Source organism: Triticum urartu, chromosome 1A (assembly GCF_056163025.1).
Source record: "Triticum urartu cultivar PI428250 chromosome 1A, HENAU_Tu73, whole genome shotgun sequence".
NCBI classification, from domain to species: Eukaryota; Viridiplantae; Streptophyta; class Magnoliopsida; order Poales; family Poaceae; genus Triticum; species Triticum urartu.
In genome coordinates, this window is record NC_141873.1 from 468034677 (window position 1) to 468104512 (window position 69836).

Here is a 69836-nt window from a genome sequence, read left to right on the forward strand (position 1 = left end):
CAAAACATGAGAACTGACATCAAAAGGATGGTCTCGGAAAAAATAACTGAAGGAATGAATTTTCAGTTTTGTAATGAATCAAGGCATAATTTACCTGGAATTGTACTACATATTCTAGTACTATATGCGAACGTAGCCCAAGAGCTTGGCATCCTTTGGAGCTGAAAGCAGGCCTTGACAACTGGATGATTGACATCCACTATTGCCTGTCGCTGTCATAGCAGGTTCCCCTATGCCTCAGTTTTCAGTCTTGACACATGTCTGTACTCCTACATCCCATATGACTACAAATTAGTCCTTCAAAAACTGTACCCACCAATACCCTGAAAAGACTGTATCAGTCAGTTACCAAGTAGAAATTGGTATAGAATTCTTCAAAGAAAGGTTCAGTATGGATTTCTGGAACATTAGCCTTCAGAGGTGTGTTAAGTTGAAGCTTTTACGAGTCTAGCGTATTTCATATGAACTTGGCAGCAGAGATGATTGTTCCCAAACCTTTATTCCAATTTTCAGAAAGGTGGAAGCAGAACTCATTTTCAGTTCAGGTCTACTCTTTACGTTCATGTAGTGGGTGGCTTCAGAATTCTAGGTGCCTTGAGAAGGTTCCATCTAACCTTCAGTGCTGATATTTGTTAGGGCAAATATGAAGTGATTACAATTTAGTGTTGCAGTTGGCATGTGCAGTTATTTGAAGTGTTTGCAGCACTGAACCAAGCGATTACCTCAGCATCTATGGAGTCTTGGATGGGTTTAAACTTGAAAGACCTTGCAGTTTCTTAGTCTGATAGATTGCAGCTTTACATGTACGATGCGAGCGCTGATCGAAATGAACAGAAGTCCTTATAGTATCTCAAGCTGTTGAAGTTGGATTCCTTTTTGATGAATGAAAATGGAAAAGAAAACGAACTGATGCAATATGTTACCGTATTGCCTCGTTACACTTGATTAATTAACCAGCAGATGTTAGATTTTTGCACCGGCATGTTGCATCTGAAAAATTTATGCAAATACTCCCTCTGTAAACTAATATAAGAGCGTTTAGATTACTAAAGTAGTGTTCTAAACGCTCTTATATTAGTTTACGGAGGAAGTACTTTGAAATAGTTGTTTTCGATTTTTAGTGTAGCACTGAAATCTCAACTCTGACCTGTAGATTTACTGCATGTCATAGATTCTGCAAGCTGGGCACACACTCGAACCCTGTACCACCAGTCTGTCACATGATTGACAAGAGCATGTGTCCTGCCTACTGAAATTTGCATTTCTCTTTTACTTTGCCGGTGTCGCTGGTCTCAAAAGAGGGAAAAGGAGAAAGAAACCCACAAGTTAAAAGGGTTTGTTCCAGGTATTCTTCAGGTGCCCCGCACCTTTGGTTAAGATCATACTTTCTGCCTTGTAAAGTTGTTTGATGGTACCAACAAATACTTCAAATTTGGCATACCAATCTGCTATTTCCTTTGGTCCCTTGGGCGATCCACCCCCATAATCCTGCGCCGGTGTCGATTCCGGACCACGGAAGCAAAGCAGTTTGTCATTTGATGCTGTCCAGCCCATCCTCCAGCTAATAACTCCTGCCGTTCTTGTAATCTAAGCTGCAGGAGGACAGTGCTGTGAGTGCAGAGAAAGAAGCAGAGCATATGGGTAACTGGGTAGGGAACAAAAGAGAACACCTAGGACGAACTGGCGTGCCCAGCTGAACACCGCACTGAGTTTTAGCGGTCTGCTCCCATTTGAAACTCTGAATGCGTCCGAACCAAATGCACAAGTTTCCTTTGATCACTATGCACTGCAACAAAAACATGTGGGTCTTGTGGACTGTAGCAACTGATCATTTTATTAGCAAAGCAGCTGCCCAGGTTCCATCTCAGTGCCCAGTGGTGTTTCCACCGAAAGTTTGCTGGTCCTTCCACTGCTTCCGGCACCTGAAAAGAAGCCTTTTCTTTTCCCCATATAGGATTCCAAAGCCTCCAGGTTTTCTCTACTGTCATTTTACTACCCCTCTGTATGAAGACCCGTAATCTCTACAAACAGTACAAGATGTTTTTTTATTTTTCGAAAAGGACACGATGTTTTTTATACAAATGGAGTATCAGAAAACGCACTGTATTTTGATGTAGAGGGAGTACTTTTTGTAGAGATTACGGATTTCCTCTGCGTTTTCTGCACGTTCCAAATCGGTGCATGATGCCACAATGCTAATCTTTGGTTTTGTTTTCATGCTCGTAGTCGTAGTTGCTTATTCTAGATCAGGTGTTAAAATATGTTTATGTGAGGGACAGACAGGTCAGGTCAGGTCGGTCAAAAAGAATATATGGCCACCCGCAAAAAAAAAAAGAATATATGGGCATCATTCGCTCCCCAAACAAGATATTATATCCTGCGTGTGCGTGAATGATCGATCGACGAACACGCACACGTGCAGCTTAATAATAATCCGGCTCGTGAGCAAAATCATGCTGCCAGCCTGATGGAGGAAAGCGTCGCGCCCTAGGCGGGTAGGCTCTTCTGGTGTCTGTACTCGTGGCCCCATCCTGCGGCCCCACCTCGATGCTCCCGGTCCCAGCGCCAGCGGACAGCGGGAGGCGCCTGCTCAGCTGGCTGGGCCCGGTCCACGGCGCAACCGGAGTCCAGAAACGTAGCTGGACGGTTGACCCTCCGTGGACCCCCGGACCGACCTGGCACCGTCCGTTTCTGCTGGTCTAGACTCTGGACCCGGTGCAGGAGCCGCTCGCTGCCCGTGCTGCCCTGCCTGCCGTTTTGGTGCTGGCATGGTGGGGCCGCTAGGGATGGTTTCTTTGCACATGAGCCCCTCACACCAACTTGGAGTTCAGAGTGCATTGTGATGTTGTTTTTTATATGGGTGGAAAATATTTGTGCATTGATAGATGGCCTGAGTTTTGTCACACTCCTCTTTCTAGATGGCGGCAAGCAATGGACAAAAGTGCGGTGAAAAATAAATGGCTTCCGCAACTTGGTAAAGTTTGACAAAAGGGTCCCACACGCCAGTTGGCTTCACACGGCCCCATGCGAGGGTGCGGTCATGTGGCTGCATGAGGCGAACTGGCGGCTGTGAGCTCGGCGTGCCCTAGTACAAACCGGTGAATGTGTGTGCCCATATATTTCCCGTTGATAAAAAGCTCAAGTGTATAATCAACGATGCGTGGAACAACCTGTGAATAGAGTGCATCTTGACACAATTATGGTGGTGAATCATACAATAGACATCCATATATGTGACGGTTTTTGGTAAATATGGTGTCCTATTTCACTAAGCATGTTTACTATTTTCAAATGTAGATCATACTATGTCGACAGTAACAAAAGAAGAAAACTAATTAACCCATGAGAATGCCTTAGAGAAACCGCTTACCCCTCTTTTCTAGAAGTCTTGTAATATGGCCCACGCGTGCAACAAAACATGCATTGTAAACAATTATATTATGTTGGAAAGTACTCCCCCTGCCCCAACATAAGTGTCTCAAGCTTAGTACAACTTTGTACTGCAGTTAATACAAAGTTGAGACACTTATTTTGAGACGGAGGGAGTAATAAATTATGTGAGACACAATACTGATATATACATGCATGATTTTTTTGGTAAGAATTAGTGTCACATTAAATAAAAGGATCCCTCCAAATCCACTCAAAGCTTTTGAGTGAGCGAAATTAAAAGGTTCTGATTTGCACGATTAAAAGAGGGAAGGATCTTAAAATAGCAGCATTTCAATGATATGCTAGTCCTTTAGAAAACTATGGAATTGAAAACTACTCCCTCCGTTTATAAATATGGAGTAAGTCTTCCTAGAGATTCCAAATGGCTACATACGGAACAAAATGAGTGAATCCAATCATACGGAACAAATTAAACAATTGTCACAAAAAAGGAACAAATTAAACAACATATGAGATGCACACACTAAATCCAATCATATTATTTTCTTGTAAAATTCCCAAGAAATTCTCAAGTTTTTCTTGTTGTTGTCCCACGCACTCATGAGGCTGTCGTTTCGGTGAAGCCCGGGGGGCCATCTGCAAAAGGAGCGCCCTCCCCTCCCTCGTCTTCAGTTCCGTTCCGTCTGCCAGCTCGTGTCGCCCAATTTTCTACTCTGCTCCCCCAAATTCTATTCTGAGAAAGGAAAAAGGCGGCCGTTTTACACCTCACCAGCCACTCCCACGCACAAAGGCGACGCAAGCAAGCAGCTTTCCTCGCCTCATCTCCCTCTCCCAGTTCCTCGCTCGCGCACCAACTCTTTCAAAATCCCCCCTTTCTCGCGTGCCTGCGTCGATTCCGTCCGTCGTGCTCGCCGCCGGCTCGGGGCGCGCCTGGATGAGGCGGCCCCGCTGACCGGAGCCGAATCCGCCGCGCGCCGCCGCCCATGGCGCAGCCGCAGCCGCAGCCGCAGCAGCGGGTCTACCAAGCTTGGAAAGGGAATAATGTAAATATCCTGCCCGTCCCCCTCGCTCCGGCCTCTGCTTCCGGCCCGTGAACTGGGAGTCTTGGTCTGATGATTTCTGCCCGTTTCTTTCTCGGGGAATTCCACTCCTCGCTTTTTATTTCGGCGGTTTTATTTAGTGCCTGTATGTGTTTTACTGTCCCTGACACTTCCGGGCAGCGTGAACAGTAGAGAGCTTAGTGTGATTTGATTCGCCGCCGTGCGCTGAAGATGTGAAATTTTCTTGCAATGCGCGGGCGTGACGTGGTTGGTTGGCTGTCTGCAGAGGTTCTTCCTCGGAGGGAGATTGATATTCGGACCCGATGCCAAGTCACTGCTCGTCTCGGTTGCGCTCATCGTGGTGCCGGTTCTCGTCTTCTGCGCCTTCATCGCGCCGCACCTTCTCCACCGGTTCTCCGGCTACAACGCAGGATACGCGATTCCTGCGGTGGCAGTCGGGTTCACGATCTATGTGAGTTCATTGCAGCGATTCCTGCAGGCAGTCATCAGTTAAATCAGCGAGCATTTGGGGCACCCATCTAAGCATGGCATGTTGGCCTTTGTTTTGTACACTGTAGGTGCTTCTGTTGCTGCTGATCACCTCGGCTCAGGATCCTGGTATTGTGCCTCGCGCATCGCATCCACCGGAGGAAGACTTTGCGTATGGCAATCCGTTGGCCGGGGAAACACCGGGCAGGCTGCAGTTTCCCCGTATAAAGGAGGTGATGGTTAATGGGATGCTTGTGAAGATAAAGTATTGCGACACCTGCATGATTTACCGGCCTCCTCGGTGCTCTCACTGTTCGATATGCAACAACTGTGTGGAGCGATTCGATCATCATTGCCCCTGGGTTGGACAATGCATTGGTCAGGTACACCATCTTCCTCACACTGAACTCTGTACTTAAAGAAACTCAAAAAGATCTTGAACCATTTACTTCCAGATGGATATGCCTTGAGCCAGAGGGAGGGAGATATTATTTCATATGGGCTTAATCAGATAGGGTACTGGGATTGGGCTATCGACAAACCCATTTGATAAAGTGAACACAACATGACATGATTAGCATGATTCATGGTGCCTAGTTACTCTAGAGCACTATATTCTGATTAATTGAGGCAAAGATGTATTGTTCTCCTCTGTTGAAGTGTGTGCCCTCCTTAGAATTGCCGTGCCTTATCAGTTGTGTGGAATTGCTTTGCTAATGTGATTTTGCTCAACTTGCCCGGTATCTTTTCTTACCTGTTCTTAATTAGTTAAGCATGAAACCGTTCTTCATCACCGTAATTGATACCACTTGAGGGACACGTTTCTGTTTGAACTTTTGTAAGGCACAATGTAAATCCATAATTTGTACTTTAGTTCGGTCGCCTGATTAGGTTCATATTTGTGGGATGACCATTTTTCCATAACAGATAAGCAAATGTACCAGGTTACAGTCTAAGTACAATTTATCTTAGGATATTCCCTAATTTTCCTTTAAAAAGGTTACAAACTACTCCCTCTGTAAACTAATATAAGTACAATTTATATTAGTTTACAGAGGGAGTACCATAGAAACCAGTTAAAGAATCAGCTGGCCTGCAAGTAGATAAAGCAACTGAAAAGCCACAAAAGTAGTAAATCTCGCTACAATCATGGAGGATTACACTGATGGTAGTGTCCTCTATCTTCCACTGTCCGCACTACATTTTAGAAGCCACGCATTTGGGTGTTGTATAGGTCATGCACATGCAAGGAAGTATTGCTTTGCTAGGTGAAAAATGCATATGAAACTAAGAGATACTCAGAACCTTGTTTTTGTTGTAAATGTTACGAAATTTTGATTCAGTTTGTATATTACCACTTTTGTCTCCTGATATTTTATTCTTTCACTTTTACATTGTGCAGCGCAATTACCGATACTTTTTCCTATTTGTTTCGTCCTCGACTCTTCTTTGCATTTATGTCTTTGCCATGTCGGCACTACACATCAAGTTTCTCATGGACGGAGACTATCCTACAGTATGGAAGGCTTTCAAACACTCTCCAGCTTGCTTGGTGCTTATGATATATTGTTTCATTGCTCTATGGTTTGTTGGCGGGCTCACTGGATTTCATTCGTATCTCATTAGCACTAACCAGGTTAGTTTGCTAACACGAAATTACTCTTTGTTAGTAATTTGCTTTCAGCCATGAATGCAACATTTTCTTGCTTGTTTACCAGTACTCCTTAAATAATTTCTTTTCATTTATATATATTTGTTTTCAACCATGAGTACATTGAATCTGTTATATATTAAAAATACATGATGGTCTAACCAGAAAAGATAGACAGGCTGGAAAATCTCACGAAAAAGCAAATCTCTAGCAGTTAATTTAGTGGATCTTCTTTTAATCAACGAAGTATAACCATTAGATCTTTGTAACTGCACCTAAATCCAATGACTGGGTGACCCATATTATGACAGATGTACCAACTCAAACACAACATGTTTTGATATATTACATAACCTTCATATTTTGTATCTTCCGTATTTATCTCTCCAGTCATCCGATATGCACGCTTGCACGTATCATAATATGTTTTCTTTAGTCTTAGCAAAATTAATTCCTTCCCCTTTAGCTGTTCCTATGCATATGCACCTACACATAATCCGACACGTTTTGTTTTTAATAATCACACAATCACACGCTATTTATCGCTTTATTAGGGTGCACGACTCAAAGACAACCTCATCAATTCCTACCTAAGTATGACCAAAGTGAACATGAACATCCAGGAAATAAAGGCACAAGCCTGATTCATGTGTGCCTTGACTAATCCAACCAACTTGCACATCATATATCCGTATGTAAAACTTCTAAGAAATCCATATGCCTCATCCACGTACGTACGATGAGACCTTTATTCTGTGTACAGTATGAAGTATAAGAAGAGATCATGGCCAAAGTCCAAACTCCAACTACATGCAGAGGATCTGCACATGATGTAGCCTGTGCAAGTGCAGTTGCAGTCACCATTGATGTGGCGCCTAAATCTATCTGCCACAGTTGAATTTCTCCTCCATTGCAAATTTGCTATGATGATAATCATGCATGGCCCTAATTGTGTGAGTTCTAACTCTTCAGCCAATTCCAGTATGGCAATTGTAAATATCAAGTTTGTTAGCAAGAGGAAAAATGAAATTAGGTTGGTTGGTCTAGAAACTTGATGCATAATTACGATTTTCATAATATTAGTTATAACACGCAATTTACATCAAATCAAGCAAGTGAAACGGGAAGAATATAAGTGTCTCCCATCACATTTAGTTTGACCTACGATGAATTTTAAAGTTTGGTTGGCGCAAGCGGCAGAGGAAAAGATTTGCTTGCGTACCCGGAAACGTGAAACAGGAGAGCATTCGGGAAAGTGTCTGTCCGCAAAGAGACTAAGGGATTTTTTTATTTATAGCGCTTAATACGAGGTTAGAAAACTGCATGCCAAGCAGTCCTATAGTAGCAAAAATAATCACAAATCGCATATAGAGGAGGCAATTTAATTGGACGAGCAGGTGTTCTCCATCATGCGTAATTGGTCATGTGATGAACTTTAAAGATTGGTTGGCACAAGTGGTGGTGGAAAGTTTGGTCGGCACATGCAAAGACGTGAAATGGTGGAGCATTCTAGGAAAAACGGTCTCTGTCAGCCAAGAGAAGGGGAGGATATTCTATTTAAAAAATATGTAGCTCTATACTAGATGAAAAGAATATTGCACGCTAAGCACCATATAAGAAAAAGCAAGTTTCAGAAACGCCAAGTACAAAATGTACTGGCAGAGAAAGACAAACCACAACATGTACACAAATTAAAACCGTGGGCAGCCATGGTTTGTGCCATCGATTTGATGACTGAAGATCGATGCAACAAAAATCGAAGGGTATGCGACTATCACTAAAGGAAAAATATACTTTTTGTCACAAAAGCTTGGCATCAATCCTAGGATGTCATTCCTGATGAGCAGAGGATACACCCACCTCCACTTATCACTCAAAAGACATTTGGTTGTCCAGTGATAGCAAATTAGCTATGCATACACAATAGAAAAGTGTACTATGATATCTTTATCTAGTTGACATTTTTCTCGGAGTTGAAGCAACACACTTTTACATGGCTACATAAAACAATATGGATAGCTCGATTCATTTACAGCCTAACACGGATTGTATATTTAGATCTCAGTCAGTAATACGGAAAATTGTGCAATTCAACTATGTTAGCTGTTAGAGTTTTTTTTTTCCGGGGAAGATAAGAGTTTATCTACCAAGTCCTATGAATTATGCAAAATAGCTGCCAATTCATCTGCCTATCTGTTTGTGTACAGTTGATCGAGAACTGATAAAGTCAAAACTTGCAATGCTAGTGCAATATCAGGAAAGAATTTAAAAATGCTGTAGCATGGTTGTTCCTAGCAAGTGTATCTACTATCTAGTGAGAAAAATCAATTATTATCATCAGGCCACACTTTAGTCTTACCAGCAGGTCTGGATGAAGCTGTATGGTGGAAAGGAACAAAATTACAGTTGTGTGTCCTCAACTACTAGTAGATTGACCTAATGTCGTATGCTCAAGGCCTCTTCTGCACGTAGAACTTGTTGAAGTTACAGTGCATGACTCTGATATGATGTTTTGCTTTTCCAGACGACATACGAGAATTTTCGGTACAGAGCAGACAGCAGGCCCAACGTCTATGACCGAGGATGTCTGAATAACTTCCTAGAAGTCCTGTGCAGCAAGGGGAAGCCTTCTAAGCACAGGTTCCGAGCCTATGTTCAAGAGGAGGTACGCGCTCCAGTAGTTAACTTCGGTAGGCAGATGGAGGAGGAACCGGCTGGCGGCCCTCGCGCAAAGGTAGAAGACGATCTTGAGATTGGCAGCGATCTCCTGAAGATCTCTCGGCGGCGCAACTATGAGGACGTTGACGTCGAAATGGGGAACCAGGACGACGGTGAGACGGAAGGCACCGGCGGCCCCAAACTGGCGGCGGGTTCGGGGTCGCAGATTCCTGCGGTCGGGAGCGAGGTGCGGGTGCGGCACTCGAGCTGGGACCGGAGAAGTGGGAACTGGGACATGTCGTCGGACATGATTGGAAGGAGCGCATCGGATGTGCTTGGAAGAAGCGCTTCCCTCACCGAGGCTGGGCCGCGGTCTCAAAGATAACTCACTAGTAGCTGAAAATGTGTGAATTCTTCTGAACTTTGTGTTGGCGGGCTGGGTTCTGCGATTGTTTACTGACGGTGACACACCGGGAGAAGGGAGAGGAACGATGACCGTGACCCGTTTTGACTTTTGACTGCCATGTTTTGGTATCTTGGATCGTGTTTTATGTATGGACAGTTGTTGTGGTCGAAGGGTTTAGTGGTAATGTCGGTCTTTTTTGCGCCGGTGTTGTCGTCTGACAGTGTTCGATGCCATTCTTTGTGTAAATTACTGATGCGGGATACTCATCCACCTGTAATTCCTCACCGGCTCTTCCTTGGAAATGCCTCTAGTTTAGCTTGCGTCTCAACTTAATAAGCTTTTGCCACGCCTTTCCCGTTCCATTCTTCTGATGAACACGGAGATATACATCAAATTTAGTTTGCGTGTTGACATCATCTATTTGTTTGCAAGCAGACGTAAAACTCTTTGTGTTCTTCCGGAATTGACCGTTCGAACTTCGAAGGTTGACAGTTGCTTTGTTTTGAGTGGAACTGCATTGAGCTTCTTTTTTGTTGGTTTCTTGGGTTCTCTGACTGCTGCAAAGGGCGGACTTGAACCGGAGGACCGGAGCACGGTGAAGCCGGCCTGATAGTGACAAACCAGAAGACATCAGGATCCCAGGTCCATTTTTCGGACCAGAGACCGGGAAGAGGAAGATGCTTTTGGCTTTTGCAGCTTCAAACTTAAGAGCTTTGCGTGCAACTCATAAGACATGGGAAAGTCAGTCCTACTAATCATTTGTACTACTACATAGACATCGAAAATGACTGCCACGATCCCAGATATTTTTTTATCCAAGTCTACTCGACCAGGGGTCGTCGGATGGTAAGTCTACTGCTTTGTTTGATCGTGGACCAAAACTGGCGATCCGTTTGCGGCAGTTCTGACTGAACCTGGCCGGTGTCTGTGCGCTGGTACGCTCCAAGAGCCTACTGAAATTGAATGGCTGCGCGACCACCTTTATACTGTTTGGTCAATGAAAATGAAATGCTTGCGCCTATCCGTTTGTGTTTGTTCTTTTGCATCGCTTCCCTTCAATTCCTTCTTCTTTGCCTTGCCGTGTCAGCTCAATGAAGTGGTCCATATGCTGATTCAGCAAGCCAAGCGTTGAGTTGTTTTTTTTCCGAAAAGGTGGTTATCTCCCGACCTTTGCATCAGAGTGATGCATACGGCCATCTTATTAATAAACAAAAGGTTCAACAAAATCTCCAAGTCTAAAAAAAATGAAAAAATCCTCACAAAGAGCAATAACACATAAAAATAGGATAGCCACAACCGGCAGGCAAAAATAGACAGGAAACTAAACACCTATCCTATTGCATGACCGCCATTCAAACCGGTTGAAAATAGTCCGTGCTACCCTCTCTCACCGGATAGACCTAGTAACCATACGCTCCCTGGCATCCGTCGGAGTGAGTAGCGACTACATATGGAGCAGTGCAGTGGCCCGAAAAATAACCTGCAAGAAATGAGTATGTGTTGTTCTTTAAAAACCAAATCATTCCTGCAGTTCCATATTGCCCATAATAAAGCACATACTCCTACTCGAATATGTCTCGCCGTTTCTGACTCTATTGCATCTAGCCACGTCACAAATAACGTGTGGATGATATTCGGAGGAGTAATGTTAAATGCTATGTGGACAGACCGCCATATTTTTTTTTGCCATTGGACAGTCAAAAAAAAGGTGTTTGATAGATTCATCATGATCATAGAAGCTATATCTTCTAGATCCTGTTGAGTTGGTATTCAAAGTTTTTTGAATAACCTTGTTGTCTGGAACTCTCCAATCTCCAGTCGACATGGTGTAGGTAAAGAACAAAAAAAGTTGATAATTAGTGGCACTGAAGTTCGTCGTGTATTAGAACATTCACATTCCAACGTCCATAATTAGACACTAAAATGAACATATGAGTTTTCTTTTTCCATTCATCTTTCTTAGTGTTTTTTACCCGCATCTTAACATCGCCGTAGATGCTAAGGTGTCTTTTTCTTTTTGAAAAAAAAGATCCAAAACTATCACAAAATTCACCAGAAGTACACCCTAAACATAAAAGAAATCATCGAGATCTTTGAACCACTGAACAATCACTACCGTCGTCAAAACGAGTTGTCGACGCGCCACTCCCCTACTCAAGCCAGCTTGACCTTGTCGATGATAACCGGAAAGTCTTTATGCACGTGTCCCTAAGGACCACCGCCCTGGAGCCATAGTCATCGTTGTTGTATTCTTGATTCAATCCGAAGCGCTTGACGACATGCCGTCGTCACGAACACATGACGAGAACTTTGCCGTCCCAAGGATCGAAATCCGAAAGACCAGCTTGAAAATGAGACGCCGCCATCCGCCTGAACGCCACCCCTTCGAGGAAAAAAATCCTAACTTAAACTGCCAGCGGAAGGCAAGGCACCGAGATTCTCCTCCTTACCACCGTTCATTGAAGCGGCAGGCAAAGGGGAGGAGAATCCACAGCTTGCTAGTGAAGCCGGGAGAGGAGAGTTCTGCTGCCACTTGCCATTTTCGTGAGAGCAGAGATGCTGAAACATTATCCCTTTGAGCATCTGCATCCCTATGTGCGAAGCGGACTCTAGAAGTGATAGTAATCACCTAGCACCGGTGCTAAGGGGCGTGATAATAGATTTAAACAGTTTAGCTCGCTGTTAAGCTAAATAAAACATACTTTTTTGATTGTCACAGCCCTTAGCAACTATTGATGGTGCAATGTATATGGCTAAAAAAGTTAAAGAGAGATAAATGAAGAGAGAAAACTGATTTATGCACTTTAAAATCTACTCCTTCCGTTTGAAAAAACTTGTTCCAAATTTATTTCTCAAATAGATGTATCTAGTACTAACTTGATGTTAGATACAACCATTTAAAGGACACATTTTTTCGGACAGAGGAAGTGGTTTATAGACGCTATCCAATTAGCGTCTCATTACCATTTAGAGACTTTTATATGCTACTCCCTCCGACTGTTGTAAGATGTTCTAACTTTATTTTTTCGGAATAGAGGTATGAGTTATGATGCATTTTATGTGTTTACTCATTTCAGTCCATATACATATTAAAATATTCAAAATATTTGCGATACTGGATGAAGGGAGTACTTTTAGGACGAGATTTGTCTGCTTTCTGTGTGTGCGTCCATCCATGCTTCTGCATATGTGGCTTGATTTGGTTGGGACAAAATAAAGTCTGACCCTACCCCCTTAAAATCAGAGGGGAAGATGATTACTTCACCATTATGGTTAACTGACGTTACGGGCCCCCACCTACCCTCGGAATCTTTTATGCGGTTCTGCTACTCCTCATACCAGCCGTAATAATCGCTCCCCCAACCACATTCTGAAGTGGGTTTTCAGCCGTCTTCACGCGCTTTCGTCAACCTACTGACCCCCTGTGGCGGTGATCATTCCATGAAAGCCACTGTACTGTACCTGCTTCAGTGAAGGCGACCTCACTTGCTCCGTCCACTGCTGACCACTCCCAGTTCGTGCAGCCAAGGTTAATTAACACTGTAGAAGAGATGGGCACTTGCTGTTCGTTGCCGTTGCATAGATAGATCACATGGTTGGGGAAATATCATTCGATCCGACATTTGGCCATGTGCCATTGTGCCCACATGTTGTTTGCACTGGCCATGGCAAATTTGCAACCTGTAGTTCTGTACTATACTTCCTTTCCTTTGTGATGGTACTGGACTAGCATGAGAGAGAAGAGAGAAAACAAAAATGCTTCTTGAAAACGGGGTTGACAGTGGTGCCATCTCCATCTGAACGGAAGACTCTTTTGTCCTGTTGAAGCTACAGATTTGTTTTCTTTGTTTGGCAATATCGCATATGCATGCATCGGATAGAGGGGATGTGCCTATCCGTACGCATACGCATGGCCCCTGAGCTCCATGTCGGATGCGGTTTGATCAACACGTTGACGTTGAATGCGTACTGGCTATGTGCAAATGGCGGCGGGCCAGTCAAACTTGGCCTTTCTATTTTTACGGGGTGAAGGAGATTCTCATTACTCACGGTGGCATCTCAACCAAAGCCAGATTCAATGAAATCTAACCCCGAATACAACCATTGCGGTTGAGGGGCTGCTACAGCCGTAAGCGGCAAGTTCATGGCTAATCTTATTCAGCGAAACGACAACAAAGAGTAAAAGAAATCTCCTTATCCTCAGTTGAGGCCAAGCTCTTAATCTCCTGGATCACAAAGCATGAACTGATCTATCATCAGAATTTGTTGAGATCAGCCCTCAACACTATCTAGTTCTATCGAAAATGAAAGCTTCGTCCAGTGGAGCGCTAGCTCCAGCCCCTCCCTGCACGCCGCGAGCTCGGCGCCCAGCGCGTTACCACATGTATAGAGTTCACGACAAGTACGAAAGATGACGTTTCCCTGAATGCCCCGGAGGATCATCCCACCTCCTGCCATACCTATAGCCGGTATAAAGCTTCCGTCCGTGTTCAATTTGGTCCAGCCTGTACCAGGGGCGACCCAACTCAGCTCCTCTTTAGCTAGGAGCCTAGGACGCTAGTTGTGTGAGCCGGTGGCGCAGTATCGATCACCATTTTCCCCTTAACAACATCACCATTGGGGTGCTGCTTGAGACGCAATAAAGAGCTGATATATCCATGTAGGAATTGTCGAGAGGACTCAGTTGGAGGTGGCCTTTTAGACCGGTAAACATCGTCGATGATAAACAACCCTTCCCATTTAGATAGAAGCTTACTTAGCTACAAAATATCTGAAATGGGACTTCTACAAGAGAGCTTTACACCTGTTTTGAATTCATATTTTTGAATTCTCCTATCATGCCATGTTTTAAACTTTTCTTTAAACATATTTGCATTCTCGTAAGCTTCCTTCCTCCATTCATCTAAAGCACCCGTATCAAGCATCCTCCTTTCAACACCAAGTTTAAATCATAATTAAGTTGCTTAACAATCCAATATGCTTTATTTTCTAACTCAAGAGGTGAATGGCAAGGTTTACCATGGGCCATCTTATATGCTGACATTCCCATATGATTCTTGTAAGCAGTACTATAAGCGCACAATGCATCATTCAGTTTATTGGACCAATCTTTCCTCAATCTGTTGATAGTCTTTTGCAAAATTAATTTAATATCTCTATTAGTTAATCACTTGTCTAGTAAACTCAGGATGATAAGGTGACGTTACTCTATCATATTGTTTTTTTTACATGAGGACGCCTTACTCCTTTGCCTCTCCTCCAAGTGAATATGGCGGTTAGGGTTTTTGCCTCCCGTCGGCGGCGCCGCCGATCTGCCTCGTCTCCTGTGGCCTTAGGGCCATGGGTGTGCGGTGTATCCTGACCCTTACTGGTGGGAGGGATCAGTTTCTTTTGCATGTTGCATTGAGTTTTGATAGGGTTTGTGTCCTGCTCAGAAAAACGAGACGACGGCGACTCCCTGAAAATGAAACAAGGTTCACCCCGCCCCTGTCCAACAGATCTCGCCAGATTCGGTCGGTGGTTCTCTTTGGTGGATCCAGTCTTCGTTTGTCTACGTCAGTGTTTTTTCAGGCTGGATCCTTTCGATCTACACCTTTCTTCATAGGCGATTGTTGTTGTCGTGGTGCGTTGGTCCTATGGGGCCTTAGTACGACAATTTTCCAACTGTCTACTGCAACAGGTTTTGTCCGGTTACGACGAGGGAGGGGTGATGACGGTGGCACGCCTTCGCCTCGTTCTAGTACTTGTAGTCATCGCTAGATGGTCTACGAGTCTGGATGTAATATTTATTAATTCTGGCGTTCGTTGTATTACCATAATTTATAACGAATAGATTGAAAGTTTACTCGTAAAAAAAGATGGTGGTGTTTTATAAAAAAATAGGTAGAATTTTGGAACCCAAACCTTCAAACCCATAGTTTTACGTTGTTTTCACTGTTTTCTTGTAAAAAAGATGGTGGTGTTTAAAAAAAACAGGTACTAGAATTTTGGAACCCAAACCTTAAAACCCATAGTTTTTTTTAGAACGAAGGCTCAAGTCGAGCCCGGCTTTGAATTAACAAAGCCATCAACCGGCCAGGATTACATCAACCGCCCACTTATAAAGACAGAACAAAGAAACAGATAAAAGGATACAGAGTGCTGTGCAAGCAGCTAATAGGCTTCCTACCATCTACAAGCAAAGATGAAGAAATTAAGGAACAAGACCGGCTTGAAGACAATGAAGCCCTCCACCGAGTGTAATCCATCCCGTCGAGACACCATGAAAGAACTTGCGGTGCCCCCATGTTTGGTTTTGGTAATTGATGACAATCTCCATGGACTAATGGTTGCCTTGAGTTATATTTGAAGGTTTTGTCCATAGGATTTTCTTGGAGTACATGTGTTGGTTTCAAGGAGAGTTTGTGTCGACCAAGGTGCTATTCAAGGAATTACCTAAAGATTGGTCTTGTGAGAGGTTGATCAAGACTAAGTTAAAGAGTGAATCAAGTTGATCAACCCACAAAGCGTAGAAGATGTACCGAGAGGGGTCAAGTGATCCCATGGTATGGTAAGCATTGTCAATTACGCTTTGTGTACTAACCCATGGTCTTCGTGAGGGTTCTTTATGGGGTTAGGTTACGGTGTGCAAGTTCAAGTGGAGCACCACGAAGAGATCAAATGCTTGAAGCTTGCTGTCCTTTGTGGTGACAATGGACCTGTGAAGATGTGCGGAAGAGTAGCTCACCCATAGTAGAGTATGGGGGAGCAATCAACTAGTCTTCATCGAGCCAACACAATCAAGAAAGGTGGTCCAACTTGAGGGAGTCAAGATCATCATCATCTAGTTCAAGTGGACCATGTGCAAGGCAAAGGTTTGCCCTTGATAGGTTTTCTATTTTACAGGTCTCATGTTGGTAGTTGGGAGACCGGGTTATAGGATCGATTGCCATACTATCAAGGGGGGCTCTCGATGAGTAGCTTGATCGTATCGTTCATTGAGAGCTCAAACCATTGCATCCTTGCATCATCTTTCTTGGTTCTTGTTTGGTTCTCTTTGTGAGTCTTAGAGCTTACGGTCATCTTGTTGACAAGCTTGAGTTCATCGAAAATGGAGTTCGCATGCATCTTCTATGATGTTTTCGATGTTGGAGGTTTTGTCGGTTCTTCTCGGTTGGAGGTTTCACTCCTCTTTTTGTTAGGCATACCTCTCCTGCCTCTTCTTACTATAACCAGTCGCTGTTTTGATGCTACCTGTCGTCTTGTTTCCAACAAGCTTGAGTTTGCTCAATTCGGAGCTCATATGCAGAAGTTATGGCAGTTCTTGTTTTCTTGAGTGTGGTTTTTGTCAGGGTCCCAGCGGTAGTACCGTGGTACCCAGCGGTAGTACCGCTGAGGGGTCTCAAGCGGCAGTACTGCTCCGCAGCGGTAGTACCGGCGGTGACTCCGCACCAGTACTACCGCTGGCTTACCAGGTCCCTACCGCGTCGATTCGAGGGGTCTTTTTCTGTGTCGGATTGTGCAGTACCTCACTGCGGCAGTACCGCTCCTTAGCGGCAGTACCGCCCTTCCTCCGCGGTAGTACCGCCCAGTTCCCTCTTTCCCTTTCCCTTTCGTTCTGCGCGGCAGTACCGCCGAAGGGAGCGGTAGTACCGCTTAACCCAGCGGTAGTACCGCTTTCTCCTGCGGTACTACCGCCCCAAGGTTCATGTTTTGTTGCTCCTTTTCCCTGTTTCTTCCGCCTAAGCGGTAGTACCGCTCATGGAGCGGTAGTGCCGCTCGTGTGCGGGCTGAGCACATAACGGTTGGATTTTCCCCCTCCTATAAAAGGGGGTCTTCTTCTCCAATGAATCTTATCCTTTTAGCTCGTGTTCTTCCCCCATTGTTGACCTTCTTTGAGCTTGCTAACTCTCGATCCCTCCATGGATTCTTGCTAGTTTTTGAGGGAAAAGAGAGAGGAGATCTAGATCCACATTTCCACCAATCACTTTCTTCTCTATGTGAGGGGAACCCCTTGGATCTAGATCTTGGAGTTCTCCTTCTTGTTCTTCCTCTCATTTTCCTCCCTAGCATTAGTTGCTTCGGTGGGATTTGAGAGAGAAGGACTTGGGCACTCCGTGTGCCCTTGCCATTGCATTTGGTGCATCGATTTGAGTTCTCCACGGTGCTACGTGGAAGTGAAGTTTGAGAAGCTTATTACTCTTGGGTGTTTGGACACCCTAGAGCTTGTTCCTCTTGGGTGCCTTGGCGCCCTAGACGGTTGGTGTTGTTCGGAGCTCAATCATTGTGGTGTAAAGCTTCGGGCAAGCGTCGGGGTCTCCAATTAGGTTGTGGAGATCGCCCCGAACAATTTGACGGGTACCAATGACCGCCCCCAAGGGTTACCAAAGTGTATGGGTTCGATGACCGCCCCCAAGGGTTGCCATTTGTATGGGTTCGGTGACCGCCCTCAAGGGTCCCTTAGTGGAATCACGGCATCTTGCATTGTGCGAGAGCGTGAGGAGATTACGGTGGCCCTAGTGGCTTCTTGGGGAGCATTGTGCCTCCACACCGCTCCAAACGGAGATTAGCATCCGCAAGGGTGTGAACTTCAGGATACATCGTCGTCTCCGCGTGCCTCGGTTATCTCTTACCCGAGCCCATTCACTTATGCACTTTACTTTGTGATAGCCATATTGTTTCTTGTCATATATCTTGCTATCACATAGTTGCTTATCTTGCTTAGCATAAGTTGTTGGTGCACATATGTGAGTCTAGTTGTTTTAGGTTTTCTGCTTGACAAATTAACCGCTAGGTTTATTCCGCATTTGTTAAAGCCTAAACCGTAATTATTTTAAAAATGCCTATTCACCCCCCCTCTAGGCGACATCGACGATCTTTCACACCAGCAAGCCTTGCGGAGATCCAACTAGCATGTAAGGGCAACGCTGACAGCTCCATAGACTCCGACCGAACCGTTGACAACGTCCTACATCTCCGAAGGGGCTCCCTAGCCCCTCGCCTGGCACGAGGCGCCGATCCGTCGGACGATGCAAACGCTCTCCCAAGAGCAAAGATGTACAACCGACGCCATTGTCGCCCAGAAAACCTGACCAGGGCACCACCAACTCGCGTCGCCGAGCTCCACAAAGGCAAACATGGCACTGGGGGGACCAACACTCAAGGAGAAGCAAAATGCACAATGAGGCTGCTAATGACAGAGAACCAATGGTGGGAAGCCACTGAAGTTGGAGAAGAACCTCCAAGACACCACCAACTCCAACCATGTCGCCGCAGGACGCCCACTGTCGGTGTCAAAACTGGCGGATCTCGGGTAGGGGGTCCTGAACTGTGCGTCTAGGCCGGATGGTAACAGGAGGCAAGGGGCACGAAGTTTTACCCAGGTTCGGGCCCTCTCGATGGAGGTAAAACCCTACGTCCTGCTTGATTAATATTGATGATATGGGTAGTACAAGAGTAGATCTACCACGAGATCAGAGAGGCTAAACCCTAGAAGCTAGCATATGGTATGATTGTTGTTGTGTATGTCGTCCTACGGACTAAAAACCCTCCGGTTTATATAGACACCAGATAGGGTTAGGGTTACATAGAGTCGGTTACAATGGTAGGAGATCTGCATATCCGTATCGCCAAGCTTGCCTTCCACGCCAAGGAAAGTCCCTCCCGGATACGGGACGAAATCTTCAATCTTGTATCTTCATAGTCCAGGAGTCCGACTGAAGGTATAGTCCGGCCATCCGGACACCCCCTAATCCAGGACTCCCTCAGTAGCCCCTGAACCAGGCTTCAATGACGACGAGTCCGGCGCACAGATTGTCTTCGGCATTGCAAGGCGGGTTCCTCCTCCAAGTACTTCATAGAAGATTTTGAACACAAAGATAGTGTCCGGCTCTGCAAAATAAGTTTCCATATATTGCCATAGAGAGAATAATATTTACACAAATCTAATCTGCTGACGTATTCCGTAATGTGACACACCACGACCAAGCCTTTATCCAAGTCGTTTCATTATCCCACCTCAGCGCGTCATGCGAGGCGGTTTCCTTGTCACGTCATGTTAAAGAAGAGATCGTGTCCCCTTATTCCGGGATTCTCATCAATACGGGCGTGGGTAACCCAACCGCGTCATTGATTACGGCGCTTGGAGATAAGCGAGTTTTATCAGGCTGGTGGGGACACGTAGTTGCATCCATCCATATAAGGGGATAAGGATCCACCTTTTCACCTACGCCTTCTTCCTCCTTTGCTTATCCATTCTCGCGTACTCGAGCTCCAGCGCCCAAGTACGCACTCCCCACCTCAACCTTCTCCAGCCATGTCCGGAGCGGGAGGCAAGTGGATGGTCTCCTCCGTCACGGAGGGACACATCAAAAAACTGAGGAAGGCCGGATACTTGTCTAACGACATTGCGTACCGGCTTCCCGAAAAGGGGCAGCTCATCCCCACTCCTAGGCCCCATGAGAGGGTGGTGTTCCTCCCCCATTTCCTCCGCGGACTGGGCTTCCGTCTTCACCCATTTGTCCGGGGGCTCATGTTCTACTATGGCCTGGATTTCCACGATCTGGCCCCGAACTTTGTCCTCAACATCTCGGCGTTTATCGTCGTGTGCGAGGCTTTCCTCCGCATCCGCCCCCATTTCGGCCTATGGCTCAAGACTTTTAATGTCAAGCCGAAGGTGGTGCGCGGAAACCAGGCGGAGTGCGGAGGCGCCATGGTGGGCAAGATGGCCAACGTCTTATGGCTCGAGGGCTCCTTTGTGGAGACCTTGAAGGGGTGGCAATCGGGGTGGTTTTACATCACCGAGCTGCGCGACCCCGAATGGGTCGCAGCCCCTGAGTTTCGATCCGGACCCCCTACGCGGCTCACCTCCTGGAAGGAGACGGGCCTGTCGTGGGGTAAAAAAGGAGAGCTGACCGGACTCCAATCATGCGTCCAAACCCTGGTGGACAAGAAGCTCAAACTTGTCAACGTAGTCCAGGTTATGCTCATCCGCCTGATCCTCCCGTGCCAACAACGGGCTTTCAATCTGTGGGAGTTCGACTCGGCGCGGCACCAAACTCTGAGCAGGCTCTTCGACACGACGTACGAAGATGCCTGGAAGGTGCTTTTCAAGGGTGTCGAGGCCCCCGCATCCGCTACCGAGGATCGCAGATTCAGTACGCAGCGTCACGCTCTTGCGGTAAGCTATTTTTTCCTTTTACAGGGTATTAGTTTTTCATAGTTTGACTCCATGCGGGATCTAAGCTCCCTTAACTTTGATAGGATTGGCAGGTGACGTCTGGACAGATCAACTGTCCGGCTCCTTTGCCTGAAGGCCCAGCGGACGCTCGCTTGGCGAAGCTGCTGGTTCTAGCACTCTATGTGGTGCCGGAGAAGAAGGCCGCGAAAAAGGCCACGGGGACTCGAAAGAGTGCCCGGTGCCAGGAGGTGTCGGATCCATCATCCGACGGTTCCGAGGCGCATTCCTCTCGTGAAGAGGAGGAGGAAGAAGAAGAGACCTCTCCCCCTCCAGCGGGAGGAGAGAAGAAAAGGAAGGCCGCCCTCTCTGGGGAGGCTGGAGGGTCCAAGAAAGGGAAAACCCTTCCTCCGGACTACTCCACCGACGCCGACGACGGCGGAGAGGAGTGGCCGCCCAGGGCCAAGCCCCTGGCAAAATTGTAAGTATTCGGATACCAGAGTAATTCATAGTATTCGTTTATTGCACAGATTTCCCTTATGTCGAATATGTTTATGCAGCCCACCCAAAGACCGGCTCGACGCGTCGTCGAGCGGCTCACTGGACTCGTCGGATGTGAACTCGCTTCCAATGGCTTCCTCCCCCCGCCCTACGGATGACACCGAAGTGTTGTCCCAACAGATTCCAAGCCGGGAGGAGGTGGTCCTGGAGGCGCTGCAAGGCGACCTCCCGGACTCCAGGAGTAAAGGGGATGAAACCCCTAGGGCTCCAAGTCCGGCTCTAGGGCGGACACCGCTCCGGAACCTTCAAAGGTTCCAGAGTCCGGCGAGGGACCTCCTTTCAAGAGGAGGAAGCCCACCGTGCCGGTGACCCCCGTCCAACCGGAGGCGCCGGACAATCTGTTGGAGGCGCTCTAAGGCGCCTCCATCGATGATGAGCACCGCACCATTATGAGTGCGGTGGTCCAGAAGGTTCAGTCCGCCAAGAGCGGACTGACTGAAGCTTGTACTAGCCTTTTAACATGCTTTGAGGTAAGTAAAGAATGTGTAAATAATATTACCGCATAGATAGTAGCTCCTGATGCTCTGTTTGACGTTCGGGAAGAAAAGCCGAATAGAGGATCAAATAAAATTCGCAGGAGTCTAACAAAAAGGAGTCAATATGCGTATGCAGGCTTCTCTGCTTGCGTCCGCTGCACTGACTGTGGAAGTGGACACGCTAAAGCAGAACCTCGAGCGGTCCGAGCAAGAGCTCGGGCGTGCCAAGAAGCAGCTCGAGGACAATGAAGGTAAGAAATACCTTGTTTTAAATAATATAAAAAGGTGCAATTGCAAAAAATGACAGGATTATCATGGCTATTGTAGGGGCCACGTCTGAGGTGGTGACCCTTAAGCAAGCGCTGGTCGAGGCCGAGAAGAGGGCGGCCATGGAGCGCACCGAGCGGGAGAAGTATGAGGCCGAGGTTGGCAAGGTACGGCAAGAGCTCCAGGCTCTCATGGAAAAATATGAGAGTTTGGAGCTTGACTCAAAGACGCGAGCGTCCGAGCTCGCGGTGGCTATTGAAAATGCCAAGTCTGCCAAGGCCGAATCCCAGAAGACCCTCCAGGAGTTGGATGAGGTGAAGAAGATAGCGGCGGGTAAGGCATTCTTTATGCAAAGCAAACACATAAACGTGAGTTACTTGTTACTTACCCGAATCCGGAGCTCTCCAGGAGCGTTCGCAGATCTTCCCCAGAGTGTGTCCGATGCCGCCGCATTCTATCGAGCCGAGGAGGGCAGCTCAACAGAGAAGGTGTTCTGGTCTCAGTATGCTGAGGTCGGACACCACGTGCCCCTGAGCGACCAGCTGAAGCAACTGGACGAGCTCCATAAGGTGGCCGGACAGGCCATGAAGGGCCTCATAGTTCGGCTGTGGCCTGGAGGGGCTCTGCCTGGGAGCTATTTCGGGCTGGTGCGGCGGCTGGTGGAGGCCTGTCCAAGGCTCGAAGTCATCAAGCGCTCCGTCTGCATTGAAGGTGCCGTAGGGCCCTTGCCCGTGCTAAGGTGCACTGGGCAAGCTGGATGCTGAGAAGCTTGTGAAGGACGGGCCACCGCCGGAGAAAGAGCATCGCAAGCCTGAGAATTATTATAAGGATGTTCTGAAGTGTGCCTGCCTTGTGGCGGATGAATGTTCTAGGGATGTAATTTTTTAGTGAAACTTGCTCGTTTTGTCCTGTGCGCTGAAAACTTGTTCATATGCGCTAAGCAATGCTGTTGGAATTTAAAATATTACCTTCTGTGCAGTTGTTTATCAATTCTAAGAGATGGCAAGTCGTCGGCTTCTGCCCCCGTGCTGCTAGTGCTGGGGTGTTCGGGGATAAACCTGAGCGCTCTTTTTCCCATGTTTGGGTCCTTCGAGGGAGGCGCTCAGCCCAAAGAACAAGGCAATCGGACTATAATGCGTGAACACTCTCACTTAGCCATAGAATTCTATAATTTTAAATTTCGGCGAAGCCCCTGGTATTCGGAAGACCGAGTTCGGGGCGCTATCCACGCCTTGGCCGGACAGAGCCGGCTCCTCGCTCTAAGCGGCATAAGTCGTTAGGGACTCGAAAAAACCTCTCGAACAGCGACCAGCTCTCGCTTCATCATGACGGTCAGTTTTAGCTTTCTCCACTGAGGTGCTCGACCCAGCTTAACTGGGGCACAATCGCAGTGGTTCTCCTAATGCTACCTTAGCCGATATAGCGGAACGTAAGGCACCAAAACATAGGAGCCAGGCAAACCCAACTATTGATCCAAGACATGATTCAGAGCCGATGCATATAATGCTATAAGTTCGGGGTGCCGCACTTGTTAAAGTGTTCGAACTTCTCACACCATATTGAGGGGTACTAAAGCCCCTGGCGTATTTAGGCCGTACCAAAGTGTATGGGTGCAATATGTCGTTAAGGAATATATATATAATAATAAAAAGGTAATGCAAAAATAGACAAAAGCTATGCACTGTTTATTAAAGAGGGCTGCGATCAAAGCAGAACGATACAAATAATGCGATAAGCAAAAGGTTGGACTATGTAACATGTCCGGTCCAGGGGCAAGCTGCGGAATAGTATGCGAAGCAGGTATACTGCTCGTGATAGAGACCACCTGGGAGTTCCATAATGCGGCGTGGCTTGTCTGCTTCCCTGTTTCTTGCATCGTTTGTGCGGCAATTGAACTGCCGAACAGGCCTTCCGAAGAGTGGAGACCTAAAAATAAGAGAAAATTAAAAAATCGGCAGCCCCTGGTGCGGTTTAAGCCGTGTTTCGGGCGTGCTGTGATGGTACCCCTCCCCCTGTACCCATGGTATTTCTAGAGCGTAGTTATGTACGCGAAGTACTGGTATCGTATTTTTGCGAGGGCTGGGGTTGGGGACGCATTGCTACGCCTGCTCGGGTCGTGCCAGGCGGTCTTGTTGTAGGTTACTCCGGGCGCTCTTGACGTTGTCCGATCGTTTAATGGCCGGACTGGAGAACTGCCTGGAGAGGCTGCTTTGTACCTCCGCTGCAAGGGCCGCCATGTGCTCCTCCGTTCGGAGGGAGCGTTCGGTGTTTTCATTGACCGTAATTACTCCTCGAGGGCCTGGCATCTTGAGCTTAAGGTATGCATAGTGCGGTACCGCATTGAACTTTGTGAATGCGGTTCGCCCGAGCAGTGCGTGATAGCCACTGCGGAATGGGACTATGTCGAAGATTAACTCCTCGCTTCAGAAATTATCCGGAGATCCAAAGACCACTTCAAGTGTGACTGAGCCTGTACAGTTGGCCTCTACACCTGATATTACGCCTTTAAAGGTCGTTTTGGTGGGCTTAATCCTCGAGGGATCTATGCCCATTTTCCGCACTGTATCCTGGTAAAGCAGGTTCAGGCTACTGCCGCCGTCCATAAGGACTCTAGTTAGATGAAATCCGTCAATAATTGGGTCTAGAACCAATGCGGCGAATCCGCCATGACGGGTGCTAGTGGGGTGGTCCCTTCGATCAAAGGTGATCGGGCAGGAGGACCATGGGTTGAACTTTGGGGCGACTGGCTCTATCGCGTATACGTCCCTTAACGCGCGCTTCCGCTCCCTCTTGGAGATGTGGGTTGCGTATATCATGTTCACCGTCCGCACTTGTGGGGGAAAACCCTTCTGTCCATTGTTGTTCGGCGGTCGGGGCTCCTCGTCGTCATCGCTATGCAGCCCCTTGTCTTCATTTTCGGCGTTTAACTTGCCTGCCTGCTTGAACACCCAACAATCCCTGTTGGTGTGATTGGCCGGCTTTTCGGAGGTGCCATGTATCTGCCACAAGCGGTCGAGTATTCGGTCCAAACTGGACGGGCCCCTAGGATTCCTTTTGAATGGCTTTTTCCACTGACCGGATTTAGAGCCTCTGAATCCGGCATTAACTGCCGTATCCTCAGCATTGTCGCCGTTAATGCGGCGCTTCTGCTTGTTGCGATGCGACCTGTCACTACTGTCCCTGGTATCTGAATTATCAGGATTCTTGGTCATATTGTTGCTACGAGCAAGCCAGCTGTCTTCTCCCGGGCAAAAGCGGGTCATGAATGTCGTGAGTGCTGCCATAGACTTCGGCTTTTTCTGTCCAAGGTGCCGGGCAAGCCACTCGTCACGGATATTGTGCTTGAAGGCTGCTAGGGCCTCAGCGTCCGGACAGTCGACTATTTGATTTTTCTTTGTTAGGAACCGTGTCCAGAATTGCCTGGTCGATTCCTCTGGCTGCTGAATTACGTGACTTAGGTCATCGGCGTCTGGGGGTCACACATAAGTGCCCTAAAAATTGTCGAGGAATGCGGCTTCTAGGTCCTCCCAACAACTGATTGATCCTGTTGGCAAGTTGTTAAGCCAATGCCGAGCTGGTCCTTTAAGCTTGAGTGGGAGGTATTTGATGGCGTGGAAATCATCGCCGCGGGCCATGTGGATATGAAGGAGATAATCCTCGATCCATACCGCAGGATCTGTTGTGCCATCATATGATTCGATATTTACGGGTTTGAAATCCTCGGGGATTTGATGATCCATTATTTCGTCTGTGAAGCATAGTGGGTGTGCAGCCCCTCTGTACTGGGCTATATCACGACGTAGCTCCAATGAGCTTTGTCTACTGTGTTCGGCCCTGCCAAATTTGCGACCGGCGTGACGGTTACCGTCTCGAGCCGTGGGGTGCCCGCGCGATCCATAGATCGATCTTGTTTGCCTTGCCTTGTCCTCCAACATATCTCGTAAGTCCGAGGCATATTCCCGTGCCTTGGTACGGGGTGCGGCTTGAGTGCAGGGCCGAGAGGCCTCTCTGTCACGGCCACGAGGTGGCCGGTCGGCCGCATCAAGTGCTTCCTCCTCTAATCGGGGTAGCAACCTGCACTTCGGGTAGCTCTTGGAGGGGCGTTCGAGTTTATGCTCTTCGTCCGCAAGGACTTCAGTCCATCTGTCGACTAGCAAATCTTGATCAGCTCTGAATTGTTGCTGTTTTTTCTTGAGGCTTCTTGCCGTGGCCATAAGCCTGCGTTGAAAACGCTCTTGCTCGACGGGATCCTCTGGCACGACGAATTCGTCGTCGTCGAGGCTTGCCTCGTCTTCGGAGGGAGGCATATAATTATCGTCCTCGACCTCTCTATCTGCCGCTCTCTCATGAGGGCTGGTTTCTCCATCCTCTTGTGCTAATTCTTGCTGGAGGGGGTTTTCTTCGGCACTTTCCGGAATATTATTATCTCCCATGCTGGAATCACCGTATTTGTTTTGGCGGGATTTTGAGCGGCGCCGCTGACGCCGGCGCTTAGGTTGTTTCTTGGAGGGGTCATCCTCCGCTGTTCCATCGCCATCTCCTTCTTTTGGGATATCCACCATGTATATGTCATATGACGAGGTGGCTTTCCAGGGCCTGATAGGCGCTGGTTCTTCATCGTCTCCTTCATCGGCGTCCATACCGTTGATGTCTTTGGAGTCGAAGTCGAGCATGTCGGTTAAGTCGTCGACAGTGGCTACAAAGTGGGTGGTGGGTGGGCTTTGAATTTCTTCATCGTCCGAATCCCAACCTTGCTGACCATAGTCCGGTCAGGGCTCTCCTGATAAAGAGAGGGACTTCAGTGTCTTCAGAATATCGCCGAAAGGCGAGTGCTGAAAGATGTCCGCGGCAGTAAACTCTATGATCGGCGCCCAATCGGATTCGATCGGCAGGGGCGCGGAGGGTTCGGAGTCCGGAGAGGAGTCCGGCTCCTTGGAGTCACGAGTCTCACAGCGTGCGGGGCTGTGTTCGGCCCGATCGCCGTTGGGATCGCAGACCCCGAGGCTGCGTCCAACCACCCATCCTCGATCGGCGCAGTTGGCTCCGAATTAAGGGTCGAAGCCGATGCGGGTGCGGCCTCCAGGGCACTGTTCGGCGGCAGAGCTAGATCATGCTCGTCGTGACAGTGCGGCGCGCTCGACAATGGCTCGAATCCGTCGAAGATCAAGTCCCCGTGGATGTCAGCCATGTAGTTTAAGCTTCCAAATCTGACCTGACGGCCAGGGGCATAGCTTTCGATCTGCTCCAGATGGCCAAGTGAATTGGCCCGCAGTGCGAAGCCGCCGAAGACGAAGATCTGTCTGGGGAGGAAGGTGTCACCCTGGACTGCATCGCCATTGATGATCGTAGGAGCCATCAAGCCTGACGGCGACGACACAGAGGAACTCTGAATGAAAGCACCAATGTCGGTGTCAAAACCGGCGGATCTCGGATAGGGGGTCCCGAACTGTGCGTCTAGGCCGGATGGTAACAGGAGGCAAGGGACACGAAGTTTTACCCAGGTTCGGGCCCTCTCGATGGAGGTAAAACCCTACGTCCTGCTTGATTAATATTGATGATATGGGTAGTACAAGAGTAGATCTACCACGAGATCATAGAGGCTAAACCCTAGAAGCTAGCCGATGATATGATTGTTGTTGTGTATGTCATCCTACGGACTAAAAACCCTCCGGTTTATATATATACCGGATAGGGTTAGGGTTATATAGAGTCGGTTACAATGGTAGGAGATCTGCATATTCATATCACCAAGCTTGCCTTCCACGCCAAGGAAAGTCCCTCCCGGACACGAGACGAAGTCTTCAATCTTGTATCTTCATAGTCCAGGAGACCGGCTGAAGGTATAGTCTGGTCATTCGGACACCTCCTAATTTAGGACTTCCTCACCCACCAACCAGACCGAACTTACCACCACCCATAGTTTTACACTATTTACTCTGTTTCTTTAGGCCGGGTCAGTTTTCCAGTTTGGTGATTGAGTAGGCTCTAGAAAATCATGTGTCCATGCTCTAATATGAATAGCATCTACAGAGTCTCCGTTCAAATTTTCATGAAGAGGCCGCTCGAATAGAAGGCCTTTTGACCTTTGACCGGTGGCGTGCGTGGCAGACCACACCACACTGTGCGACGAAACGTGGTGCATGCCTTTGTCAGAGGCAGCTGCTTGCTTGCTTGGAGGATAAGACCGTGCAGTAGCATCGTCAAAAAAGGAATGTAAATGAAGCTTTTGATTTTTCAAGTTTATTTGTCGGTGCTAAAATTCCACCGAGCTGCAAGTCTGAACCTGGCTTCAAAAGTTTCAACTCCCGATCCCAATAATAAACACCAGCAAGACACCCCGCTTGTCTCCCCCTTTCCATAAGGTCCTCCTGTTCATTTCCAGGGCCAATTATTCTTATCGGATTAGGACTTCGGTCTCCAAGTTTGTCCAAAATATTGCATGCAGTGTGAAACCTAAGTTCGTTCTGTGAAACAGGGAAAGGCAAGTTAGGTACATACGTACTGTTAATAAGATAACCAGTGGTTTTCTAACGATCACGTTTTTCCTTTTTCATCATGGCTGGGCTGGGAGCAAATGTCTGCTGGAGGCGTCCCAACTCCGCACCGTCTTTTCAAGACAAAATCTTTGCGTTTTTCTCCACGGTCTGGAGTCCTTTAGCATGGTTCGTGTAGATGAGCTTATTTTAGAGCCCTCCGTGCAGAACTGCAGATCGATTGATCGTTGCAAACCAGGAAAGAAACTGAAACCGTTTGGCAGAATGCGGCGGCTTCGCTTCGCTTCCCATGCAGGCCTCTGCCTCGAGCAAACAAACTTGACTTCTCAATGCCCCATGCATGTCCAACTTTGCACGCCTGTCTCCAAGACTAGATACGTGCTGTCGACATGTTTAGGCGCCTCTCAGGGCCCACCAGAAATACGACGTATACTTGTTTGACAGTGAACTAATACTGCCTCTCTGTTCCTTAATAGACATGATAAGGTATATAGAGCATGTAGGGACACGGCTGTTCTGATCCCGAGCTCATGTGAGCTCGTGAACTGTAAAAAAGTGAATTTTTTCAAAAAAGGGCCAAATATTAACACATGTTCTCATCGCTTGCAAAGCTTCATCGCCAGATAACATCGTGGAAAACATGGCAAAAGAACAATCGATGCTCAAAAATGTTATTTTCAAAAGCATTTTGGAGTATTGATTTTTTTTTTGCCATGCCTTACACGAATGTCATTTCATGATAAAACTTTGCAAGCAATGAAAATATTTGCCATGTTCAACATGAAAAAAAATTGGATTTTGAAAGGAAAAACAATATTTTTTTTTATTTTAATGTTCACACGAGTTCACATGAGCTCAGGATCAGAACAACACTTTCGGAGACATAGTCAATTTTCAAAATTTTGCCCGCTTATATAAAAAGAATAATGTAAATTCCTCATGGTAAATATCACAACATCATGGATAATCTCGTGTTTAGATCAGACGGACCTAGCTATGAGCCGGTGACTTAAATATTTTTTTTGTTAGACAATTGTGAAATAGCAAAACAATGTGTTTACTAAGGACTTACTAGTCATCTATAATAGCTCCCTAATTTTAGAACCCTCTCATTCAATTGAGATGTTACATTTGAATTTGGTTCACGATTTTGACCGGGCCAACGATTTCTAAAAGATCTCCCTCATTCAGTTAGGATAATCATTTTCTATTTGATTCACAATTTTGACTAGGTCAATGATTTCTCAAGTTAATCGACGGCAACCAGGCTATAAAAACACATCAGCACTGTGCAGCCTCTCACCACTTAAAAAATACCAGTCCTCATACACCATTTTTTCCATGAATCATCTAATTCACTACATTCCCTAATTCTTTAGCCTTCCCATTCAAGTGAGATGTTGAATTTTGAATTTGGTTCATGATTTTGACCGGGTCAATGATTTCTCGAGGATCTATCTCATTCAGTTAGGGTAATCGTTTTCTATTTTATCCACAATTTTGACTAGGTCAACAATTTCTCAAATTAATCGACAACAACCAGGCTATAAAAACACATCAGCACCCGTGCACCTTCTCAATTAAAAAACACCGGTCCTCATACACCTATTTTTCCCTGAACCATCTAATTCACTATGCTTCCTAATTTATTAGCCATCCCATTCAAGTGAGATGTTCCACTTTGAATTTGGTTCACGATGTTGACCGGGTCAACTATTTCTCAATGAGCTCTCTCATTCAGTTGATGTATTCAATTTTGAAATTGATTCACTATTTTGATTGGGTCAATGATTTCTCAAATTAATCAGCAACAACCAAGCTGTAAAAACACATCAGACATGCGCACCCTCTCACCGTCTAAAAAATAAGTGTCAACATGTGACACTATAGCTCTCCGCAAAAAAAAAACATGTGACATTGTAGCACCAATGTAGTACATGCGTCTCACATAAATATTTGTTGGGTAGAAGATAACACAATCACACCGGCAAGAAAACCCTCTAAAACACTGCATTATATAAAAAAGAAAACACACTTCATCATCTTCCCCACATGTCAAACCAATTTTATCTTTGTGAAATCTCAACAACTCGACGGCGCAGTGATGCACGCCTAACCCTTCTAGAATTTTTTTACGCCTGATCAGAAATAGATGACGTGATTGCTGCAAGCGGGGCCATTTGATAGATTGATAGTTAAACCATGTAGTGAATCGAGTGGGTTTGTGACCTAGATGTCCTAGCCTCCTCATTCGCCCTGCAGAAAAAAAATACAAGCCTATGGTTAATCCGGGTTTGCATGTCTACATGCCCAATGACGCACCCAGAGGGATGCGCAAGGAGCGCCATTAGAGGATGGCCTCAACTCACACATCACCACACCCATAACTAAAAGAAGGATCCTCGACGACAAATAAATTTTGGAGGATGGATGGGTGTGTGTGCAAAGGATAGTTGTGATAGCCTGGCTTATTAGGGATGATAGACTACTCATATCAATAAGAAATTCCTTCTTTTCCGGGAGCCCATTCAGACAGAATTTCAAAGTTAAGCGTGCTCAGCTTGAAGTAGTTTCAGGATGGGTGACCGACCGGAAAGTTGCTCCCGGGTGCGCACGAGTTAGGACAAAGTGCGCAGAAAAGACTAGTATTGATATGTGAGGCCAGTCTAGATACCGCCAAGAGTAACGACCACCGGTGGGTGTGTCCGGGGCGTTACAAGTTGGTATCAGAGCCGACCCTCGCGGTTACACGGATGTTTGCGGACAGGTGCGTGGTCATTTTGTTCATGACGTTTGTGACCCGTCGTGGCACACGGCATGGCACATGTACCGGACTGGAAGCACAGACGTATGTGCCAAGAGGGAACGTTCTTGTGGCCCGACGAGGACGTCAGTTCCTCTAAGTAGGGGTGTATGTGGGTGACCGACCGGGAAGTTGCTCCCGGATGCGCACGAGTGAGGACAAAGTGTGCAGAAAAGATTAGCATTGATATGTGGGGTCAGTCTAGATCCCGCCAGGAGTAACGACCACCGGCGGGTGTGTCCAGGGCGTTACAATAGTAATCCCAAGAAAAAACATGGATCATAGATTTGAGACATGGAAATTTCATAAGATAGGAATCTGCTTGCCGGTTTCATGTGGGATGAAAATAATGTTGTTGCTTGTGTCTTGCAAAAGCTTTACTTTTATATTTTTTCCCCAATTTTCTTATACATTTTGATCTCAGTTTCTCTTGCTACTACTAGGAGCCTATGTGTTGCTGTGAAATAATGATGAATGCAGTTGAATGGTTACTTGGAATGTATGAAGATATTCAAAAGAGTTGCAGCCTCAGTTGGATTGAAGACCTTTGTCCCCGCAAGAAAAAGGACCGGAGACCATGTAACAGACTCTAAATAATATAAATGCCCTGGTATTTCATTGAAAAAACATGATAGCATTAGAGCATGAGCAATGTGCTCATATTCAGGTGCTAGGCTAAGCTAGGAGCGGTACTAGTAGATTAGCCATTATAAGAGGGTGGCCAAGTTTTGTTTTGAGAGTGGTAATACACATTGAAGTTTTGTACTAGTTTAGACACGGTATGAGATGTCTATCCTTGGCACCCGTATCGGTGCTACACATACTCATGCTGTCAGAGCAACTCTAGCAGAGTCGTAAAAAAGACAGCCTCTATGATCATTCGGAATGCACTTCAAAAATTTATTGATGATGCTGAGAAACCTGGCAAACTCAAAGTCTTCATATTTATTGTCTTCATAAACATGGGACCCATTTATCAATGGATCATCCATTTTTTCTCAACCTCTCTAAAGTTCCCTTCACGCCACACTTTTTTATTTGAAACGGTCACGCCACATGTAGTTTACACATTACTGTCTTATGGAGCGCCCTCCAAAGGCAGCCCTGAGACGCCATATATGGTGACTGAAAGGTCAGATATGGAGGGTACTTCATAAATTTTAGCTATTTGAAGGCATTCGACGGCTCTGATTGAGTGTTTTTTTTACCCAAATTGCCATAATAGTTGTAAAAAAAACATGTAGTCTTCGGATGTTTTGATCGGATATTTTGATCAAGTAGATATAGCGACCCTGTTAGAGTTGCTCTTAAAATTTTCAAATTAGCATTGCCATGTACTAAAGATGAAGATTAAAAACATATTGCCCGACGCAGATCCAATGGTAGGTATAGTTCAGATGAACGGTCGGAATTCAAACCATTATATGAGTAAATGGAAAATCCCCGCAAAAAAAATGGAGAATATAAAAAGATGGAGACGCTATCTCCGAAAGTAGCAGTCAACATTCTGCGTTGGGCACGAAGAGAAAGCTTAAAAATAATCTACATTTGCAGACAAATAGGAGTACCATAATATGCTTTGTATACTATGATGCGATCTGACACGAGTCCCTGAGTGACATGGATGTCTGGTGTTAGGCTGTTAGGTCAACCTCATTGTCGGATCCATGGGATCGGATCTGGAATCAGGAATGCATGCACGCGCCTTTGGCAACTCGCCATTTTATATTCCTTAAACGAAAATGTGCTATGCAACAGTGTGTGTTTGACCGGAGAGGACCAGCCCACCGCCGACCACCGCTGCAGTAGATGCAGATGGGAGAAATTAGCTGGCGCAGTTAAGAAGTGATTAGTGGCAGCACGGACAATAGACCAGTATTTCCATATTGTTACGGTAAGACAGCGACTGTGTGACTGTGTTATTAGCCAAAACAGAAAAGACAGCGACTGCTTTGAGCTGCTAATAATTATATTTACCAGAGCTTGACGTGGATCGGCAGTCCATTCATAGTAGTCTCTCGCAGAGCATTCCGGTTCCAGGCGGCGCGTGCCGAATTATTTACCAGAACATTCCAGGCGGCGACGGTGCGACTGTGTTAGTCGCACCAAAAAGGAAGAAAAAAAGACAGCGAGTGCGTTGAGCTACTCATTATTTACCGGAGCTCGACGTCGATCATTCATTCGGAGGTCCATTCATAGTCTCTCGCAGAACATTCCAGGCGGCGCGTGCCAGTTAAAACACGAGTACGCGCACGTGCCGGATCGGCCAGGAAAGAGTAGAACGAACGAACGACGTGGAAAAACGGTGGAACAACACGTCGGCTCGAGGAGAGGAGACCCGAATCTGGACGTGGCCGGAGAGCTTGGGCTGGCAAATGTCGAACTTACTTCCATCTCGCGGCGGCCGAGGAGAAGATTTGTCCGTGCCACATGAAGGAGGAGGAGGAGGAGATGGAACTTCACCTCGCCGGGGCGAGCTTGACCCATGGCCATGGGCGTGGAAACCTCGGGTGCATGCACGCGCGCACGCACGCCTGGGCCAGGACCACGTCACTCCGATGGGTGTGGTGTGGGGTAGGGCGTCCCGTCTAGCAAGTGGCCAGCCGTAGGCCACGCGCCCGCCCTCATGTATGCATGTATGTAGTCATATGTCTTTTTTTTAGCATCAGACACAAGCGCTCATATACATGCGCATACACTCACCCTTATGAACATGCACACGCACACCCTACTCCTATGAACACCTCCAAGAGACCAAGCCGGTATATCATCTTGAACCCTGGTGGGTTGGGGATACCACTGTCCACCTAACCATCTCAATCACATGTCTTTTTTTTGCATGGTGTGTATGTAGTCAGGTCTATCGAAATCCGTAGCCCTAATACCGTATACCTACTGTACTATTACAATGTTTTGAGCATCTTACTGCACTGTCTCGTTTGAATCCGCATGCATGATGACCGGTTTGACTTGCTGCACAGTACAGATAGTCAGGCCGACAAAAAATCATACTGATGCGTACACGCATGCGGCTGGAACAATGCGTCCATGAACATCCATCGGTCTCCGATCGCCAAGTCTGCCCAACGTACGCCGGCTGCTAAAATAATGCACGTTTGCTCTCTCTCTCTCGCCAGATCTCATCACCGGCCGTCTGATGGGTCGTCGATCGTTGCCCACTTGCTCTGAAGGGACAGTACGTGGTCAGCGCGAGACTCGGTCCAAATCTGAACCACGCCTTTTTTTTGGCGGCTCTTCTGCCCGCTTAGCTCAGCTACAGCTCCGTAGCTCGCCCTAGCTCAGCGTGGCCACCGCGCGTACCTCCCGCTCGAACGAGCCGCATTACATCTTCTTCTTGGCCTCGTCTACTCGAGTGCTCATCCTCAATCTCATGCCTGTGTGCCTGTATATATAGCGGCCAGTCCACCTCGTGAAGTCGAACTCGAACTGGCCAGCTAGTGAATCCAAGCTGAGAGTACTTTGAACTCGAACTGGTTAGCTAGCTAGGGAGCCACTCGAACGATCGCGAGCAGCGGCGGAGGCGGCATTACCGGGCTCGGGAGCGTGGTGCGGGATGGCGGGCCGGGAGCAGGATGGCGACGGCGGGGAGGCGGCGGGAGGCTCGTCGGTGCTGTCCGGGGAGTACCAGGCGCAGGAGATGTCGACGATGGTGTCGGCGCTCGCGAGGGTCGTGTCCGGCGGCGACGGCGGCTGGGCCGACGACGGCTGGGAGGGCCACCCGGCAATGGGGGGCTACGTGCATGCGCAGGGAGGCTGCTATCCCGCCGCGCCGACACCGGATCAGCTCGCAGCAGGTGAGGATCGAGACTCATTGCGGTCGCTCGTTGTTTATTGTGAGAGGAGAATGTTTGCGTTTGCAGTTGCAGGTCGGTGTCACCACGTTCCTACACTAGCAGCGCTTTTGCATCCTTTTTCTTTGGTTTATTTGTTTTTTCCGTCAAGTTTGTGTTTGTTATTGTGAGAGATGTTCGGCGTGCATGTGTTAGTCGTGCGGAATCTAAAGCTGGTGCTGGTGGTTAATCAAACTGTTTGTGACGTGCCCCCTAGTACAAGTGTTTTTTCTTTTGTATAGTGTTCTGGTGTGTTCCATGGAATCCCTTTGCTTGCAACGAGAGGAGTGCCACGTCAGTTCCATGATAAAGAAAGAAAAGACAGAGTGGTGCGTCGGAACCACTGCCATGCATGCACTGCACGCAACGACCGTTATTGACCGCAAAAATTGCCTTTTCTTTTGTCTAGTTTTCTTAACATGGTACAGATGTAAGCGTTTATATACATGCGCATACACTCTTGATCGATTGTGATTTTATTATGTCTCAATCGATGCTATATTCCTATCATCTTGTACGGAGGTTCATAAAAAGAAAATCTGTTTTTATATACTATATATCATTTGACTGAGCTAAAAAAATATAAATAGAGGAGGAAAAAAATGAGGGAATGCCAAAGTATATGGTTTGTTCAATGCACTCATGCAACACAACAAATACACCAACCTCCCCAATGTACTCCACTAGCCAGCACATGAGCGGTAGGAAGGCACTCCACGTGCACGCAGCCGGTCGACACAGATGAACGCATCTCTCCCTACATTATATGAAAACAAAAATAAGTGTACGTACGTATAACCGTATAGTCAGCCGCCGTTTCATACAGTCAAATGGTGCGTGCTGGCCTCTCGCGCTTATATAGACCATCATCATCTTCTTCTTGCTCGGCAGGACAGGAGCGGCGGAGCCCGGACGTGCAGCAGAGCGCAGCCATGGGGGAGCAGTACCCGCACACGTACGGCGGCGAGCCGGCGGCCGCCGCGGAGCAGGCGAGCGCGCCGGAGCGGCGGTACCGCGGCGTGAGGCAGCGGCCGTGGGGCAAGTGGGCCGCGGAGATCCGCGACCCGCACAAGGCCGCCCGCGTGTGGCTCGGCACCTTCGAGACCGCCGAGGCCGCCGCGCGCGCCTACGACGAGGCCGCGCTCCGCTTCCGCGGCAGCCGCGCCAAGCTCAACTTCCCCGAGGACGCGCGCCTCACCGCCCCGGCGGCACCCACCACCGCGAGCGCGGCGCCGACGGTGGCCTCCTCGGCGGCCGCCTACCCCGCCGGCGCCGTCTCCGACTACTTGCAGTACCAGATGCTTCTGCGCGCTGGAGGTGGCGGGTTCCCGCCGTACTACGGCGGCGGCGGCGGTTCCTCCTCGGGGTCCTACTCGTTCCCGGAGTCCTCTGTGACGGTGGCATCCGTGCCGTCCTCTGCGTCCTCTGCTTCGGGTTACGGCGGCGCGGCGGCGGAGCACGGCGACGCGGCGCAGTGGGCGTGGCCCGCGGAGACTGCATGGACCTACCCGGCGACCACGGGCTCGTGGTCCGGTTCGAGCCAGTATCCGCCGCCACCTCAATAGTGGTCGTTTCTTGTTTACTTTTCTCCTTCAAGAAAAAGAGTCCCTGTAACACTGGGAAAGCTAGCTCAGACGTGCGCCGATGGTGTGATGCCGTGCCGTTCAACGCTTGAACATGCGCGCGTGCTGGAAGCCAGAGCACGCCACCCCACAGCACTGTAATGTTCATGTTCGTTCTTTCGCTTTGTTGATGTTGAAAATCAAGTTTCATTTTCTTTTTAAATGAAAACGAAGGAAGGTTTGGTTTTAGACCAACATCTCCTCGCGTTTTGTCGCTGCAATGATCTGATAATATCCTGGCATAGACCTCTTTCAAAGGAAAATAAAGAAAGGTTATTCACAGTTGCAGAAAGAAAAAGCCAAGTTGTTGATCGAGTGGTAAAATGGACCAAAATTGGAGACACATATGGCTTGCCTGAAAAAGAAAGCTACTCCTGTGAGACATATACGAAATAAACTACTCCTGAAAAAGAACTATTCATGATCATCTTATTTCTCTATTTCCCGATGAATTCTTCCTTCTTCTCCTGTACCTTCTCCCAACTGTCCGCCTCGCCTAGCCCGAGCCGGTGCCTCCCATGTGTTGACGTCGCTCCTGGCCATCTATCAAACCTCGAACTCTCCTCCAGCAGTGGCGACGTTGCCACATCGACCAGGAGCTACTTCGGGGGCGCTTCTATCCGTTGCTGCACCGCCGTCTAGGCCCCTCGGAGAGCTTCATCCAAAACCAATAGACGGGAAAGAAAGTTTCAGGCAACTGAAGATTAGCAAAACCGACCAAAATTATGTTTTGGCTCTTTATGATGTACATTTAAAAAGTTGTTGAATATATACATTGTTTGTAGTTTTTGGCTCTTTTCTACGAGGCTATGAGCACTATACTCTTAGCTCGGGAATGATTTGAGTGTTGCAAGTCGTAACAGGGTGGAGGAAGCTAAAATGCTAGAATTGTAGTTAGGTGTTTAAGCCATGGGTGTTGCCTCACATCTTTTTTCCTTCAAGCATAATCAACTACACCCTCTGTTCACTGTTATAAGGCGCTGTAGACACTTCGGACAGCGTGCAAAACAGCTCAATTTCAGTTGACTGAAATGACTTAAAAAAATGAATGGAGGGCGTACTTTTACTTGTCATTAAAATGAATAAAAGGGGATGTGTCTAGATGTATTTTAGTTCTAGATACATCATTTTTTATCCATTTTGATGACAAGTATTTTCGGACGGAGGGAGTACTAGCTAATAATCCACATAATCCCATTGAATATCAGGTATACCTTGAGACTAAAACACGAGAGATTTGGCACCCTATGTCTAGCAGGCACCACCGAATCCGTGAAAAGATGGATTGACAACTACTTATTGTGCCATAGTGACTGTAGTGATGGCGCATAATATAAACCTCAGAGGTCATATCTTTAAATTCACCATTTTGACTTCATCATCCCCGCGATTGGGCCCTTTGGTCAGTGCACAAGAGTTTGAGCCTTTCTTTTCTTTAAGATCGATAGAAACGAGTTGCTCCGAGAGCTCGTACACCTCTCACGTCACGCAACCAGGTTGTCAATGTCCCCTAAAAAAAACCACGGTTGTCAATGGCTGAGCGTCCGCTTTGTATCATGTCCCCGTTCATGTCACTTGTTCGCACAACAGCAACGCTAGCCAGTTAAATGAGTGCCACACATGCAAATAAAAGAAGAAGAAGAAGAAAAAAACTATCAACCGCCACAGCACGGCCCAACAAGTGACCACTACTCAACCCAGAAACAAATGAGCCAACAAATTGATATCCAACTAGACGACAGAAAGTAGGCAGTGGGCACTGCGTTTTATTTAGAACTGGCAGTCAGCAGCAGATGCTAATGGGCTGTTGTGGTACGACCCATGAATTGATTTTTTTTCTATGTTCAAATGAATATATTATTTATTTATTTACATAATCATTTAATTATAATAATAAAAAATCAAGTTTTCTTTAAAAGTGTGCACGAATTTTTGACAAAGTTCACGTGGATACCTTTTAAAACAAATGTTCACGTGACTAAAAATATGTCGTGTAATTTTAGAGATTTTTCATATAAAAAATGTTCTTGTATTTTTCTAAATTTGCTGTAATTAAGCAAAACATCATGTAATTTTACAAAAAAGGTTTTGCACATTTTAGGAAAAATGTGTGTATAAGTTTTTAAAAGTGTTCACAAATTTTACAAATATTTTTAAATTTTAAAAAGTGTTCATGAGTTAAAAAATGTGTGTGTCTTTTTCAAACATATTTATATAAGTTGGGAAAATAAGAGAAATGAAAAATGAAGGTGGAAAAAAGAAAAGCAAAACAAAAATAGAAATCTGGAAATAAATACAAATTAAAAGAATAAAAGACATTGAAAAATGGGCCTCGAGCATGTAAAGCACCCATGGACAATCAACGCGTTATTGCCAATATATCCGTTGTATGGCAGTCAGGGCAGTCGTCGTGCTATGAAGCGCAGGAAATGCTTTTAGTAGTTGTATCACATATCAACCCATCAAACCTTAAGTATAAGTGTATCTAGCATCAAGCTCGCATCATCGAGATATCGATCCAATCCTAGTACTAGCAACGCGTAAATGGGTTGCCTAGTTTAGCAATCTAAATGTTAACACCTACTAATTTATCTTCAGGGAGGGTGGAGGGGGGGGGGTAGGAGATTTGGTCTTTGTAGGGGAGCGTTCTATGCAGCAAAAAAAGGCTATTCACTCACGTCAATCTCAGGAATACTATGGAGGCACAAGTGATGATAATCTCACCAGTAATCCACCCAACGAAAGTTGAGGAGGAAGAGTTGATGAAGCTCGCCGATTCTTGCCGCTAGGTTATGCCTCTCGGTCGCGAGAATTTTCTCCAGGATGATCAGCCGATCTAGTGTAGAAGTAGACGACACCTCCAAGGTATCCACGTGTACTGATTTAGAGGCACTTCGTGGATTAACACAAAGAGGTAGTGCGAAAACTAGAGGGAGAGATAGCCTAGTGACGTAACAATCCATAGTGAGTCTAGATCAGAGAAAGAGAGAGGGCACAGGGCAAGGATGGTCGCCCTCCAAGGCCGTTTTGTCTATCCATGGTACACTCCCACCTCTATGTGTAGGTGGATGGGAAATAGGGATGGTCTACTCGGGGAGGGGATCCTTCCCTGGTTCGGCCGACCTAGAAGAGGAGTCATCCTAGGATCCACCTCTCGGGTGGCTTGCCCCACAAGTCATGTGGCAGGCGACCAACTTGGGTCCATGTGGCACCTTGCCCCTCAAGGAATAGGGGGCGGCTCACTAGTCAGTAGGGACCATTCATAATATTCTTGAAGGTTCGAAAACATTTCGGGGTCTTTCAGAAGCTTTAGCACCTTCTAGGGCATTCCAGGTAAATCTGGGACGCTCCCGGACCTCCTAGAACACTTTCGAGATCATCCGAATTTTTTTTAGAGCCCGTTCTCTCATTCTCTATGACCTTCTAGTCCTCCTACATACCGCTAGTTAGTGAACGTGTGACTTTAATAATATGTGGATATGTTCAGAACACCTTTCGATCGATAATTATTAGCAGGATCTGGGCACCCATAATAATACCCGCATACCAACGGAGATTTTTATCAAGCCAACATCTTTTTATTGTGTATATACAATCGCATACAATTCCCTTTTCTTTTCCTTTTGAGGCATACAATTCCCTTTACTACGCCATATATTACTAAACCAGAGGCCCAAATGGACTGACTGGTAAGCAAACAGGCTCATGAGCACGTCGGCCCAAACGCAAACAGTAGAAACACGGGCCGGTCGACTTGGAAACATCGAACAAACAGTGGGCCCACGGATAAAACCAGGACACCGAGTCAGTCACCGACGACCGACCGCGCGCGCGACGGATTTGACCATGACCCTCGCCGCCGCGCTGCATCTGCAACCCGCAGCGTCCGCCGTCCGCTACGCCTCCTCTCCTCCTCCTCCTCCCACAGCTGGGCCCGCGCTATCTCCGGGACCCACGTTCAGTGACAGGTAGACCGTAGACCCCACGTCACCTCCAACCGCACGGGCCCCACGGGTACAACACGGTAGCGGGGGGCAGTTCGGTCACTCCACGACGCGTCCCTCCCTCCCTCCCTTCCCCCGCGGACTCCGCCACCAACCGCCTCCTCCACTTTCCGCTGCAGCTGCTGCCGTCACACTAGCTACCGAAACCGTCGCCGTCGTCCTCCTCCTCCCCTCCCGCCCGCCTCGACCCCTCCGCCGCAATGCCGGAGGAGAAGGAGTACGTCGCCGTGCCCATGGGCCAGGCGCCGGAGCCCGCGGACCCCGAGGACCCCGTCAAGTCGCCGCCGCGCCCCACCTCGCCGGCCACCTCCACCCGCCAGGTAGCGCGGATCGATCTGCCTTAATACCGCCTGTAGTCCCCCCGACGCGGTGGGGCTTAGAGCTGCCGAAACCCTTCTGGTTGCTTGCTCGGATCTGGCCGCGCCTCCCCGTTTGATCGAATCCGAGGCTTCTGCATGCCTTCTGGGGTTGTCACCGAGCTTGACTTTAAGGTTTCCATGGTTGCATTGGAGGTTCGCTTGTTTCGTCATGCGTATTGTGTGCTGTTGGTCAGATGTCTACGCCGTAAACAGTCCGACAAATTGACTGCATCAGTGTCAGTGCGAGTCCTATTGGAGGTAGAGGTACTTGTGTTACTGCGGAGCTCCGGCCAGATGCCTGTGTTCAACAAACCTACTATTCAGGATGCACGGTGCAGGTTTTATAACCCGGCAAAAGTGAATTTAATCAAGTTTAGATGTCGTCATCTTGCATGTGTCTGAATGACCTCCTATAACACTTTGCTTGGTTTGTTCATGAGGTATACGCATTTGCTTTATTCTCATAAATAGCAAATGCATGAGTACTGGCTGCAGGCTATACTTCTGTTGGAGAATATGCAAATGCAACGAACAACAGGAATTTGACAACTGCAATTAGTTCACTGCCCCGTAGTATTAGGTCTTTGGAACCCCAAACCCATGAACTGACACTAAAATTTGACAGCATCCTTCTGGGCGATCATACTACTTAAATATTTTGGTTATCTCTACATATTTTCCATCTTGAAGTGTCGTTTAGTCAACCATCGGTTCTTAGGCACCAGAGCATAAAGATTGTTCGATCAAAGTAGACAACACTTGGACCCAGCATTGTTACTGTACGTTCTTGTTCTGTTCTCTCATTTTACCTGAATGAGCTCTACTTTCTTTGCATGCTATGCTATATCTTTTCAAGATAGTTATTTCATACCTAACCTGCTAATTCAATAGGCATGCTTTGCGGTCCTTCAAAGCTGGGTGTCAAGAAAATTTATGACTGGATGGTATGCTTTGCAGGAACTGATTCATAGAAGTTGCAAGACCTGTAAATTATCCATGCCTAATATTCTCTTTCTTGTTTGCAGTGTAGTTATTTTCCCAATGGCTGTGACATTCTTCATCACTTGGTGGTTTATTCGATTTTTTGATGGATTCTTCAGTCCACTCTATGCAAAGCTTGGAGTCGATGTATTTGGTACTTGTTCCACAAATACTTATGTCTAGCCACTTGCTGGTCATGGTAAAATTGTAGTATCAGACAAACAGTAATACTCCCTCCGTAAAGAAATATAAGAGCGCTTAGATCACAGCGCTCTTATATTTCTTTACAGAGGGAGTACATATTTACTCTATTTGTATGCCATATAGTGGTGCAGACTTAGTTAGCCTACTTTTTTTTTTCTCCGTTGGCTCCTTGCTTGTGTTTGATCTAGATTTAATCTCCAAAAGGATCTATCACATGCAAATTTGAGTTCAGAGAGATGTGCTTGTTTCTGTGGGACTGCTAAGGCTATTTAGTTTATATATACTGCTCTCGTTAGTTGTACGATGGAAAAAATGGTACCGAGCTCCTGATGGTGCCAGTTACTGAGATCCTTTGAAATCATTGAGTACATGAGGAAAAAGCAGCCTCAGGCTATTAAAAACAAACTGTCATTACTCAGTTCTACTGACAAATATTCATGATTTGCTCTATACTGAGTACTACAATTTTTCTTGATTCCAGGCCTTGGGTTTGTGACATCTCTGGTATTCATATTTATTGTTGGAATATTTGTGTCATCATGGGTGGGCTCAACTGTCTTCTGGGTTGGAGAATGGTTTATAAAGAAAATGCCATTTGTAAGGCACATATATTCTGCATCAAAGCAAGTTAGTACTGCTGTTTCACCAGGTAATTTATGATCATCTGAAGTGCTCCAGAATATCTGACAACTATGTTCGTTCTTTCTTAAATTTCTGTCATGTATGATTTTCATTGTTAGTGCATAACTGTTTCTTGAAGAGAAGTGTCAGTGGATGGCGTATATATATACAAACCCATAACTTCTTAGTCGGGTAAAACATTATATAAGTACCAGTACTTCACAAAGAAACACATTTATAGGCCACTAGTTTTTCTTCAAGTTACATGAGCTTATGAAGTTAATAGGATAATCCACATGAAGACCATATGAATGTTGCGACAACAGCGTGTTTGCTGTTTCTATGCACCACATCATTGACAAACTGGTTTGGTTGAAATCTTTATGTTCCAACTTACTTGTAGTTCCTTCTGCCCAACCAGAAAAAAAAATCTTATAATACATTTTATTCATTTGACAGATCAAAATACAGCAGCATTTAAAGAAGTGGCAATAATTAGCCATCCCCGTGCTGGTGAATACGCATTTGGATTCATAACATCGAGCATGATTCTTCAGGTACTTGTTTATGCAAATCGCTTTCTACAGATGGATTGACGGCATCAACCGAATTTGAATGCTTCACTCAAGATAATTTACTCATTTATATGCTTTTAAGAATATTGATTTGATAATTTTCATAAGTTACACAAAGATTCACACCGTACTTGTGTGTGCTCTTTTTCTGTGTTGCCTCATGCATGAAATAGTTCACTTTCAGGAAAGTGTCACCCATTAGTTGTGATTTGTGACATCTAAACCCTTTTAAATCTCAAGAGTGTAAAGATTCACCGAAAATAATCAAGACCAAGCCTAGTGTGGCCTGGCTGGGCTTATCTTAGTAGTCAACTTATCCGGATTAACCTATAATCTCTATATAAGGTGGTTTAAATCAGTCACTCCTCTCTCGTACATAAATTTGTTGTGTAAACCCTGAAAAGGCCGGCTAGAGCTGCTTCAAGTTTATGGGGGGCATTTACACATTAGAGTCACAAGGCCAAATAATAGACTCACTTGGCTCCGTCTCAAAGATTATTTGCTGGTAAGTTGCATAAGGCCAAATAAGAACAAAACTAAGCATGTCCAATCAATCATAGGACGTGTCAAAACCTACGGTACTTCAGGTCTTGAGCTCTAGAAAATGGCGTGAAGAATTATTTATCAAGTTAGATTAAGGACAACTGCTACAAAGAGTCAAGGGGCATTTGTCCTTTCTTGTTTTCTGCTGTTTTGTCCAGGATCAACACTAACAGAAGTGATGAACTATGTGATACCTAATTGTCTATGTCCACATGGTTAGCATGTTATGGTGAGCCAATATACTTTGTTTTTGTTGGATTCTGATGTAATCATCTATCATTACATTGCAGACTGACAAAGGTGATGAAGAACTGTGTAGTGTCTATGTGCCAACCAATCATCTATATATTGGTGATATCTTTTTGGTGAACTCTGCGGAAATTATAAGGCCCAATCTGTCCATTCGAGAAGGGATAGGTTGGTGTTATTTTGATGATCCCCTTTTAAGCTCCTTATCATTTCCACTGTTCTGTTCAAAAGAGAATAATTCAATGCCTTCTATAGCAGCTCCTTTAAATGCTAAACCCTATCAGCACTTGCGAATACTATATGCTGTTCTTGTTATTTTCTTGCTGGCAGTTTATTTGTAACATCTCAATCCAGCATAAGCTTATTTTGAGGGCATGTCTCTTATTGTGGTCATTAAGTTTGATATGATAGTCTTTTTAATAACTCCCTCCGTTCGCAAGTATAAGATGTTTTGGATATTTCAATATGGACTACATACGAACTGAAATCAGTGAACAAACACATTAAAACGTGTCTATATACATCCGATTCAGAAAAAAGTTAGATCATCTTATATTTGTGAACGGAGGGAGTAGCATTCTTGCTATATCACCTGGATTTCTAATCTTATGTTTCTGCTATTATGCTCTCTACAGAAATAATTGTTTCTGGAGGAATGACCATGCCACAGGTGATCACAGCGCTAGGACCTGCCCCTGATAAGAACGAGGGCACCCGTTTAAGCAGAATGATGACTGTCTGAGGCTTACAATATCGCCAGCATATCTCAGGTATAGTCGAAGAACTTCCCCTGTCCTCCAGGCCATGTGGGCTGCGACTGAACCTAGATTTCTGATCACTGGCCTAAGTTCGTGTAGGCATTGACATTTAACCTTTGTAGATGTTTACAGCTACTAAAGGAACGCCAAAGTTGTGGACGATGCTACATCTGATGTACAATTTGTAGATTAGAAGCTGGAACACAAGGACTGTGCGATGGAGTAAAACACCGGTTGTATATTAGGCGGGTTAGAAATTAAAGTGGGGTGCTGATGATAGTCGCGCAGCACACTGTACTGAGATTACTGATAATGGTTTGTGGTTCTGATGTGCTCACAGAATGAGTGCTTAGTTACTCATGTTAGGTCATTAGAGTACAATGTAACTTAAACTGAGACAGGTTAATTTTTTTTAACTTTTGATTGATGCTATCGCATTGTTTCGTCAGAAGGATAAACGTGTTACCCCAACGTGTGGTCTGGGATGAGGGACAAATCCACCAGGCACCTGCCTGGAGTTTCTCGTCGTCCTATCTGTGCGCTTGTTGGTTAAGTGACCTGTGAGCTTTGCCCTACCAAACATGGGCGACAATTTGCTTGGCAAACTTTTGCCCAGTGAATTATGTACCCTCACTTGACAAATTATTTGGTAAAACTTTGAGGAGAGAGCACGGTTTTATTACGAGGCGTTATCAACATGTACAATACTAAGTAAATTAAATATACAAATATTTTGATGAGTCTAATAATACTAATTTCATATGGGAAGAGCTTACCGTCATCCGGCTGATCGCAGCGGCAGAATCTGCCACCTCCCCTGCATGACACACGTCCAGTGAGGGTTCGAATACCGCCATACATGCTTTTGCAACGAAGGCTATGTTTCTGAAACATATGCGGTGTTGCAATGGTCTAGTATGAATCGTGTTTTACAACAAAACATCTGTCGTGGAATTTTTTTGCAACCAGACCTCAGTTGCAAAAATAATTTTGCAACTAAACAGCTGTTGCAAAAAATTTCTGCAACAAGATCGATGTTTCAGAAATAATTTTGCAACAAGGCCCATGTCAGCGGTGAAGACACACTCGCTCGCTAGATACGGCAAATCCGACGGCTCACGACCCGGATGATCTTTTAAAAAGATGAGCCGACGGATGCGTAACATTGCCCATTTCATATTGGTATTTTCTCAATAAACTTGATTAAAGATAGACAGCAGATTATCGTGAATCGAGAGTTGTGATGCCCGACGAGTGCCGGGAGATGATGAATTCTTTCGGGAGGGCAACTATAGCGCATTGTGCTCGGGAGAGCAATGCTGCTGCGAATGCGATCGAGCAAGTTACAGAAGGAAGTATTTCGAGGTGCGCCGTGATAAACCTCCTAATTTCCTTGTTCCTCCTCTTGTAACAGATATGATCGTCGATTGCCAAACTTCAAAAAATGATAATATACTTGATTAAAAATAAGACAACCTTGACATGAAAAGAAGTCACTGATGCATTTGAAGTAGTTTCCGGCCGCTGGTGGAATCCGCCTTCCTGTTGGTTGGGCGCAAATATTAGCAGCTGGGCATCAGAATCTACTTGAACGCGTATTCTGCCAGCCCTGCTTTCACCGAGATGGTCCCAGGGCAACTGGTGCCTGCCACCTGCTTGTGTCGACGAGCCGCTAAACACACAGACGGCAAATTTCGCCCAAAGTTTCATCCACTTGCGTATGCAGGTTCAGTATGAATTATTCATTGCAAGAACACTACTACTTGGTGTCCAGGAGTAAGTATTCTTGCAATGAATAATTTAAACACCAAGAATAATTCAAATGAATTGACTTCTTGGTATTCAAATGGAGTGTTTAATTTATTTAAATACCACAAAGAAGTCAATCCATTTGAATTTTGCCCTTAGCGAACATCGGAACCCTGCAAACTCAAAGTGTCCTTCAATCCCAGTTGCTATACCGCAACCTGCAAGGATCAACCAGAAACACAAACACAGCAATCGCATGATCTGAACTGTTCTCTTTTTCTCTAGATTTCTTTCATTTCATAATTCATACGAGCACAGCACGCACTAGATTTCTTTCATTTCATAATTCATACGAGCACAGCACGCACTACAATCCTCTCGTCACCTTAAACCAACAAGGGAGAACTCAGGGACGCTACAGCAAAGACAAAGCAGCAGTCAGGGAGAGAATTCACATCTGAAGGATCATCCAAAGCTTCCTAAAAAGAAAGAGAGGGGGCGCAAAAAGCATGGACCGGGTAGCAGCCAAGCAAAAGCTATATCCCTGGGAGGAGGCGTATCTACAGGCTCTGCATCTGGGAAAATGAGATCCGGATGGTGCTCCCCTCCAGCGGGGTGGCGTGCTTCGACACGAGGGCCTCGGTCGCTTCCTCCTCGCTCTCGAACAGGACGAGGGCCTGCCTCTTGCCGTTCACCTCGAACAGCTTTGTGCCGACGATAGAGCCGTGCTCAGACAGATGGGCGAGGAGCGCTTCCTCGGAGACGTCCTGTGCGAGGGCGGAGACGTGGATCATCTTGGTTGGAGCGCAGCAATGCCGGTAGTTCTTTACCACGTTGGTGTTGAAGCGGTTCAGGCCCGAGTTGATGTAGTCATGCGCGTCAGGGGCAGGGGTTATGGTGGGGTACTTCGAGTAGTTGACGTCCAACTTGTTACCAAATAGCGTGGCCACCTGCAGCCGAAAAATGGGAAGGTGGCATCAAAATGTCAAAGGTAACAATCATTCCAAATGGAACAGATAAACCAGATAGGTTGATATACTAGAGAAAATGCACGCACCTTTAGATAGTTCACAGCTAGCTCGGCCTGTAACCCATCAGCCATTTCTACAAGGGCGAGATCTGGTTTGTTGTGCAGCACCTTGATTCGAACTATGTTTCCATATAAAGAGAAGAGATTGAAAAGCTTATCCTCATTGGTTTTCTGCACAGAGAAAAGTTAACAATGAAGGACGATCGTCCAAGGTATATAACCTCTACATGGAATCTTAAGACAAGCTTGAACACCCTATAGGTTGGTGTCCAACACCATAAAATACTTAAGATTAGGCCACATTTGTTCTAAGACTTCCCTTAATGGTCAGTTTGGTCCTTAAAACAATAAGAAAGACAAGTCCTACTCAACAACCACATTTTCCATGCATACTTTGACATTTGAAAAGGTAGTCAAAATATCAAGATTGTGAAAGGAGCCTTCGAAGATTCAAAACTTACATCAGTGTTCAAATTACTGACTATCAGTGTGCACCGTTCATTGGTACCGGTCACTCCAGGCGGTAAAGTTCCACCAAATGCAGCTGCAATCGTTGCAGCTCTTCCTGTCTGTTATGCACAAACTCAAATACTTTTGTATGAGAACTCACAGGGATATTTGAACAAGATGCAACAAAAAACAACACTGGAGTAACACCATTCAAAGGGAGTCAGACGCCAACCTGTGAATACGGACCTGTACAAGAAAGGAAACTAAATAAGATATTTTTCATTATCAAAAGAATTATTTATTGAAAATCCGATGTAGTAAGCTACCTCCAGGTTGTTGGAAAGGATAGAGACCCCCAGGATCTGGAAAACCTTGCTGCTCCAACCAATTAAAACATACAGTGGTTAGCTTCAGAGCATAAATGATGCATGTAACAAGTGAGATATATAGCAAAATAAAGAGAACCACTCAACCTGGGAGGGCCTTGGACGTTGTTCTGTAGGCAATGATGGATTCGTGAAATCCCTGGACAAGAAAAGAGATTCACCACGGGTGACTTTCATGTTAACTGATGCTACACAGTAACTGGCATGCCCATGACTGCATTAACTATGTTTCTTGTAGAGATGAGAACTGACAAATTGACCTTACCTAGTTCTCTCATTGTTGAAATGGACTTGCAGTTCGCTGAGACTGGATATCCACATAAATAAAGAAAAACAATCAGATACAACAACTGAGAAAAAATAAATTTCAACTAGGATTAGTCAAAGCTCATACTTGGAATATTGGATGTCTAGCTGGCAGCAACCATCATATATGTTCCTTCCCTGGAAAAGTTTTGTTTGTAAGATTAAGATGTATGAGAATCATACGTAGAATCTAGGACACTAATGGAGCCATGAAGTAATTACATGCAAAGCAGCAAGTGCTTCCACAGCCTCATGACGCGATTGATACTGGATGAGGGCCTGAAAGCCTGCACCAATCAAATAAAATGTATTGAATCGTCTATTTCAGATAGTAAAGATAACCAACTGTTTATTCCAGTCGAAGGACGGACAAAAGCACTAGTCTATAGTAACATATGCCACTATAATTCTTTTTTGTTGTTGCTACTGCTACAATTATTAGTACACATGTTTTAAAACCGTGCCGAACCTGTTGCTACAGAATGTCACACCTAATGTAATCAATTGATGTACTGCACACATTGTTCATACAGTTTGACAATACACCTGCTGTTTTCTGCAGAAGTTATAGCCTGTTACGCATATTACAGATACTTGTTAATACATCAACATTATCATTCAGAGGCAAACTGGGGAGTGAATCAGAGCATCCATATGCAGTTTACATATGGGTGTGTGAGAGAGAAAGAGACGTGGAGTCTGACCAGCTGACTTCTGAAATTTGACAATCTTCTCCACATATCCATATGCTTTGAAAACTTGATGCAGAATCTCCACCGTTATAGGATAGAGCACGTGGTGGACAGTAGCTAGAAGGATTCGGTTGGGTTCTGATTCCTGAGGGCCAGCAGACGACCACCAAGACAGAAGAGTGGGAGAAAGAAAAGAATAAATAGAAAGGAAAAGATAGGTTTATCTAGTTGGAAAAATAAGAGGCAGTAGATATAACATGCAATTTAACTCAGCTATCTAAAAGAAATGATGAGAATATACTAAACATAGCTAACCGTCCTTCAAATTTTGATATATGAAGTATTTCCACAATTTATGGTGTAACTGTCACAGTAATTCAACTTTCTATTTTTACATAATCACACTACCATATTTCCTAGTTGTAGGTTCCATCTTAGGATGATAGCACAATCATATCCTAATCTTGTAGCCTTGTAGGCACCTTTACACAAATATAGTCCCACGGCAAAACCATTTCATGCAACTGAGTAATTGACGGAACTAGATAGCGCATCAATGTGTAATCGAGGCAAGCATTATGCACACTAAACAACCACAAACAAGTCAAAGTAGGGTTTAATAACTTAAGAACACATGTCATTATTTTGAAAATCATCCACAACCTGGACTTACAGAATCTAAAAACCCTTTATAAGAAAATTCAAAAAAACCCTTTATAAGTCAATGTTGTACCACCGCGGTATTGCCACAGCTAAATACTCCGTCCGTCCCATAATATAAGAACGTTTTTGACACTATGATAGTATCAAAAACGTTCTTATATTTTGGGACAGAGGGAGTATTAGTTAAGAGTATCATGCAGCTGATTGCTCAACACGAAGCTCTAAAAACACTAAGGATAGAGATTTCATAGTTCACTAATGATACTAAGTTACTAACAACTCCAGATAACTCTGAGAAACTTATAAAACAAATCTTACAAGTCGAGGGTAGACAAGTATATACCTGATCAGAATTCCGGCTATGAGAGCTCTGGTCAGTGGTAAGTTCTTGATGGGATGAAAATTGCATGTAAACATGCCTCCCCCTAAATTGACATAAAAGGGTGCACACGTGTGAGAAAAGGAATGAGAACATACCAAACAAAAATATGAAATTTAATGAGAAACCCAGCTGGCTTTTAGGTAGAAATAAGGTAACAAACAAGGGCAATGCTAAATTTATATTTGTTGACATAAAGAAAGCAGGTCACGAGGCGCAAACCGTATCATTAAGCATGCATTATCCAGAATGAGCGATAACTATGTACTAGTGGAAGCTAAACATTGCAAAAACTAAGTGCAACTGCGTAGCAGCAAGCATGAGTAAATGCTGGGCTCTTGTGTGGCATCGAAAAACCAACACAACCAAGAACCGCATCACCTTACGCTAGGTTGGACACCACTGTAGTATTGCAGCGCGCTCACGGAAGAATGAATGTCTTGCATCTGGAGAAGGGCCTGCACCGCAACACTGACAACTTTCAACACCGGGACTGCTTGATTTCTTAACAAAAGAAAAACACCACCGGACAACGGCGAAGAACAGAACCCACCTGATTCTTGCCACGCAGCATGACGAGCTTGGACACCGAGCCGAACGGCTGCAGCAGCTGGAGCAGATCGGCCTGCGGCGAACAACGGTGAGGGGAGGCACACGCCGGGTGCAAAAGGCAGTAAAAGCGCAATCTTTATTCAGGGAAGCCGCTCCCCCGATTATTATTTATTCAGAAACGAAAAACGGATTGCCCCGGACGGAACCGCAGGATCGACGAGGCGAAGGCGCAGGATTTCCGTCCCCTCTCACCTCGGTGATCTCGTGCCCGACGTTCCGGATGTGGATCACCTTGGACGGCTCCGCCATCCTGCCGCGCCGCTGAAACAGGGGAAGCGGCCACTAATAAGTCACCAGGGAATTCCTTACGCCACGCAAGGGCAAACAGCGAGGAGAGGCCGACGGGGGGAGATCCAGGGCCGACGGTCCGGCATGGGCGAGATGCATTACCTTGTTGGAGGGTTTAAGCGGGAGGAGGATCTAGGGTTTTGCCCCGCGGAGGGCGAGGCGGAGGGCGAGGCGGAGGTGGAGGGAGGAAGGGAGGGAGGGGAGAAGAGCCGCCGGAGCGTTCTGTTTTGGATTCGGCAGGAAAGAGAGAGATCGAAACGGCTCCGTAATCGGCGTATCCTGAGGCGAACACGTCATACGAGCCGCATAGAACATGTGTTTTAGGGCGTGTACAACGCTCCATCGTGGACAGCTGCTCCACAGGCCCACGTAGGTTCGGATGCCAGGTGGAGGCAAAGGCATAGCCTCACGGATGCGGCTTGCCTGCTCCCTCCCCATGCTCCCATCCGTGCAACCACTCCATCCTACGGCTGTCTTTTTTTTTTCTTCTTCCCCCTGATTTTAAGGGGATGGGACCGGACCTTATTTTGTTCCAATCAAACCATGCTACGTATGCGGGAGCATGGATGGGCGCACGCCGAGGGAGCAGGCAAGTCTCGTCCAGCCTCGCAGATGACAGGTGCATCCTGCAGAAGAAGCGGCTGCTTCGTGGAGGAAAGAAGAAATTAGGGAAAAGCATGAGAGAGAAAAGGTGAAAAAGAACGAGAGAGGGATGTCTCTGTACTGGTTTGCTAGTCATCTAGGGTGAAGATGAAAAGCAAAAACTATTAAAGTATGGAGGGAAGAGAAAGTGGGGGTTCATTTTACTACTGCCCGCATTGAGCAGTGGGCTATCCAAACGGTGGTTTTCACTAAATTTATTTAATTTTAGGCATGAGGCACCGGTATGGTGATGCTTCCGTTGCTCATGCCCTTACTAGCTAGATCCGATGCGTTTCTCTGATCATCGACGAGACAGATTACCCGTGTCGTACATGAGTTTATCAAAATTTTTGACACAGCACGCGAACTGAGTGTAGCTCAAACGGTTAGGTCGCTTGTAATGAAACCAGCCCGCCAGAGGTTAAGTCCTAAACTTATCACCGGTGCTTGCATTTTTCCTACCGTCGACCACAAATGTGCTTGTGGCGCTTTCCGACGATGTCCGTACAGTGAGAGAAAACATTACCGTCAACTACAAATGCATCTGTATCGTGTTCAAAGAAAAAGTGTTGATACAACTTTGGATGACACATCACTAGTTAGAGAGTATGATTCGAGAGTCACCACAGAAAATAAATGTAAAACTCATCTTTTTCTTACACTTGTACATATTTTAATGTTTTCGTAATGAATATAGTGATCTCGTCAAGCATGACGCGATCCGACGCCGAGGGAGTATTCATGTGTAAGTGTGAAAGTGGTTAGGATAATTTTTGTCCGAAAGCGTTTTCAAATCCCTTTTTATGGGATACGGTAAGAGATGTTTGACATCGGACAACAATTGGATCCAAATCCGAGTTCGATCGATAAGATAGGGTATTGGACATGATATTACTAATATACTCTCTCTGTTTCTTTATGTAAAGTGTATTATTTTTAGCATGGTGACCAAGGCACATAATTATAGATTAGTTAAGACTAAATTACCCTTGGTAAATTTATTGGTTAGTGGCAAGTAAATCAGTTAGTTCAGGAAAGTAAGAGATACATGCAATTGAGAGAGAGATATTTTTTTATTTTTTTACTGCAAAGAGAGATACACACAATCAGAAGAGAGATACTTCTTTTTTTCCAGAGGGCTAAAATAAGAATTATGAGAAATTACAATAAATGCATATTACATTATAAAACTTATCAAAAATCAAATACACCTTATATAAGTGAACGAAGGGAGTACGGCGTATTAGAATAATCTAGTTTTTTTAGTAAGATAATCCGATCTTTTAGATTCTGATACCGATTTATGGGTGAAGTTTTAATTAGCAATACGTCAATGTTATCTTTGCTTATGAGACAAGAAATATGCTTGTTAGTGATTTATTTGGCCTATTTTAATATTATCTGATGCTTTATGTCTTTTAAAGTGCATAAGTATTAATAATTGCTCACTGCTTATGTATAATTTTAGTCTAAAACATATATGTTCCTCATATATGAACATGGAAAATGACTTTTTTCTGATCTGGTGTCGTTCCTTTATCGTACCATGCCTGAATCCGCAAAATCCAGTATTAGAATCCACATATTCTGGTATTTAAACCCACATCCATTCTGCTTTTGAATCCGAAAATAAATATACAATGTATAAGGATTATGCGTTCGAAACCTATCCAGTTTCATTCATGTGCATGTTTCGGACCATGCTTGACTTTCTAAAAGGACACTGTTAGAGCTCTCCTTTTGGTGAATTTGAGCTATAGGCCCTCTCCTCCATATGATTATTTATTTATTAGATAGATATTGTACACTCATGTGGTGAACTTAGCTATGTTTTACTATCCTCCTCACTTTTTCCATGTTCGCCAATGCGGCATCTATCGCCCCTTTGTGGCACGATGGTGCACCGCTTTGCTTCTTGCGCCGACGGGACGATGGTGATCGTTGCCCCGTAACCTTAACGTTGCTTACCTCTACCATAGGCACCTTGTGCGGTTCCCGAGATAGCTCTCAAGTTGTGCATCACGTCATTGGTGACGCGACATCACCTTTGTCCTTTCATGGGAGGCAAGGTCTCCCTACACCGTGACGCCACACCTGTCAGCACACAACCCACCCGTTCGTCCGGCTTTGGGGCCATGGTGGTGATCAGTGGTGGTGGTGTCGTATTGTCAGGTCTCCCACGCCACCATTCACAGTCGTAGACCCATTCCCGCAAAGATCTTCTGTGAAAGGCAGTGGCCATGCTAGTGAGCTATTTTCCTTTTTATGGATCCTAGAGTATTATTTCTATGAATTCATGAATGATGCAATTAGTTAGTATTTTTTTACAAATTGTGTAACATATTGATATTAATGTTTTTGTGTGATATGGATATGAATATTGCATGCTACTGATATGAATTTGTATGATATTGACATGTTGTTCCATATTTTCCAACACAAATTCTATCCTTTGGAAGGAAAGCTACCGGATTTCCTTCCTTTTTCGGTAAATAATGTAACAATCTGGTGATTGGGATACACCAGCTTCAAAAAGGACCACAAGTTTGTCCAAAGAAAAGAAAAGAAAAATTAAGTGCAAGTTGGTTAGCAATCTCAAAATTGATGAAAAGAAAGAGACATCAGGTGCAAGTGCAATTGTGTAAGTCGATCATGTCTACATGGGGTGTGGACATGGCTCCGTTTTGGACATCATCGGGTTCTGCCAGCGTTGCTACGGTGTGGGCACGTGCTGGATCTAGGGGTGCAACTGTTAGATAATAACGAGAAATAAATGAGACAGAGAGACACTGATTTTTACATGGAAACCCTTACGGGAGAAAACCACGGACGCACGAAGGCGCAATCACTATGAGGAGGAGTATTACAAGCACGAGACGACAGACCGTCTTAGGTGCGACTACATGGGGTATATATGAGGGCAATACATGAGAGTCTTTGGAGGACAAGTAAACGAGTTATACTCGTACGCGTCGGTACCAACGCAAAGGCCCACACCGTATGTACTACGTCTAGTCCAATATGGTAGAATTTGGATCACAATTTAACAATCTCCACCTTGAGCCAAATTCCCTCCAGTAGTCAAAGAAAGTGAATAACTTTATCCAAATCAGTATAAACACCTTGTGCGTCAAAGTTCATAGGACTAGTGAGAAGTACCAACTAAGCCTGAGCAAAGCTCAAACTTATTGGTAGGAACTGGCTTTGTCATCATATCAGCAGGATTATCATGAGTACTTATCTTGCATACCTTCAAATTGCCTTCAGCAACAACATCTCGAATATAATGAAATCTGACATCAATGTGCTTTGTCCTCTCATGATACATTGGATTATTTGTAAGATATATGGCACTTTAACCGTCAGAAAATATGGTAGGGCAAGATGAATCTCCACAAAGCTCAGTGTATAAACCTTTCAATCAGATAGCTTCTTTGCATGCCTCAGAAATAGCCATATACTCGGCATCAGTAGCGGAACATGCCACAATAGACTACAAAGTTGCTCTCCAACTCACAGCACAACCACCAATGGTGAAAACATAACCTGTGAGTGATCTTCTCTTATCCAAATCACTAGCAAAATCAGAATCAACAAAACCAACAAGTCCATCTCCACTTTTCCCAAACTGTAAATAAGCATTAGAAGTACCTCGCAGGTATCTGAAAATCCACTGAACTGCTTTCCAATGCTCTTTTCCAGGATTAGCCATGTATCTATTGACAACACTCAATGCATATGATAAATCCAGACGAGTACAAACCATGGCATAAATAAGTGAACCAACTGCACTCGAATAGGGAACTCTAGACATGTACTCAATATCTGCATCTGACTTAGGACATAAGGCTGATGATAATTTGAAGTGTGCAGCTAACGGAGTACTTACTGGCTTGGCATTATGCATATTAAAACGACGAAGAACTTTATCAATATATCCTCTCTGACTTAGACATACTTTTCCAGACGGCCTATCTCTGAATATTTCCATGCCAAGTATTTTCTTTGCTGCACCCAAATCCTTCATCTCAAATTCATTACGCAATTACTTCTTTAGTTCATTAATCTCTCACATGCTCTTTGCAGCAAGTAGCATATCATCAACATAAAGGAGCAAATAAATAGTTGAACCATTGACAGTTTTCAAATAAACACAACTATCATAATTAGACCTTTTGAAACATCGAGAGAGCATAAAGGTGTCAAATCTCTTGTACCACTGTCTAGGGGATTGCCTCAATCCATACAGAGATTTCTTTAACTTACAGACAAACTTTTCTTTTCCAGGAATAATAAAACCTTCAGGTTGTTCCATATAAATACCCTCTTCTAATTCTCCATGTAAAAATGTAGTTTTAACATCCAATTGTTCAAGCTCAAGATCATGCATGACAACAATACTGAGTAAAGTGTGAATAGAGCTATGCTTCACAACAGGAGAAAAGACTTTGTTATAGTCAATACCTGGAATTTGGCTATAACATTTAACAACTAACCTTGCTTTATATTTTGTCTCATCATTAGGAGAAACACCTTCTTTCCTCTTGAAAACCCACTTGCAACGAATAGGTTTCTTCTCTCTAGGTAATTTTACTAAATCCCAAGTGCAATTCTTTTCAAGTGATTCCATCTCATCATGCATAGCGGTCATCCACTTATTACTATCATCAGAAATAATAGCCTCGGAATATGAAGAAGGTTCAGCATTACCTTCAATTTCTTCCGCAACAGATAAATCAAAAGAAACAATATTGCACTCTTCAATTAACCTATCAGGTTTATTAATACCCCGCCTAACTTTGTCACGTGCGAGATTCCAACTGGGCGGAACAATAGATTGATTTGGAGTGGGAGTGACATGATCATAATTAACGACGGGTTCATCATGTGCATCAACAATTTCATTACCAGATGTATCACCTGAATCAATAACATGCTCCACCTGAACAGTAGGCTCCTGAACAATAGGCTGTTGTTCACTCTCAACGGGAACATTAGTAGATGAAACATCATGTAACATAGCAGATTCATTAAAGATAACATTTCTGCCAATAACAACCTTCTGGGTTTCAGGATTCCATAATTAAAAACCTTTAACACCAGACTTATAACCAAGAAAGATGCACTTAACAGCCCTAGACTCCAATTTTCCATTATCAACATGAGCATAAGTAGTGCAACCAAAAACTTTCAACTGTGAATAATCAGTAGGTGAACCAGACCATACCTCAATTAGAGTTTTCTTATTAAGAGAAATAGATGGTGAATGGTTAATGAGATAACAAGCAGTGGAAGCGGCCTCAGCCCAAAAACGCCTATGCAAACCTGCATTGGACAACATGCAACGGGCTCTGGAAATAATGGTCTTGTTCATACGCTCAGCAACACCGTTTTGTTGAGAAGTATAAGGAACGGTGTAATGTCTGACAATGCCTTCAGACTTGCAATAATTATTAAATTGCTTAGAACGGAATTCCATACCATTATCAGTGCAAAGTATTTTTACCTTCTTTTCAGTTTGTCTCTCAATCATAATATTCCACTCCTTAAAAGCTGAGAATGCTTCATATTTATGTTTCAAGAAATAAGGCCAAAATTTTCTCGAATAATCATCAATAATAGTCAGCATGTAACTAGCACCACCTAGTGACTTTCTGCGAGATGGTCCCCATAAATCAGAATGCACATAATCAAGAATACCTTCAGTTGTATGGGTCGAAGTATTGAACTTCACCCTCTTGTGCTTGCCGAAGATACAATGCTCACAAAATTTCAATTTACCAGGTTCATATCCATCAAGAAGACCTCTCTTATTTAACTCTGCTAAACCAAGTTCACTCATATGTCCAAGACGCATATGCCAAAGGTTACCAGCATCACAATCAGAATTCTTTGAAATAACTGGAGTAGCTTTATCTGAAACGGTAGAACCTCGAAGGTAATAAAGACCATTAGTTGAATTTAAGTCACCTTTCATCACAATAAGGGAATCTTTGGTGACTTTCAAAACACTATCTCCACCTGAATACTTGTACCCCTTTGCATCAAGGGCACTCACAGAAATAAGATTTCTCTTCATCTTCGGAATATACCGAACATCTGTCAAAGTTCTAATTATGCCATCAAACATCTTGATTCGAATAGAACCTATGCCTTCAGTCTTGCATGGTGAATTATCAAAACCCAAAACAGAACCAGCAGAAGTAGTGGAATCAAAAGTATTAAACCAATATCTATGTGGACACATATGAAAAGTGCATGCAGTGTCAAGTACCCACTCATCATTGGTCTCGGCACATCCAGCAATAACGACAAGAGCATCATCGGAACTATCATCACGAGCAACGTTAGCAGAATTTTCACCTTGTTTGTTACCTTTCCTCTTTTCCTTGTTCTGCAACTTGAAACACTCATAGATGTCATGCCCGTCTCTCTTGCAATATCTGCAATATTTCTTGTCTCTGGATTGCGACCAGCCCCTGTGGCCGTTCTTACTTTTGCCTCTTTTTCCATTATTGGAGTTCTTCTCCTTTGTCCTGCCACAAACAGATAATCCCTCGGCTTGGGATGAACTCGAACCATCATGAGGCACCATTCATCTTCTCCTTAGAGTTCAAAGCTTCATAAACTTCATGGAGGACCTCGATCAGGGTGGTGGCCCTGGGGACGCGCTGGAAGGATCCGCGAGGTGACCGCAATGGTGGCGGTCTACGAGGTGGTCGCAATGACGGCGAAATCTGGGCTATCTTGCATTCATATCTCCGTCTCTCACATCGATGAGATCAAAGGAGGTGCGCTAGTGACCGGAAGCAGGGTGACGTGTAGGACGACGGTGCTCAACCTGCATCTCGCGTCTTCTCCAACAATCAGGATCCGGTTAGTGATGTGTCGTCAGCCGGTAGCGAGGTTATTGGCAATGATGAATTTGATGAGAAGTTTGCGATACTCTTGGTGGGCTAGATCTGGCAATGCCGACGTACGAGCTTCATGCCCTTGTTGAAGATGTTGGCTCGAGGTATGGCTTCGGGAATGAAAATCATATGTTCGATCTTCGGTCGGTGTCGGGGATATACCCCGTGGCGTAAACCGGCCGGAAGTATAACCCGGCCGGACTGGACGACTCACTGGTAACCCGCCCGAAGCTTGGCGGTTCACGGGCTACCCGCCCGGTCTTGGCGGTTCATTAGTAACTCGGCGGGCGGGTCAGATGAATGACGAGGCCCATGGCCCAGAAGGCCGGTTCACGGTTAATGGTGGGCCAGTTTATGAGGAAAGCACAAGGAATATTCCCTTACAAAGGAAGCAAGACTAGGACTCCACTTGTAATAGAGTAATCCTAATCCAACTAGGACTAGTGATGTAAACCGCCCCTTCAACATATATAAGAAGGGGCAGGGCTCCCCAAAGAGGGAGAGACGACAAGCAAGAAACAATCTCTAGGGCTAGACACAAAGAGCCGGTTTACGTCGTCTTCCTCGTGATGATAATGAGACCTAGCCACAAACAACATGTAGGGCTATTCCGGATGATGTTTCCCGAGGCCCGAAGCTGTCTAAATCCTTGTCTTGTGTGTTGATCCGTCCTGCGTCTCTCGTCCCACTCAACCCCTCTCAAGCTACCACATAGATGCGTTGGCCTCACGACTAAGTCCTGACACTAAGGACATCTGCCGTGACAAATCCACGACAGTCGGTCTCGTCAATATCGTCGCTCTAATGGTGACCCCCTTTTTGAAGGCTTTGCCTAAGAGTCGTGTATTTTTCGTTTAATTCGGCCACAGTCATAGAGCTGTGATAGATTTGTGGAGGCTCTATCGCAAGGCAAATCAATGTTGGGTGGTCTAGGGTTTTTATTTTAAATTTCCTGTAAGCCGTTCGTTCGACATTGGTGCTAGCCTTTGCTTGACATCGTTAACTATTTAAAAATATAATAAGATTGTGTGCATCACTTGATGCGGAGGGAGCCCGAGGGTCTTACCGCATTTCGGAAAAAATAACTAATGGGCTGTGAGCAATGACTCATGTCGTACCTCTTTCGTTTAGCAAGCATGTGTTTGCTACTGACGGTCGCTTTGGCCCCATCATGGTGCTGTCTTCTCCTCGTCAGTCAGCTGCCGTTACTTTGCGGGTGCATATTGGTGTCTTGTGACAGTAACCGGAACGACCGATTCAGGATCCACACAATAACGACCGCAGTCGTCCAACATGCCAATATGTGCATCGCAAATGAACGATCGATTGCCATGACAAACATCAAGTGAGTATATACACACCAATAAAATTCCCAGACGCAATGTGAAGCTTGATGGTTTCTTCTTCCATGAGCTAGGGGAAACAAACCAGATCGATGGCTACGTACATACATCTCACATCACAATCTCTTCCACCCAAGCATGCGCCATTGCCATCTACTCCTACATCCACACATGCCTGCCTCCATGCACCAGAGATCTCGATCCTTAACACCTAGCTACGACGAAGACCCGCATCACATACACTAGCTAGTTCTTGGGCGTACCGCTCTCTTGGCCTTGGCCTTGCACGGCGCCGTCGAGGGGATCGCCTCGCCGTCGTCGGCGGCCGCTCCACCCATCGCCCTTGTCTTCTTTTTCTCCCCCTTCTCCTCACCCATCTCTTCCTCTTCCGGCTCCTCGCGCCAGTGCCCGTGGTCGTCCATCCTCCTCGTGTTCCTGTATATCGCCGCCAGCGACCGGAACCTCGGCCTCCTCCTCGCGACCCCGCCGATGACGGCCTCCTCGTCTTGTCCGCCACCCTTGGGCCCACCGAGTTTCTCGCGTCTCTTCCCGGTGCTGCTCTCCACGGCGGGCACCCCCTCTTTACCATCTCCCCGCTTCTCGCCGGCTGCCATGACGCTCTCCGCGCTCTTGCTCTCCACGGCCCGCGCCTTCTCGCCAGCTGCCTTGACGCTGTCCGCGCTCTTGCTCACCACGGCCGGCCCCTTCTCGCCGGCTGCCCTGACGCTGTCCGCGCTCTTGCTCTCCGACTCGGCGCCGTCGTCGTCGCAGCCGCCGCCGCTGAGCTGGATGAGCTGCTCCGCGGCCTCCATCTCCACCGTGGTCGACGACGCGGCCGGCGCCTCTGCCTCCACCGGCTCCCCCATGACAGCCCTCCTCCGCCCCAAAGAAATACCGAACACGAGCGGTGGCAGATCGCCGGGGCGGCCGCGAATGGCGCGCGCGGGATAAATATATATCCTCAAGTATAGGCGGGCGACGACCGGCGACCGGACCGCGTGGGATCGGGGAGAGGACGCGCGGAGGAGGGGGCGCCAAGGAAAGGAATGACCCGGAAGGTGGCAGGAAGGGAGGAGACTCGTGCCCGCTTTCGTTTGGTTTTCGGTTGTTTGTTCTGGCCAAGTTTAGATTGCAATGCGAAACGGCTTTGAAACTTGACCCCGTCCGGTTACTTGTTCCTGGCACGTACCGACGTACGTATGCGCCGACGTTGACGGGTCGGCGTACCGGAAAAGCTAACAGAAAGCCACGGATCTTGGGGACCGCGTCAAGCGCAACAATTCATCTGCTGCTACTAGTTTCTATTGCTCTGACGACGACTTGAAATGGATGTTTGTATGCTTTGAGAATGTCAAGGAGAACAGGAGAAGAAGAATGATTTTAGGTTAGGACGGGAGGACAACGGGTTTTGAAACCATTTCATGTCGTCAGTCGGAATTCAGTGACGACTCGCGAGTCAATATTGGTCTGGTCATGGTGCAGAGTACACACGACGGGGCTAGAAATACAGCAAATGGAGAAACTCATGTGACCAAGCAGTCAATCTCCGGCTGCACTTTGGCTGTGGTGAGTCTCTTTCACCATTTTTCATCCCAACAGTACGCAGTTAACGGATACTTGCATCAATGAGAACTTCCAAGAAGCACTCCTGGTCAGGCAATAATAACCAGGCAAGCTAGTAGAAACCGGCACACAGATAGATGAAACATGCTAACACCATGGTGAGGCAGCAACCCTACAAATTATTCTAGCCAGGTGCAAACCAAAGTGGTGCCTTTACAGAACGTACGATTTCCTGCTGGATTGATTTTCTATACCCCTACTATACGCCCTTTGATTATGTAAAGAAGAGGAAGAAGAAGAAGAAGAAGAAATCTCAAAGTAGTCAGCAAAATTTATTATCTACAAAAGAAACCAGTCAGACAAAACCTGTACTCACTCGGATGGTTCGACGGGAAAATCTCCGGACTTGACGGTCCGCGGCAGCAACCTTCATACCCCTAGTTTATCGCGATTATGAGGAAGCTAATGGAGACATACATGAGGAAGACGGGGTACAGCGCCAGGGCCTTCCTCCTTGGGTTCACGGCGGTGCTCATGAATGGATAGGCGGCCCAGGAGCTCCATGCTAGTGTCACCGCCACCACGACGATCTTTAGCATGTCGTTGTCCTTGAGCAGGCAAATCAGAGCTCCCACGTCCATGGGGAACAAGCAGTATCCAAGAAGACTCAGGCTTTGGAAGAAGATGATTTGGCCGCCCTGCAAACGAAACAATGTGGTCATTGCGTATACATGTGCAAGCACGTGTGGGAGAGAGACGAGGGGTTTAAGTACCAGAAGCAGCACATTCAGCGTGAGGATTATAGCACCGGCAGCAAGTACAGCAAACGCGACAGCAAATACTTCAGACTACAAACACAAAAGGCGTGTCATCCAAGTCAGTATGTGATACATCAAATGATAATTAAAAAGTGAACTGCAATCATAGGATGAAGCGTTCATACAGATTAGAGGATCTCCAAGGATGCTTGCATATGGACTAACGAGCATCTAAAATTTTCTATCGAAATGAAATTAATTGGTTCTAGGTGTGAATTCTGTTTGCTGCCGATGAAAACTTCAGAAGAACATCAAATGCCCAAGTTACTGCACTGCTGCAGCACTTTTTATTTCCATGACAGCTCTCCCTCCTTGGAATAATTTTCATCAAACACTAGATTTTTACTGGACCTCTTGAAGCATTATAAAAGCAAAAGTAAGCTACTGAACTGGAGATGCCATAGATAAATTAGTGGAATGGCCAAGGCCACCTAGAAGGTTCGCGGGCAAACTAAAATATTTATAAGCATGTCTCTAGTACCCTTTTTCACAAGGAAAAGCATAGTCCCCCTTCTAAGAATACACTGCCTTCCAGATTTAACAGCACTCTCCCCAACTTTCACTTTACTCCTAAGAAGATCGAGAGCATGGCAGGTGCAAATAGCATGGTAATGGAGAAATCTCCCTATGCTCTTTATGCTCTTTTATTCTTTACAAAAGTGCACTTCTTCTAATCCTAGTTTGTAAAGCAAGTTCGCAAAACACACGCAACAAATAAGAATGTGCTGGAGATGTATAACAACAATCCAGCCTTAACACTGTTTGGTTTGTAATCAAGGATTTACATCCCCTGCTAAATCTACAATACGTGCAGCAGCAGTTATCAGGTCATCTACAGTGTCTGCAACGCTTTTGCATTTCAGATAAATAGTACCGGATGAACTGGTATAACTATTACTATTAACGTTGTTAACCATCAGTCCATCACCCATGCAATTGACAAGTACTAAAAATATTTTCACCTGATCAATGTGGGGCCTCATGAATTAAATAATTGAAGGTTTGCACTAGTTCATTCTAACTAATGTATTTCAAATGCAGGCGTTGCACCCAGCTAACTGAATATTGATGGACTTGGATTTCAAATGATATAAAAAATGCAGTAGCTACGTACCTTCCTGACTGAGGCCGACCATGAGAGGGTGAGGCCGAGGAAGACGATGAAGAAGAAAGGCCCCCAGAGATCCCAGTCGCGGAGCGCCTTGCCGGGGTCCTCGCGGAAGGGGTTGGGGAAGACGACGAGCTTGAGGTTGCTGACGATGCGGGTGAGGTCGCGCTTGACGGTGTCCCAGACGGGCTCCGTGAGCGTGTTGGCGGGGCTCCCGAACCCGTCCGCGCCGATGGGGATGGGGATGGCGACGGAGGCGGAGGGGAGCGGCGCGGGGGAGAAGGTGGGGGGCGGCTGGGGCCGGAAGCTGGCCGGAGGGGGCACGGGAGGGATGTTGGCGACGGGGATGGACGCGCGCGGAGGGGAGGGCGGCCGCGCGGGCAGGACGGCGGCGGCGGTGGGGGCGGCGTGGATGAGGCTCTCGATCTCGTCCATGTCGGACTGCGCCGACGACGGGTGGAGCGGGATGGTGTCGCCCTGGGGCTGCGCGTGCGACATCGCCGGGCGCGCGGGCTAGGGCTCCGCCGGGCGGCGAGATCTCAGTGGTCGCGGGAGGGCGGCGGGCCGGCGAGCGAGACGAGGAGGGACGGTGGCGAACGGCGGACCGGACCAGGGGAGGAAGAAGCACGCGACGAGGGGGGTGCACGGACGGACGGAACTGGCTGTCGAATGGCGCGAGCGCGACGCGACTCGGTGTGCCTGCGGGATATTTTTTCGCGGTTCGCAACTTTTCCTTTTTTTGGGGTGCGGATACGGAGGTTCGTTTATCCAGCCTCCACAGGAAGTTCGGCCTGGACTGAAGTCCCCAAGAAGACGGGCGAAAATGCAAGTTCTCAGCTGACAATTCCCCAGATTCCAAGGTTCGGCCTGGACTCGGTCTGGTTTGACGTCATTTGTTGCTAAACGAATTTGAGTGGCCGAAATAGTTTTTGCACTCCCCTCACGACGGCGTCTAGGGTTTCCCTTCTCTGGCCGGACTTCTAATCCGGTGTCAATTTCGTTTCAGCAATCCTTATAATCTTCAGGGTTCCAATTGTTCGAGCTGGTGAAGGAGGAGGCAAGTGCGCAAAGTCACCTTTACCGGTTCCGGTAGCTAGCGGTGGTCTTCTCACCAACGAGCAACTGATACCACATTGTGACGACCGAACCTTGGAAGGGGATCGATCGCACAGAGAATTTGAGATGAGGAGAGCAGACGACGAGGCAAGGTAGGAGAAGGGGATCAAGATTCAGAACGAGAGAGTTCAATTACTCGCTGCCTTGTCCCTCGAGGACCAGGGCTTTAGTACAGACAGACCCACACACCACGCACTTGGGCCACATGCGGCCTCAAGGCTACCCACTGGGCTCAACCCACCTCTTACCACCTCTCCTACTCTTGCTAGTCCACCGCTACGCAGTAGCAGGTGTGACAATTTTCCCCCCTTGAGCGAGAGCGTCTGCATCCCAACACGGAGTTGCTGGGTAACGATGACGAAGTACATTGTAATCCTCCCATGTTGCTGCATCAGGAGAATGGGAGGTCCATTGAACACGGACCTGCACGACTGAAGTGTTCCCCTTTTTCACCATGCGTCGATCCAGGATCAGTTCTGGTTGTAGTGGAGCTGCTGTCAGGTCTGGGGGTCGAGGTAATTCAGAGAAGACCGGTGAGTAATCTTGTGTGAACGGCTTCAGTTGGGAGACGTGGAACACATGATGGATACGACTGCCTGCTGGTAACTCCAGCTTGTATGCCATGGAGTCGATCCTTTGCTCGACAGAGAAGGGCCCAAAGAACTTGAAGGCCAGTTTGGGGCAAGAGTGATTTGCTACAGTAGACTGGGCATAGGGTTGCAATTTCAGCAATACTTGTTCACCCACTGCAAAGGATCGCTCCGTTCTGTTGCGGTCCGCCTTCTGTGTGTACCTGTTCTGTGCCCAAGCTAACTGCAGTCGCAGAACATTATTGTGCTTTGTCCACTCCAAGTCAGCACTAGTATCCTCCGGCAAGTGTGTAGCAAGGTCTGGTAGGCCTCCCAAATTTGGTTCTTGGCCGTACAAAGCTTTGAAAGGAGATGTATTCAGTGAAGAATGATGTGTAGTATTGTACCAGAACTCTGCAGTGGGAAGCCATTTACGCCATTGCTTCGGGTTGTCATGAACGGCACATCTTAGGTACATCTCAAGGCACTGATTCACGCGTTCACTTTGGCCATCAGTTTGAGGATGGTATGCTGTTGAATAACTGAGTTTGGTGCCTGTTGCGTCGAGAAATCCACGCCACATCGCACTGGTAAAGATCTTGTCACAATCTGAAACGATCGAGTGAGGAACGCCATGTAATTTGATGATATTGTCCCAAAAGGCACGAGCAACTGTAGCTGCTGTAAATGGGTGACGAAGAGGAACAAAATGGGCATATTTTGTTAAGCGATCAACTACCACCGTGATCACCTCATAACCTTCAGAAGTTGGCAACCCTTCGACAAAATCCATGGTGATGTCACGCCAAGGTTCTGTAGGTATCGGCAGTGGCTGGAGGAGGCCTTGAGTTTTCAGGTGTTCGTGTTTGGCATGCTGGCAGGTTGCACATTGAAGCACAAAATCCTCCACTGCCTGTTTCATGCCACACCAAGCAAAGAGCTTCTTGATCCGTTGATAAGTTGCTATTACTCCGGAGTGGCCACCCACGGCGCGGCGAAAAACTTCCCAGGTAATGTCAGTATGTGTCTGTCGGAAAGCCCAGAGCCAGAGCGCGGCATGGCCCTCGACATAGAGAGCCGTTGTCGCCACCCAGTTGTGCAGTGGCACTTGGTACAACTCAAAATATGCGAGACAAAGATCCAGCCAGACTCGCGGGGCCTCGCCCTCGAAACGGGGAAATTGGTGCTTCGGAGGACGGGGCACATACTCGTCGCGCTGTCTCGGTGGCAACGCACGCCCCGATGGTGCGTGCTGCGCCCCTGGTACGGGCAGCAGCGACGGTCCCTCATTGACGAGTCGGGCAGCCTGGACCGGGCCTGTGAGGACTTGCGGAATTGGGAGGGCGCTTGGAGGTGGCGGGGCATGCAGACTGTGCAGTGGAGGCTGGACCGGCGCCTCCCGAGTCGGTGCAGAGCGGAGCGGGGTCGTCGCGGGTTCGTCGACCTGTGAGCTGGTGGATGGAGCCGAGGAGGCAGACGTGGAAGCCACCTTGCGGACATCATCCACCTCTGCATGTGTTAGACCGATCTGCTTCGCCAGACTCTTCAGCTCGAGTGAGACCTGCACGTTGAACGTGGTCTGCGCCTCTGCCCGCTTGTCCACCAGGATCTTCTCTTCATCAAACTTGGAGAGCAGCGTCTCCATCAGGGCAGTGAGATTCGCTGACTGCTCTCCCATGGCGGCTAGTAATTGCCGCGTCTGGACCGAAGGCTTGGACGGCGCCGTTGCACCTGCCCCGAGCAGATCGAACCCCGCGTAGGATTTCGGGCGACCTCACCGGAGTGAAATCGCACCTACGGCGGTGGATGTTACCGATCCGGCCAAGGGAGTAGGGGGTGACGCGACGGCGAAATTTTTCTCTCCAGGAAATTGTGGCTTTGATTACCAATTGTGACGACCGAACCTTGGAAGGGGATCGATCGCACAAAAAAATTGAGATGAGGAGAGCAGACGACGAGGCAAGGTAGGAGAAGGGGATCGAGATTCAGAACGAGAGAGTTCAATTACTCGCTGCCTTGCCCCTCGAGGACCAGGGCTTCAGTACAGACAGACCCACACACCACGCACTTGGGCCACATGCGGCCCCAAGGCTACCCACTGGGCTCAGCCCACCTCTTACCACTTCTCCTACTCTTGCTAGCCCACCGCTACGCAGTAGCAGGTGTGACAATTATACGGTTGTTGTATTTGATTCTTTTGAACCATTTGCATACTTGGTACTTTCCTTCTCATGGACCCACCATGTGGATGCCATTTTTCTCTCATCCATTCCACTCATGTACGATTACATGCACTGCTTAACTCTCTCTCCATCAAAACCTATTCTTTTTTATTTTCTTGTTATAATTTAAATCATTTATATATTTTAAACCACAACTCTATTTTTGAAACTTTTTATATATTTGAACTCCTGGCGCGAAGACTATGACAACAAGACCAATGGATACACTTTAAACATGTTTAAATTTTAGCATTTCAATCAACTTAGTTCACTCAATCTATTTCAGTGTGTTTTCTAAATGACTTTCTTTTGTTTCTTCGTTCACTCATTTCCGTTTCAGTTATATTTCACATATATCAGCTTCTTGAAACAATTGTTTTTCTAAATGAGTGAAATTAGCTCCTGAAAATACTTGAAACATGTCCTTTCAAATGAAATGGGTGAAAATAGTCTTTTGAAATGAGTGAAATTAGCTCCAAAAAATAATTGAAACATGTCTTTCAAGTAAATTAGTCCTTTGAAATGAGTGAAATAAGTTTTATTTGAATTATGTTTTGTATATAAGTGAAATTAGTTTTCAAATTGAAAAATGATTTTTTGTGAAACTCATTTTTCAGTCTGTTTATTGTGAAATTGCTTCGTTCACTAATTTCAGTTTCATTTATATTTCACATATACCACTTCTTGAAACTGGTGTTTTTTTCTTCAGAAATGAGTAAAATTTAGACCTTCAACTGTGTGAAATCTGTTTTTATATAAAGAGTGAAATGTATTCTTGAGTGAAATATGTTAATTGAAACCAAGGAAATATATTTGCGAAGAAGAGTGGAACATTTTACATGCATATTTCAGAAATCATTTATGTCAACATTTCAAAGAAATTAAGCGTATGTGAAGTCAGTTTCTTTTTTGGAAACGAGTGAAATATATTATTTCAATTGAGTGAGTGTAATGTGTTTTTAAAATGTGTGAAGCATATCTTTTGTAAATAATACAAGTGAAATCGTGTATTGAAATGAGTGAAATATATATTTCAAATGAGAAAATCAGTTTTTTTCCAAGATAAGTGAAATATGTTTTTTTTGGTTGAGTGAAAATATGTTATCTGGAATCAGTGAAATAAAATTAGTTGAAATGTATCCATTTTTTAATCTTGTTTTAAAGGTCTTGCCTTCAGTAATTCAAATATGTAAAAATATCACCAATTGAATTTATTGTTTAATAGATATCAATCGAAAAATTTCGCTATCAAATTTAATACTAGTCTTTTCTTGGGAGAGACACTTGTGCATGTTTAATTGACGCACTACTATGCACATGTAGAACCATAAAAGCTGCATGAGCATGCATATGGTTCCACAATAGGTTTGTATTCTCACGTATTGAAGTGTACAAATACGTGAGAATACAACATATTGAAGTGTGAAAAGAGACTCTTCAATATTGTATGGTAATGGTTTCGTCTTTGGCGAACCAAATTGGAGGTCCGCAAAACTGCATATCAGCGACGGAGTCGCGTCGAGCTCGGGTGTGGAGGTGATCCATTTTTTTTTGAGTGGTTGCTATGGTGCTAGAGGCAGGTGACGAGCGTTGGTGTCAAGCTCAGAGGTTTCTTCAATGTTGTTCATAGTTTTACTTCTTGGCTGGTGTTCCTTTGTGCAAAGACTACCGTTCTATTTGTTTAGTTTTGCTGGTCGATATATACATGGCTTGTAGAATACTTTTTATGATATAAATGAGACACGTATTATCATGAAAAAAAGAGAGACTCCCGCAAAAAGAGGGTGTAAAAGAGACGCCCACCGCCTGCGCATGACGCATCCACGGTC

At 46.0% G+C, this 69836-nt stretch overlaps 6 protein-coding genes across 9 annotated transcripts; 3 read left to right on the top strand and 3 right to left on the bottom strand.

The window, feature by feature from the left end:
* Positions 1-4121: 4121 nt before the first annotated feature.
* On the top strand, positions 4122-9939 carry LOC125519672 (protein S-acyltransferase 8). Its single transcript, XM_048684406.2, has 5 exons — positions 4122-4436; positions 4720-4905; positions 5012-5305; positions 6325-6558; positions 9098-9939. Exons 1-5 carry the CDS (start codon positions 4377-4379, stop codon positions 9614-9616), a joined length of 1293 nt encoding a protein of 430 aa, XP_048540363.1. The 5' UTR covers positions 4122-4376; the 3' UTR covers positions 9617-9939.
* A 24856-nt stretch (positions 9940-34795) lies between these two features.
* LOC125519683 (uncharacterized) lies at positions 34796-37055 on the top strand. Of its 2 annotated transcripts, none has more exons than XM_048684417.2 (2): positions 34796-35208; positions 36136-37055. In XM_048684417.2, the coding sequence occupies exons 1-2, from the start codon at positions 34968-34970 to the stop codon at positions 36807-36809; spliced, it is 915 nt and encodes a 304-aa protein (XP_048540374.2). In that variant the 5' UTR covers positions 34796-34967; the 3' UTR covers positions 36810-37055. The 2 variants fall into 2 exon arrangements, with proteins under 2 accessions (XP_048540374.2, XP_087381913.1); XM_087525787.1 differs by having other exon boundaries at positions 35086-35208; positions 36141-37055.
* A 3871-nt stretch (positions 37056-40926) lies between these two features.
* LOC125519694 (protein LIKE COV 2) lies at positions 40927-45587 on the top strand. 3 transcript variants are annotated; one of them, XM_048684424.2, is made up of 8 exons: positions 40927-41190; positions 42121-42173; positions 42255-42364; positions 42896-43063; positions 43495-43592; positions 44444-44570; positions 45038-45172; positions 45283-45587. In XM_048684424.2, the coding sequence occupies exons 1-7, from the start codon at positions 41071-41073 to the stop codon at positions 45142-45144; spliced, it is 783 nt and encodes a 260-aa protein (XP_048540381.1). In that variant the 5' UTR covers positions 40927-41070; the 3' UTR covers positions 45145-45172; positions 45283-45587. The 3 variants fall into 3 exon arrangements, with proteins under 3 accessions (XP_048540381.1, XP_087381915.1, XP_087381918.1); XM_087525789.1 differs by having other exon boundaries at positions 42121-42364; XM_087525792.1 differs by having other exon boundaries at positions 42121-42364; positions 45293-45587.
* A 1646-nt stretch (positions 45588-47233) lies between these two features.
* LOC125535630 (polypyrimidine tract-binding protein homolog 3) lies at positions 47234-51974 on the bottom strand. Its single transcript, XM_048698696.2, has 15 exons — positions 51818-51974; positions 51620-51688; positions 51369-51440; positions 51197-51273; positions 50780-50861; positions 49786-49918; positions 49304-49368; positions 49170-49219; positions 49041-49082; positions 48863-48914; positions 48716-48764; positions 48622-48635; positions 48401-48508; positions 47967-48110; positions 47234-47859 (listed from the first exon to the last, which is right to left on the bottom strand). Exons 2-15 carry the CDS (start codon positions 51674-51676, stop codon positions 47470-47472), a joined length of 1335 nt encoding a protein of 444 aa, XP_048554653.1. The 5' UTR covers positions 51677-51688; positions 51818-51974; the 3' UTR covers positions 47234-47469.
* Positions 51975-60652: 8678 nt separating this feature from the next.
* Positions 60653-61602, bottom strand: LOC147991735 (uncharacterized). The gene has a single exon (XM_087525801.1). It carries the CDS (start codon positions 61475-61477, stop codon positions 60854-60856), a length of 624 nt encoding a protein of 207 aa, XP_087381927.1. The 5' UTR covers positions 61478-61602; the 3' UTR covers positions 60653-60853.
* Positions 61603-62266: 664 nt separating this feature from the next.
* Positions 62267-64821, bottom strand: LOC125535638 (protein YIP4a). The gene is made up of 3 exons (XM_048698708.2): positions 64107-64821; positions 62948-63022; positions 62267-62872 (listed from the first exon to the last, which is right to left on the bottom strand). Exons 1-3 carry the CDS (start codon positions 64596-64598, stop codon positions 62612-62614), a joined length of 828 nt encoding a protein of 275 aa, XP_048554665.1. The 5' UTR covers positions 64599-64821; the 3' UTR covers positions 62267-62611.
* Between the last annotated feature and the right edge of the window lie 5015 nt (positions 64822-69836).

Coding starts and splice junctions, on each gene's coding strand:
- LOC125519672 (XM_048684406.2), top strand. CDS start 4,377: ATGGCGCAGCCGCAGCCGCAGCCGCAGCAGCGGGTCTACCAAGCTTGG. Junction 4,906..5,011: donor CAGTCGGGTTCACGATCTAT/GTGAGTTCATTG, acceptor TGTACACTGTAG/GTGCTTCTGTTGCTGCTGAT. Junction 5,306..6,324: donor TTGGACAATGCATTGGTCAG/GTACACCATCTT, acceptor TACATTGTGCAG/CGCAATTACCGATACTTTTT.
- LOC125519683 (XM_048684417.2), top strand. CDS start 34,968: ATGGCGGGCCGGGAGCAGGATGGCGACGGCGGGGAGGCGGCGGGAGGC. Junction 35,209..36,135: donor ACCGGATCAGCTCGCAGCAG/GTGAGGATCGAG, acceptor CTTGCTCGGCAG/GACAGGAGCGGCGGAGCCCG.
- LOC125519694 (XM_087525789.1), top strand. CDS start 41,071: ATGCCGGAGGAGAAGGAGTACGTCGCCGTGCCCATGGGCCAGGCGCCG. Junction 42,365..42,895: donor GCTTGGAGTCGATGTATTTG/GTACTTGTTCCA, acceptor TCTTGATTCCAG/GCCTTGGGTTTGTGACATCT. Junction 43,593..44,443: donor CATCGAGCATGATTCTTCAG/GTACTTGTTTAT, acceptor ATTACATTGCAG/ACTGACAAAGGTGATGAAGA.
- LOC125535630 (XM_048698696.2), bottom strand. CDS start 51,676: ATGGCGGAGCCGTCCAAGGTGATCCACATCCGGAACGTCGGGCACGAG. Junction 49,919..50,779: donor ATAGCCGGAATTCTGATCAG/GTATATACTTGT, acceptor GCTGGCCCTCAG/GAATCAGAACCCAACCGAAT. Junction 48,111..48,400: donor TCAGTAATTTGAACACTGAT/GTAAGTTTTGAA, acceptor TTCTCTGTGCAG/AAAACCAATGAGGATAAGCT.
- LOC147991735 (XM_087525801.1), bottom strand. CDS start 61,477: ATGGGGGAGCCGGTGGAGGCAGAGGCGCCGGCCGCGTCGTCGACCACG.
- LOC125535638 (XM_048698708.2), bottom strand. CDS start 64,598: ATGTCGCACGCGCAGCCCCAGGGCGACACCATCCCGCTCCACCCGTCG. Junction 63,023..64,106: donor GGTCGGCCTCAGTCAGGAAG/GTACGTAGCTAC, acceptor TTGTGTTTGTAG/TCTGAAGTATTTGCTGTCGC. Junction 62,873..62,947: donor CGCTGAATGTGCTGCTTCTG/GTACTTAAACCC, acceptor TTTCGTTTGCAG/GGCGGCCAAATCATCTTCTT.